Below are 71,197 nucleotides of genomic sequence, written 5' to 3'. Positions count from 1 at the left end.
TTAATATCTTTTTTATAACATGGTGATCAAAACTGGAACAATGTTTACTCCTGTTTTTTACCTCTTTCCTGCTGAACTAGCAACTTTTTCTTCTGCAGCATAAGGGCATCTTTGCAAGCTGTGCCTTAGGGACCTCCTTCTCCTTTAGCATTACAGTAAAAAAATAGACAGATCTGCACTGTGATGCTGCATTTTTGAACTGACTGCTGTGTTTTAAAAATAGCCTTCCAACTGCCAAGAGCCCCAGGAGGGACTGAAGACATTTTCTGATTTCCTCTCTTGCTTTTGGGGTAATTTAGAATTTCTTGAAAATTTCTTTAGTTGACCCTTTGAAGCCTGCTTTTTTAAGGCAACTTGGCTCTTGATGCTGCCGTTCTGTTTGTTTTCCTGTTTCAGCCAAAGGTTGAGAAATCTGTTGCCCTTGGAGAGAATGTCCTAATGGTTGCAGAAAAAGAGTAAAAACTCTCTATTCTTCCCCTCAAAGTCCTGGGGTTCAAATCTGCATTAGGTGGAGGAATTCAAAATGGAAATTTGTGGAGAAATAAAATAGGATAGCAATATTTCTTTAGAACCCTCTCTTTCTTTGCTCAGATGCCAGAAAAAATCCTACCATCAGTTGCTGGAGAAGAGAAGCAGAGCGACCTGAAAAAAATTTATCATTAAAACTGTTAGCCCATTTAAATGGGAGTGGTTTGTTTTAAACGAAGCTGTTAAAAAGCTAAGATGACTCCTGCAGCTCTGCTAAGCCACAAGCCCCTGATCGACTAGCTTGGAATAAACCTTATCCTAACCAAGTCATAACCTGGTTTGTTTTAAACGAGGCTGTTAAACAAGCCAGGATGACTCCTGCAACCCTGCTAAGCCACAAGCCACTGAATCAACAGTGACTAGGTTGAAATAAATCTTGCACTACCCAAGTCAAACCACTCACCTTAAAGCTCAGTGCAATGTGTGATTTCAAATCCATCGTGGTTCTCTTTTTGTATTAATTTTAATTAAAACCTGATGGCTGAATTAGCCAGGATGATTAGCCAACACAAACTAGATTGAACTTGGCTGTTTGAATTGAGCGCTGGTTAGAATCAATGGGCAAGGGATCAACTTGCTTCGGCCTGGAGTTGAGCGTTTGGCTGACGTGGTCTGACGGACACGCTGCAATAGATGGTTAAAGCAAACACAGTGTGTGCCCAACGTATCGTTTTGTTTGTAAGATGCTTTCCCCTTCTTATCTTTCCCAATAAGGCAACCTTGAGACAAACCATTCCTACAGGCAGACTGTGCAAATATTACCAGGCAGGAACCAAATGTTCTTGTCCAGAGATGTGTATTTTTAGATTGGAAGAGGTCTCATTGACATTTTCCCCTTTGCAGTCTAGTTGTGTGTCTTCCCCGGCACTCACTGTAGTTTCATGGGGGTTGAAGTTACAGTAGAAGTTGAACAGGGACCAGGGAGCCACATTTCAATGGGCAGATGACGTCAGGACCAAAACCGAATTTGATCTCAGGTTCATCCCAGTCAACATGATGGTCCACCAAGTGTTTTAGGTTAGTTTTCAGTGGCAGGCAGAGCAGTGAGTCCCAGAGCCTCCAACTCCAGCTAGGATGAGGGTCCCTCCTCTCCAGAAGCGCAGATACAAGTCGTCCTTAATTTACAACAGGTGACTTAGAGACCGTTCAGAGTTACAACGGCACTGAAAAAAGTGACTTATGATCATTTTTCACACTTGCAGCATCCCCATAATCACGTCCTTCCGGCTACTTGTCTGGAATGGTATAAGGTCTCCTGCTTGAGCAGGGGGTTGGACTAGAAGACCTCCAAGATCCCTTCCAACTCTGTTATTCTGTTATTCTGAACAACAGTCAGGCACTGACTCCTATTTAGGACAGTTTGCAGTGTACTGGGGTCACGGGATCCCTTTTTGTGACCTTCCCACAAGCAGAATCCAAGGGGAAGCCAGATTCACTTAAAAGCATATTGCTAACTTAACAACTGCAATGATTCCCTTAACCGTTGTGACCAGATAGGTCGTAACCTGGGGCAAAACTCACTTAAGAAATGTCTCACTTAACAACAGAAAGTTTGGGCTCAATTGTGGGCATATGTTGAGGACAACCTGGACTGACGTCAAAACGTATAACTGTCTTCTGCCTCTCTTTGAGACCCCAGGGAGCTCCCCGGCCTGGAGTTACTTGCTTTTTTTTCCTGATCCCCCCAAAACAAAGTGGAAATGAGAATAAGAAGAATCACCAGCACCCCCCCCCCGGCCTCCCACCCCCAATTGTGACAACAGAGAGCAGAGGGCCAGAAGGAAGAAGACTTAGTTGTCCTAAGTAAGGTAAGGATCAGTCTAGGGCAGAACCTTACCACTGAATCAACTTTCACAATTGTTCCTTTTGTGTTGTCCACCTCATATTGTGCAAGGTGTGTGTTTTTCTGGTTCCCTAGAAGACCTGCGCAAAGCAATACCAGGGGGGGATCGCCTGGATAGTCCTGTTATGAGGCCAATGCCAGACCTCCCCCCCCCATAGACGTTTTGCATTGAATGACGTGAGTTGTGTGTATACATTCACTTCTCTCCTGTCATGTTCTGATCGCACACTAAATCAGGGGTCTTCAAACTTGGCCCTTTTGTGACTTGTGGACTTCAACTCCCAGAATTCCTCAGCCAGCCATGCTGGCTGAGGAATTCTGGGAGTTGAAGTCCACAAGTCACAAAAGGGCTAAGTTTGAAGACCCCTGCACTAAATAAACAAAGAAAAGTCCACCTCTCAGGATTGAAAAGGTCTGTGACTGTGGGCGAGGGAATTCGGTCTCACCCCGAAGGAAACTGAAGCATGAAGTCTGCGTCTCCTGGTATCTCACGAGATCAAGACGTGTCAGCTTTGGGCTCTGTTCTTATCCACAGTTCCTATTATAAGTAATCTATTTGCTGAACCTTTGCTATTAGAGGTAGCTGAGTTCAGCAGTTCCTCAAGATCTGCTTTTCTCACACACTTATTTTGCAACCCTGCATTTAAACTGCTGTCTCGGATGCTTATAATTATGATTATAATTACTGTATAATTTCTGAAGCTTAGAATTATGTGGCAAGATCTATCCCACTATGCACATAGCTGATGGGTCCCCCCCCTCTCCTCTCCCTCTTTCTCCCCCCTCTCTCTATTTTCTTTCTCTCTTCTCTTTCTCCTCTCTCTCTTTTCTCTCTCTCCTCTCTCTCTCTTTCTCCTCTCTTTTCTCTCCCTCTCTCTCTCCTCTCCCTCTTTCTTCCCCCTCTCTCTATTTTCTTTCTCTCTTCTCTTTCTCCTCTCTCTCTTTTCTCTCTCTCCTCTCTCTCTCTTTCTCCTCTCTTTTCTCTCCCTCTCTCTCTCCTCTCCCTCTTTCTTCCCCCTCTCTCTATTTTCTTTCTCTCTTCTCTTTCTCCTCTCTTTCTTTTCTCTCTCTCCTCTCTCTCTCTTTCTCCTCTCTTTTCTCTCCCTCTCTCTCTCCTCTCCCTCTTTCTTCCCCCTCTCTCTATTTTCTTTCTCTCTTCTCTTTCTCCTCTCTTTCTCTTTCTCCTCTCTCTTTTTTCTCTCTCTCTCCTCTCTCTTTTCTCTCTCTCTCCTCTCTCTCTCATGCACTTATATTGGCACAGATTCACCTGCACTTTTGCCAAAAGCAAAATCAATAAACTGCATGAAGTCAGTGCTTAACGGCAAAAGCAATTAAGAGCATATATACTGTACCAAGGGCCGGTGAGCCATGTTTTATGATGCTGGGTCTCAAAACAAACAAACAAAAAAGGAAAATTCACACCCATCGTGCCTAGCTAATCATTAAAGGCAAAAGACTGCTTAATTATTTGAAAAGATTTTGATCACGTGACCATGGGGGTGGGGGTGCCACAACGGTCATAAGGGTGAAAACGGTTATAAGTCGGTTTTTTCAATGCTGTTGTAACTTTGAACGGTCACTAAAGAAACTGTTGTAAATTGAGGACTGCCTGTGTTAGCACAAGGCTGCTTGTCACAAACAGCCATTCCAGCTAATGTCCTAGAAAGATATGAGAGTCTTATGAATTTCCTCAAATACATACAAAATTCATATTTAATTGAAATAATTGATTCCTAGACTTAACTTGTGTTAATTCACACCGCAACTGAAGCTGTTCTGTGATGGTTTGTTGGTTGAACATCGGGATAGAAATACAGTGGGCCGTCCCCTATTAACTTACGTTGCTAAGCTATTTTAAGAGTAGACTTACGCTCCTCCTATTATCTAAACAAAGGGCTAGGACAGGGGTAGGCAACCTTGGCTGGCTCAGGAATTCTGGGAGTTGAAGTCCACGAGTCATAAAAGAGCCAAGGTTGCCTACCCCTGGGCTAGGATATAATTTATTTTCTAGTTGTACTCTTGTAACAAGGATTGGGTTCCCCTCCCCCCCAAAGAAATAATGCTTCTTCAGAATACACACCAAGCAAATCCTAGCACCTCTCTTTATTTATAGGCTTTTGAGCAGTGAATATCCTACAACGAAAGGATTAAACCCTGTTTAAGCTTGTTTGCACAGTAAGGGACGGGAATTCCATCCATCTAAAGAACGGTGAACTCAGCTGATATTCCTGAAATACAGATGGTTTCCATTGATGAGATAAATCCTTTTTTTTTTTTTTTCCTTTTTCCTGGCTCTGAAAAATTGTTGTTTCCCTGAATTGCATAAGATGTCTTGGTTGTTATTTCAGACCATAACATATGACGGGAAGAAAGGCTTATATTCTCTATTGTTCCATCTGCTTTAGACTAGCTCAATCAGAAGTTTCAACAGGACCTTTCTTTTGACCAGATAAATGGGGTTCATTTGTTTTGTTTTTATTTTAAAAATCCTGTCTAATTATCTAGCTCTGCTGAAATGAATTCTGTACCATGTTTTTCCCACCTTCAATTTCCCTAAAGAATTCACTCCATCCGAAACAAAGACATTTCTCTTCTTCTATTTCATTTTCAGATTGCTCATAGATTTCTTTAGAATGTCTTCTGGGGGTGTTTTTAATCTTATTCTATCGCGGGGCCAAAAAGATTTGGGGGTTACTTTCCGTGTTGGTCCTCCTTCCATTCCATTGAAAGCTTCTTGGCTGCTCACATTTCCTGATCTAAAAAAATGAAATGAAATGAAAAGTCTTGGCAGGTTTCTCAGTTGATATCTGCCCAAGGGATTAAATATTGAAGTGTAGGAAGCCAAGACCACAGGAGAGACAATTGCACAGTTCAGAACAGGACATTTTATTTTTTAAAAAAACTTCTGGTGAAATTCATACCCTGCCTTTTTACTTCTATAGGCACTGAAGGCAACCTCCATGATGAAAACGAAACACAAAACAAAAAGTGTAACCATAAAATAAATGCAATTATAACCAAGATTAAGAGAGAGTTAAAACCACATTCCCATACCCTATAGACTACAATTACCGCATGGGAACTTCATGTAAATGTTCTTAACCTTTCAAAATCCTCATTCTCATACTCATGGTGCCATCTCAAAAGATCTGGAAAAGCCCTCGGACACCATAAGAATAGGCACCGTTAGAAAAAGTTGCATTACCTGGAACAGCACCTGTAGTATAACAATGTCCTTAATGTTCCTAGATCCCTGGGAAGGATCCAGGAGTCAAAAATACCAAATCAGTCAGAACTGTTGGGTAGAGTATGAATAAATAGCAATAGTAGACATCATCACTATGGTTGATTATGGGAAATACGGACAGAAGACTTTTTCAGCTTAACCAGGACTCACAAGTTAATATCCCTTAGACACATTAGGTGTGGCAGTGGCACAAATTTCATTAATTAGTCATGAAAGTTAGTTTGGCTGATTAAGAATGCCACTCCGTTCCATGAACCTTAACTGAGTTCTAACAATAGCTGTGGCATCACCAGGAATCAAGCTTGACCAAAGCAGACTTTATTTTGTTGAGATTGGCCAATGTCAACAAAGCTTCTGTCCTATGATGGGTTCCACTTTTTAAGTATACCCCAAAGAATTTGTTACTTTTCTGTGACATCAAAATGCTTGATAATTTAGACCAGATGTCTCCCAAGGTGGCAACATTAAGACTTGTGGACTTCAATTCCCAGAATTCCCCAGCTAGCGTTAGGAATTCTAGGAGTTGAAGTCCACAAGGTTTAAAGTTGTCAAATTTGGAGACCCCTGTTTTAGATCAGTTAAGGCACTTGGTCTCTCTTTCTGTCCTAGCAGTTGTAACACAACAGTAGTGAACACAATAGCTGTTGCCATTTCTTGCTCTTTCAAGATAATTCACTTCTGCTTCTTCCAGTTTATCTTGGTCATACAGTGACCTTCTCCAACTAAGGACCTTCCATATAACAAAAGGAAGATGCTCTTATTTGACTTCTTACATAGTCAATCAGACTGGGCTCATGGTTTGAGCTCAAAAAGGCAGGTGAGTTCATTAAAAAGGCTATCAATTTCTGGAGAAGGCATGTGGCTCAACCCAACTATGAAGTCTATGAGATGGCATTAGTCAGGAAGATTGAAATTTAGGAGGTCAATTCCAAGAATCGGACAAATCTTTCATAAGGAGCCTCAACAATTTATCTGAAATAGAAGCTTTTTTTCTCCACCAGTCTGGTCAGAATACAATGATTCTGACCAGACTGTAGCTAATAATAATAATAATAATGTCCCCCTTATGTCTCATAGGCCTCATTTCCAAATTTCCTTCCTTCCTTGGATTTGATCCATTTTTTTTGTGGGAAAACAGAAACAGATATCAATCTAGCCCTGCTGATTCGTGCCAGGTACATTCCTTCCGAAACTCATCTTTTTTTGTTGTTGTTGTTGTTTTGGCTGCTCCACGTGTCTTCTGATGGGTATGATGGATGGACCGATGAGGCTCCTGGTTGCCAAGGACAGATTACACTAGTCCTTCCAAACTGAAATGAATTGGGTGTCAACTGACATTCCAAGTTGTTTCAGAAAGATATTATTATTTTCGAAGGAAACCCGTGAACTGCAGTTTGGAAATAATTGCAAAAGACATCTCATTTAAACACAGTGGCTTGGGTGAAATGGGAGACGGCATTAAAGCATTTTTTTCTATAATACATGCATTCATCTCCAGAGTGGATTGCAAATGGCACAAAATGTGTATACGACTCAAAATTGGTTTAGCTGCCTGGGTTTCACCCCCAAACTATTGTTCTTTATTCATGTCAGAAGCACCTACAAATTATAGTTATATAGCATTCAATACCGAGCAAATAAAATAGGTATAAAAGAGGTCATCCCAAAGGTGCTTTTCCAAAGACAACAGGCCTTCGTTGGCGCTTTTTTTTTGTCCCCTTGAAAACATTTCGCTTCTCATCCAAGTGACCTTCAATGACCTTCTTCAGTTCTGAAGGTCATTGAAATACAAAACGTGCAAAAAATATGTAGAAAAAGTGACATTCGCCCAGAGTTGAGCCATATCAACTCCCTCACCAACATGAGTTCTTCCTCTGTACAGGTTGAAGAACATCATATGCACCATACCATGGATTGCTCTTCACTACATTCGCCCAGAATATTCAATTAAAGATTTAAACTAATATATTAAAAGCCAGCCATCAATACACCCCAATCGACATCTAAAAAGCCACTTAGAACAGAGACTATAAATACCACAAACAGAACAGCAAACACACCCTGCTAGAGAGATGTTCCAGAAAAAGTCCAAAAGCTTGGAAGACAAAACTTTTGGTCCCAGTGACTGACTCAGATTGGATCCTGCTACTTCATCCTGGGACAAGTAGATTTGCCTTCATTCGACAGAATATCATCTAGAGCAGAGTTCCTCAACCTTTGGGCACCAGAGACCGGTTCCGTGGAGAGAGGTTTTTCCACGGACCGGAGAGTGCGTGATTTTGTGTGCTGCCTGCATCCCACGGATGGGGCTTTGCTTGTTTGTGTGGCCCAGTTGGCATGCCAGGGCCCGGTATTGGTCCATGGACTGGGGATTGTGGACCCCTGGTCTAGAGCAGGGGTCTTCAAACTTGGCCCTTTTATGATTGGTGGACTTCAGCTCCCACAATTCCTCAACCAGCGTGCCTGCTCTAGAGTGAAGCCCCATTTTCTTAGATTGTCCCATTCTGGCACACAATCTATGTGGTGATTTCCATACCAGCCAAGATTGTTCTTGACCAGGTGACAGTCTTGTTGTTGTGGTTCCGGCTAATGAAACATTCCAAAGAACTTCCAGGCATTGATTTTCCTAAAAGTCTTTTATTGTTACAAAATGTCGGCACAGACACAATGGAGGGATGCTAGGATCTCAGTTCTCTTCCTCTGAGCAGTTAAATTATCAGCATGTTCCCTCCCTAAATTAGCCGTCATATCTCACACTATCCAATTAGTGTGAAGGTCAAATGTTTTCTTTCTCTTTCTTTCCCGGGCTTTACCCCCAACGCCCCTTCTGCTCTTTATTAACCCCATATTTACCAGACAATTCTGCATATTGTCAAAAGCAAGAATATTCAATATTTGCAGCATTGACACTTGTGGTGGTGCCCAGTTGTCCAGTAACACCTTACTCACTTATTTCCATAGATCCTGGGTAGTCTATGGTGTTTGGTTGTTAGGAGGGGCCAAGGGTTTGAGGAAGATGTTCCTTAGTCATTGCATTGTTAATGTCTGGCCCCAAAGAAGAAATGTAGCTTTCCCTATTACTACAGAACCCGAGTTCACTTAACAACAACAATCTCTTTATTTTTATTTTATTTATATATCAAATTTAGAGGCCAACCATCTCGCTCACAGAGTGACTACAAGCAATGTACTGTTAAAACATATTGGGTTTTTTTTTTTTTAGTACTGTTAAAATCAGAAGAAACGAAGGACAGATCACATGGATTCCATGTTTTGGTAAATGAGAACCAAGGGACATTTTGTCTATGGAGATTCTCAGTCATCCAGGTCATGGTTGTCCCAAAGATACTTTTTCAGGCAGCAACTGGACATTCTTGTTTTTCTTTGAAGACATTTCACTTCTTATCCAAGAAGCTTCTTCAGCTCTGACTGGATGGTGGAGAATGGAAGGGTTTATACGCCTTGCAGACAGCAAGAGAGAATGCAAATGACCAGCCGTCTGCAAGGAATATAAATTCTTCCATTTCCATCCAGAGCTGAAGAAGCTTCTTGGATGAGAAACAAAACATCTTCAAAGAAAACCAAGAAAGTCTAGTTGCCTACTTACACAAACTCATGGAGTCGCTGTGAACTTTTAGAGTTTCTGGCTAGTTATGGGAAGAAATTATGGAAGAAACAAAAGAATCACTGCATGTTACACAAAATCTCAGAAATGTTTTCTCAGGTGGGATTGGATCTCCCGCTGTTCACAAATAAGTCGGTGCAGAAATCCACTGATTACAGAGCCATCTGCTGTGGGTAATTTTTGTTATGGCTGTAGTTATAAAATTAGAGTCTAATGATTTGATTTCATACCACTAATTACATCCTGGCATGCTGTTTCTAATTATATGTTTTCTCCCAAAGCATTTTTACTGGCTGCTGGGTATAGGCTGCTCATGTTATCCTGCCATTTTAAGTGGATTTTGGAATGTCAATTTTTTCTTCTCAGCCATTGAACAATGCAAAATTGTGCTGAAGGCAAATAGCCAAGGAAAACAAAGATGTCACTAGGGTTCTCACCTGTTCCTTGAAGGTATCTAAATGTCAGTATTTTTAATAGATATTTAACTTTCATTTGAATAACTTCAGTGAAGGAGCAGTCACCGCCTTCCTTGATAATTGGTTCTGCTATTAACTTGCTCATATTATTGGGGCATTTATCTTAATATTTCACCTGAATCTAACTTCCTGGGTCTTGAGATCATTTATCTATGACTTCTTCTCTGGAATGACTATAATAAGGGCATAGAATTGGATCAGTGCCATCTAGTGGCTAAATTATATGATAACATTATCCACACATGACTCTGTTCTTAAGATATTTTAAACTGTTTTATTTTCCCACCATAAATGAGAACTTTGTGGGAGAGAGGGAAACCTCATATCAAGACAACATCCGAAAAGTTTTATTTGGGTTCAGTACATAAATTTGAAGATACTGACTTTCCACCTCATAGTTCCATAGCATATGTTTGATCACAGAGTTACAGTTTTCCTCAGATCTCTAGAAAAAAGAGAATTATAGATTGTCCAAGGCAGACTGGCTTCAAATATTTTTTTAATGCTTTATAAATAAGAACATTTGACTTTTCCAGTGTTTCCATCATACTGGCTGAAAAAGAAAAGGAACATGAGAACTGCCAATTTCACCAATCGAGAATATTTCTACTGGTGCTCAGAGTACTGGAAATATAGTTTTTATATGATCCGAAGCAGGAACATTGCGAGAAAAGTTAAGCATCCTTGTAATTTTTTGCAGCAGTCACACAGTGTTTTGCAAGGATAGGCAAACCGTGAAGCTTTTGTGAGGCGTATTTCCTGAGTAACATAGCAACGGGCAGCTATAAGGTGTGATCTCTGCATCTAAAAAGACCCACATTCCCCAGTTAGTGATGTTCTACCACAATGGATATTATCTGCAAGAGTAATGTACCCTAATTAACATCTAATGGAGCTGATACAGGAAATGTCAGGACATAGTTCAAGGATAAAAGAAATACACAGTCTTATCTATTTAAGGAGTCCTTTGTGCTTTCCTTATTCCTTTAAATCAATAGGGGTAGATTGCACAATTAAATTATATCTCATGCAAAATAATAAAAACTTGGCTTTGCTCCAGGCTGCCTTAACCAAACCTTTCTACATTGTAAGCTCTGGTGAATAGAGATATCGCCTTGTCTTAAATAACACAAAGTCTCTTGTATCTTTGGATCCAATATATTTCTATCCAAAATTTATTTCACTTGTGGAGAGGTGAAGTTGTTGTTGGTGGTGGGCAGGGGCGGGAACACTTTGTGACTGACTTTTATTTACAGTATAATATTCCTTTAAAAATTTGAGAGGTCAGATAGATCAGGCTGCAGGTAAGAGACCCCTTGGTTTCAACATGGCAACATGGAGAATGGTCTTCAGGTCACCGCTCTGCTAAGACCTTGAAAAGAATCTTAAGTTCCACGTAACGTGGATGGTTTGTATCTGTGGATGTGTGGGTGTTTTTTTTTTAAATGAATCTCTTTGGTCCACCTTTTACTGTCTACACTTTTCAAAATGTTTACTCAAGGATTGCCATAAACTGCACGCTATTGAACCAAGGATGCAATCCAGGTTGATTTGAGCCAAACCTTATCTGCATCATATAATCATGATCATGGGAGAAGAGAAACAGAGAGAGAGAGAGAGCAATAAATACTAGGTCATTTATACCTTGCAACCTCCTGATAATGCTGGGAGAGAGTAAACGGGGTGGGGGTGGGTGGGGGTGGGGAGCTAGGTAATGATTTGTCATCCGGGGAGCTCAGAGTAGTAGTCAAACCTTCTGTGTTAGAAACCCTAGCTGTGATTGACAGCTGGGTTTGCGGGGGCCTTGCCCGCCTGTGTTGACAGGAATTATGAGGATTTGTCAAAGCCTAATGGACATGGAAATGCCAGATTATGCTGAGTCTCTCGACTCCTCGTACACCATGCTAGAGTTTGAAAACCTGAGGGTGCTGCCCACAAATTCAGCAGGTGAGGAGATCCTTCTTTCCTCTCTCCAACCAGCCTCTGTTATCTTAGTTGCCCTCTTGGTGGACAAAGGATACGGTGGGGTCGAAGGGTGGATAGTGGCAGCCTGTCCTGGTGAACTTTCCGAGGAACAGAAGTATCGGGCTGTGGGACCTGGCATTCGATGGCAGATCAAACTTCTGGAGAACTTTCCTGGAGCAGAATGTAGAGAAGGTTTCATTAATCGTTCTCGGCAGGATAGTTCGGGCTTTGTTGGACCTAATAAGGCCAAATACTAAGCCCCATGGATTAGGATTATGTCTGGATGATTGTCTTCCTAAAATTGGTGGGTAGATTTCAGAAATAAGGGAATGCCTTTCCTACAACGGGCCAGTGTGTTTGTCAAGAGCCTTTGGTAAACGAGATAGCACACAAAAGAGTTAAGCCATCTCATTTAGAGAATGAGCGCATATAGAAACAGAGCATGAAATAAACAAGTGTTCCTTTGGGGGAAATAGATAATTTAGCAGTCTTGTCTCCATGAAATTACTTTCTCTGCCTACCCACCATTGTCTTTTTCCTTTTGCTGGGAAAAAAAAGGCCATCTAGAATCCCTTGTTGCTTAGCAAACGTTGATGTGTTTTTTTCTTCACAACATCAAACTTCACAGAAAATTAGTGTAGCTTGGATTTGTGTCCGCTGTTCAAACATTCACCTCCATAGGTGCCAGATTATCACCGGATCATATTGTTTTTGTGCTCAGTAATCTACAAAGATTATGCTAGAATAAATATGTGACTCTTTAAGGCTGGTGTTAAGTCTCTGGGCTGTTTTACAAAATGTTGTGATTGATGTTTGCATGTTTTGGAGACTGTAAGAAACATGGCGTTAACGTGATTTTTCCTTTGGGATATTTTTTTGTTTATCCACATATATCTTGCTGTTCAGTTCTCCTAAAGTATACTGTTTATTAATTCAGTGCAAAGTTGTACTTCTTTTACTAAGGGAGTATGTCCCTGCTGTTCTGAATCAGAGAATTGTAGGGATGGAAGGGACCTTGGAGGTCTTCTAGTCCAACCTCCCCGCCCCCCGCCCAAGGCAGGAGACCTTATACCATCCTGGTTGTCAAACTTCTCTTGAAGACCTCCAGCGATGGGTCTGAATCTTGCTAAAAAGCCAATGAGAGCAGCAACTATAGAAGTTCCTGGTTGGATGAAAATCTAGAGATTTAAAAAGTGAGAAATACTGGTTTTATGAGAATGGATTGTAAAGCTATAAGATTTTACAATTGGTTCTTCAGTTCTATAAGCCACAGAAAATCACTTGATAATTTCACAGTGGATTGGAAAGCTTTTATTTCATTTTTTTAAAGAACAAAAATATGGACTACGGGAACAGAGGAAAGTATTTCTTTAGTATGTTGTTGTTGGTTGCGAAGTTGTGTCTGACCCATCGCGACTCCATGGACAACGTTCCTCCAGGCCTTCCTGTCCTCTACCATCTTCTGGAGTCCATTTAAGCTCATGCCTCCTGCTTCAATGACTCCATCCAGCCACCTCCTTCTCTGTCATCCCCTTCTTCTCTTGCCCTCCATCTTTCCCAGCATCTGGCCCTTCTCCAGTGAGTCCTTCCTTCTCATTAGGTGGCCAAAGGACTTGAGTTTCAACTTCAGGATCTGGCCTTCTAAAGAGCAGTCAGGGTTGATCTCCTCTAGGACTGACCAGTTTGTTCACCTTGCAGTCCAGGGGACTCACAGGAGTCTTCTCCAGCACCAGAGTTCAACGGCCTCCATTCTTTGGCGCTCAGCCTTTCTTATGGTCTTCTTTAGTATACAATTGCCAATTCTGACTTCCAAGCAACATTCTGGAGTTTTAGGAGACCGAAGGTGTTTTTTCCAACAGGACTTTGTGAAGTCAGGCGTTAAGTTGAAAACCCAGGCCTAAAGAATACAGGAAGTCCTCGAGCCCCAAATTTCTGTTGTTAAGTGAAACATTTGTTAAGTGATCTTTGTCCCATTTTACTACTTTTCCTGCCACTGTTGTTAAGTTAGTAACACAGTTGTTAAGTGAATCTGGCTTCCCCATTGGCTTTGCTTGTCAGAAGGTCCCAAAACGGGGATCAATCACATGATACTGCAACTGTCAAAAATATGAGTCAGTTGCCAGGCATCTGAGTTTTGATCACATGGCCTTGGGAATGCTGCAACGGTTGTAAGTGCGAAAACGGTAATAAGTCACTGGTTTCAGTGCTGTTGTAACTTCAAGCGGTCACTAAACAAGCCTGTAAGCCCAGGATTTCTTGCAATAACAGACTTCAGAGGCAAGTTCTTTTACATCCAGGCCATGCTTACACACACTTTTTTTTTACAGTAAATCCATTTTTCGCCATTATGCGTAGACATCCTGATGTTGTGATTTTTATGCAAATCCATTTTCATGGACTGGTTTTAGATATCAATCATCTTTGTGCCTATCAAATGGGAAACATAGATGGAATATGAATTGACAATCCATCTCCTACCAGGTGGGGCTGAATTTAAATTTCTGCACTAAGCCTAAAGGCTCTTCTCAATTCAATTCAGTTCATTCCATTTTGTTTAATTGATTGATTGATTGAATTTATATAGCTGCCCATCTCACTCAGATGCGCCCCTGTGAACTCATTTTGTTCCCTTTCTGCAACAAAATGCGTCTGAATTCGCTCAGTTTCCAAAAGACTAGAATCTCGCTGTACGGTAAAAGTTCACATTGTAGACGCCACATGCTAGATTTTCCTAAAGGTGAAGGCTGTTTCAAACAGGCACTGCTGTATTTGCTTATAAGCTAATAAGTAAACCGGCTTGCTCAGGAACTAGCTGTTTTGAAATTAACGTGTTTACCTTGGGTAAGCACCCTCTTGAAACATTGGTCAAAACAGCTTTAGAGGAACTGAGCCAAAAGGTTCAGTTCTACAATCCCGTTAATGTAATCGAAGAGGTCTATCCAAGAACTTTACATGATGCACTAAGGAAAAAGTTCTTGCAAAATTTAGGGAAAAGAATCAAAGGGAGTCCAGTGAAGGAAAAGCATTTCCAAGCAATTAGAGAAGGGATCCTGGGCAATTGAGTATAAAGAAAAAAACGTATTTTCCGGTGTATAAGACGACTTTCTAAATCATGCAAATCTTGTCCAAAGTCGGGAGTCATTTTATACGCCCAGTCGTCTTATACGCCGGAAAATAACATATTTTCCGGTGTATAAGACAACTTTCTAACATGCAAATCTTCTCCAAAGTCGCGGGTTGTCTTATACGCCCAGTAGTCTTATATACCGGAAAATATGGTAAATGTCTTTTGCCAGCATTTTTATTCTTTGTAAGGTTTGACGGTAGGAATGGACAGAATAATAGAGTCGGAAGGGACCTTGAAGGTCTTCTAGTCCATACCCCTTCTTAAAAAGAAACCCTAGACCATTCCAGACAAATGGCTGTCCAATTTCTTCTTAAAAACCTCCAGTGATGGAGCATCACAACTTCTGAAGGCAGGTTGTTCCACTGATTATGGAACTGTTCTCATTGTCAGGAAATTTCTCCTTAGTTCTAGGTTGGTTCTCTCCTTGATTAGTTTCCATCCATTGCTTCTTCTCCTGCCTTCAGGTGCTTTGGAGAACAGGCTGACACCCACCCCCCTCTTCTTTGTAGCAGCCCATCAAATATTGGAACATTGCTATCATGTCATCCTTAGTCCTTCTTTTCATTAGACTAGACCTACCCAATTCCTGCAACTGTTCTTCATACTTTTTAGCCTCCAGTCCCCTAATCATCTTTGTTGCTCTTCTCTGCACTCTTTAGAGTCTCAACGTCCTTTTAATATCGTGGCGACCAAAACTGGATGCAGTATTCCAAATGTAGTCTTACCAAGGCATTATAAAGTAAAGCATGAAGATCAACACTTCTTAAAGTTGATGAGTCTGAGAATCATTGCTCCAAAGAATCCCTTTTGTTAAAAAAAAGAGGGGGGGGGGATGACAATGATAGACATATCCACAATATATTCCTAATCATATTTATTTATCGTATGGCACTTTTACATCATACTTCAGTAAAAGGGAACACGGGGCTAAAATACAGAACACTAACCATAAAATCTGAAATCTGAACAGGAATATTACAAATGTGTATCTAAGTTGCATATATATATATATTCGACTTCGTCGAAACGTCGCCAAGACACTTCCAATTTTACACGGGAGAAAACCCGAACAACCAAAGACCTACATACAAATACCCTATATATATATATATATATATATATATATATATATATATATATATATATATATAATATATAGGTCTTTGGTTGTTCGGGTTTTCTCCGAACAACCAAAGACCTACATACAAATACCCTATATATATATATATATATATATATATATATATATATATATATATAGGTCTTTGGTTGTTCGGGTTTTCTCCCGTGTAAAATTGGAAGTGTCTTGGCGACGTTTCAACGAAGTCCCATTCGTCATCTTCAGGCTGGTGTTTTCAGCTTCGTGCTCCTATATATGTGTGTGTGTGTATAAATTTTTTTTGCAGCCAGGAAATCAGCAAAATCTCCATTATAGGCTCTGTTTTCAACAGTGTCACTCTATGTGTTGGATAGTTTGTTTTTCAGCCCCACAATCACAATTCTGCAGTGGTATTGTGCTCCAAATCATAATGACTCATATAGAGGTAGATAATAAAGTGAGATATCTCTGAACATTGTTCCTGATACATCACAAGGTAAAACCATGCCAGTTCTCTAAGTTGCTGGCTGAAAAAAAACAACCTGTTCATACCCATCCACAATTGTGATATTGTATATAGCTAGCATCCCTGGGGGGGGGGGGAGGTATTTTGTAAAAGGAAAAACCTATCATTCAGGTCTTACACAACATCTGTGTACTTTTGTGGACAAATGAAGCATTGGGAAAGATATTAGCTTTAGCGTTCTAGGATTATTCTCTCTTGTTGAAGTCAAAAACTTCCTACAAGATTACTTCAGGGATTGCCACCACCAAGATTTAGATCCACCCTAAAATTTTATCTGTGGTCTTTCTTAGGCCTCCCCTGATTCACAGAATCTCCTTTTGGAGGGTGAAATTCACATACCTGGACTTCTCCAAGAGACAGCTATTAGTTTTGCTTGCACTTAAGTCCCTTTTCACACAGAACAGAATAGAACAGAATAAAACAGAATAGAATTACAGAATAGAATAGAATAGAATAGAATAGAATAGAATAGAATAGAATAGAATAGAATGACAAGAGTTGGAAGGGACCTTGGAGATCTTCTAGTCCAACCCCCTGCTCAGGCAGAAAAGCCTATACCATTTCAGACAAATGGTTGTCCAATCTCTTCTTAAAAACGTCCAGTGTTGGAGCATGCACAGCTTCTGGAGGCAGGTTGTTCCACTGATTAATTGTTCTAACTTTCAGGAAATTTCTTGCTAAAGACAATTCTGTTTCAGTGGCTTTTCAATTTTCTACTGAAGCTTAACAGTGATTTTTCTGCTGCTTCCAATATTTTTTTTTTTTTTTTGTCTCTTCTCTATACTCTCTTCTAGTCTTCGACTTGCCACTGTTTGCTTAGGGACAGTTCAAAGTTACAAACAGCACTGAAAAAAAGCGCCTTATGACAGTTTTTCACGCTTATGACCATTGCAGCATTCACGGGGTCATGTGATAAAAACTCAAACGCTTGGCAACTGGCATGTACCTAGGACGGTTGCTGTGTCCCAGGGTCACGTGATCATCTTTTGCGATGTTCTGACAAGCGTCAGAAGCGTTCTGACAAATGGGGAAGCCAGATTTACTTAACCACCGTGTTGCTGACATCTGCAGTGAATTCACTTAGCAGCTGTGACAAGAAAGGTCATACAATGGGGCAAAATTCACTTAACAAACATCTCTCTTAGCAACCAAAATTTGGGCCTCCGTTGTGGTCATAAGGCAAGGACTACCTGTGTTGTATTGGGCTGAAATCCTAGTTGTTATCTTTATTGGTTCCATATGGTTCTTAATAATGGCAACCGGCCATCTTGACATTTTTGATATGATGCCTGCCTGACAGCCTTTTTTTTTTTCCATAGAGGCCCTTGTCTCAGAGACCGGCAACAATGGCTTACTTGCAAATGGGGTCAACTCGTTGTGTGCCATATGTGGGGACCGGGCAACTGGGAAGCATTACGGTGCTTCCAGCTGCGATGGTTGCAAAGGGTTCTTCAGACGGAGCGTCCGGAAGAATCACATGTATTCGTGCAGGTATAAAAATGCTGTCCTTTTTCAAGGAATTCTGGGAAATTTCCATCTCCTTTCAAGTGTCTCTCAACCTTGGAAGCTTGAAGATGAGTGGCCCTCAACTTCTAGAATTCTGGGAGTTGAAGTCCACATATCTTCAAGTTCTCACTTGTGGGTTGTGTGTGACGGTGGAGTCCACATATCTTCAAGTATGTTAGCTGGGGAATTCTGGGAGTCGAAGTCCACACATCTTCAAGTCCACACTTGTGTGTTGTCTATGAAGTCCACACATCTTCAAGGATGCCTGACTGGGGAATTCTGGGAGTCAAAGTCCACACATCTTCAGGTCCACACGTGTGTTGTGCGTGAAGACGAAGTCCGCACGTCTTCAAGCCTACTGGCTATGGAATTCTGGGAGTTGAAGTCCATAGAACTTCACATGGCCAAGTTTGAGAAATGCTGCCTTAGACACAACCATTAGTAGCCCTGGGAAACATTTTAGTTTCTCCCAAGCATAAACTTTGTCCTTAGCTATTTCTTGGAAGAGGTAATGATTTACAAGAGCAATAAATGAAGGAAAGCAGAATCACCCTAATATAATTTTTAGGAGACTTCCAAGGAAAGACATAGGAAAATGTGCTATGTGCTTTGCTAAAGCAGCCCTAAAAAATTACCACTCCAGGTTGGGAAACAAATTGTTCTCTTTCCTCAGAATTAACCTCTTTTCCGTTCCAGGTTCAGCAGACAATGTGTGATAGACAAGGACAAGAGAAACCAGTGTCGGTATTGTCGTCTGAAAAAATGTTTCCGAGCAGGAATGAAAAAGGAAGGTAATTTCTTCCAACTGTTTCAGAGTGTGATATGGTCCGTCTTGTGTTGCTGGCTGTGTAATCTCTATCCTCTGGATGAGACAATGACTCAGAGTAAGTTCCACGTAAGCAAATCTCCGTTAGTAACTTTTATGAGTCACAGATCAGCAAGGAAGGAAAGTCTTTTTCCAAACGTTTCGAGATCCAGATTAACCCAGATTAATCCTGCTCCTCTGAGTTATAATCGGAGGGGCAGGAAAATCTCTGATACTCTAATGAAAATTTCTGCAGAGACCCCCATCTCCCCCAGTTCTCCTGCCTGAAACTTCTCCCTTCATCTGAATGCATTGATCTACCAAGTCCAGCATCTGAGCAGCTTTACAAGAGGAGACTATGCTAGCAAAACAATGAAACTCGGAGACAAACATGAATTTTCTGGATGTAGGTCCATAGCACAGGATAAATTGTATCTCCTTATGCATAAAATGGGGGGGGGGGAAATGAACCTATGATTTATAGTTTTGATGAGTAGACAGGATATATTTCAGAAAGAAGGGAGTTATGTTGTCCCCACAGAGTAAGAAGTAAATTTGAAATTAGTGTCCTCTAAAGATTGGAAGCTGTAGGACACCCTGGATTCATTTCCGTTCTTGTGCTGATTAAGATTAGATTAGATTAGATAACCTTTATTGTTAAAGATGATTAGGGGACTGGAGGCTAAAACACTGCTGGAATTGGGTATGTCTAGTTTAAGGAAGAGAAGGATGAGTGGGGATAGGATAGCGGTGTTCCAATATCTCAGGAGCTGCCCCAAAGAAGAGGCAGTCAAGCTATTCTCCAACACACCAGAAGGCAGGAGAAGAGGAGCAGATGGAAACTAATCAAGGAGAGAAGCAGCCTAGAACTAAGGAGAAATTTCCTGGCAGAACAATTAACCAGTGGAACAACCTGCCTCCAGAAGCGGTGAATGCTCCAACCCTGGATGTTTTTAAGAAGGGACTGGACAACCATTTGTCTGAAATGGTATAGAGTTTCCTGTCTGAGCAGGGGGTTGGACTAAATGATCTCCAAGGTCCCTTCCAACTTTATTATTATTATTTTCCTGTCGGCACAACGGCACATATTAAAAATGAAATTTAATTGCTTGCTCTCAAGTGTACACATACATAACAAACTTAAAACATACTATATACAACATATGTATAGACCTACACCCTTACATATAAGTAATGTATAAATATTAAATAAATATTAAATATTAAAACCCTTATTTTGACCTCTTGGGCCACCCACATTTTCTTGGGAATAATAGCCCTGGGATCCTGTGTTTAATCTAGTGGGCAAATGATGAGATAAAGATCATGGCAAGCCACCTAATACAGGCAGTCCTCAAATTATAACCCCAACTGAGCTCAGAATTTAGGTCGCTAAGTGAGAATTTTGTTAAGTGAGTTTTGCCAACGTTTTACGACTTTTCTTGCCCCGTTTGTTAAGGGAGCCACTGCAGTTGTTAAATTAGTCACCTGGTTGTTAAGTGAATCTGACTTCCCCATTGACTTTGCTTGTCAGAAGGTTGCAAAAGGGGGGTCACGTGACCCCAGGACGCTGTGACCGTCATATATATGAGTCAGTTTGCCAAGCATCTGAATTTTGATCACGTGACCCTGGGGATGCTGCAACGGTCATAAGTGTGGAAAAAACAGTCGCAAATCTTTTTTTTTCAGTGCTGTTGCAACTTCAAACGGTCACTAAATGAATTGTGGTAAGTCAAGGACTACTTGCGTAAGGAAGGGGCTACTTAAGTATGAAGTCTTCCCAGGGAAACATCTTTGGTAGGATTCGCTTCTGGACCCAGAAGAGTGAAACCTCAGCTAGACGTTCATGAACGATGGCACAACTTGATTGATTGATTGATTGATTGATTGATCCATCGACTGAAGGGTCGTTCCCTGGGCAGGTGGCCAATTCTTCAATATCTCTTTGTTTCTTTCCCCCCCAAAAGCTGTACAGAATGAACGGGACAGGATCAGCATCCGGCGAAGCAGTTATGAAGACAACGGGGCACTGTCCATCACCATCCTCACCCAGGCAGAAGGAATGGCACAGCAGGTAGGAGGAGGAGGAGGAGGGGAATAAATAAATAAATAAATAATGCACTTTCCCCAGATCTTCTTGCAGTTCCTTTACTGTGCATTTATTTTAGTACCCCGTTTATTTCTAATAGACAGCTTTGCACTCAACTCCGCAGGAGGATTTCTACCCAGACAGAATTTGCTTTGATCTATCTCAGCTCTAAAAGTTGAATGGTCTGTTTGCAGTGGGGAGGGAGGGAGGTTGCATTTTTATTTTTAACTCAGAATGTTAATGAAATACTTGTGATATACTGCCACCTGCTGGAGCTAGGGAGCCTACTGAATGTGAGCATACTATGCCCAGATAAACTGAACGGAATCGAGTGATATAATACATACATACATACATACATACATACATACATGCATACATACATACATACATACATACATACATATATTTGTTTTCTGAGGTTTTCGCGAGTGTTTGTATGTAGGTCTTTGGTTATTCGGGTTTTCTCCCACGTAAAATTGGAAGTGTCTTGGCGACGTTTCGACGAAATCTCATTCGTCATCTTCAGGCTGGTGCTTTCGGCTTCGTGCTTCTAGGAGCACGAAGCCGAAAGCACCAGCCTGAAGATGAAGAATGAGACTTCGTCGAAACGTCGCCAAGACACTTCCAATTTTACGTGGAGAAAACCCGAATAACCAAAGACCTATATATATATATATATCTCCCTAATAACTATAAAAATACGAATCCCAGGCATAAACTGAGTCAGTAAGATTTATAAGAAAACTCCCCACCCCTGACACTCACTCTGATGACGCTGGCAGCGGACCAGCGAAAGCTAAGGTTGTTTTTAGTATTGTAAATAGTTGTTTTTATTGTTCTATTTTTTTTACCAATAAACAGTTGGTTTATATCCTTCCCAGCAAGGCGTGAGTTCCAGCACCTTTTTTTTTTTTTTTTACAAAAAAAAGCACTATATATATATGGAGTAGGGAAGGGAAAAATGTATTGCTTTGATGTTTCCAGTGTTGTTGTTGTGCATGTCTGAAACTGTGTCTGAAATTACCCTATTTCCATTTAATCTAAGGCTTGTGTAAAAAATGCATTGAAATGGGCATGCATGCTGAAGAATATTTCTCCAAACAGGCATTTCTGTTGTTTTGAGTAGTGCACATTTTACAATCTAATTTCTTCAGTATAATGCATACTTGCTCTCCCTCCCTCCCTTTTCTTTTTTCTTTTCTTTTTTTTTCTTTTTTCTCCTCTTTCCTTCTTTCTTTCTTGCTTTCTTTTTCTTTCTTTCTTTCTTTCTTTCTTTCTTTCTCCTTTCTTTCCTGTTTTTCTCTCTCATCTTTATACAGACTTTTTCTCAAGTCTTATTTTGTTAAAAACAACAGCGAAACCCTGGTTATTTGCAGTGCAAAATGTGGATTTGGAAGGATAACGTTAGCTCTTTGTTTATTTGTTCATCAGTACAAAATTAGATCGTTGCATAAAGTTAAAAAGTAAATGAATTTATCTCCTTTCTCTATTCTAGAAAAGGAGGGGAAGGAAGAACCAAAGGGTGAGGGGAAAGGGAGAGCTTTAGTGCCCCGAGCAGGGTGTGTGTGGTTACCTGGCCTCTTGTCTTGCAGTACTCAGCTCTCCGTCCTGTGCACAATGCAGAGATCGCCATGAAGAAAATCGCCACGATCAACGACGTGTGTGAATCGATGAAGCAGCAGCTTTTAGCCCTGGTGGAGTGGGCAAAATGCATCCCCGTGTTCGGTGAGCTTCCCCTGGACGATCAGGTGAGCAAGGGACCTTCTTTTGCCCAGTTTTACACTCCTAAATGGTTCCTCTTGCACAAGGGTGGTTGGTGACTTCCCTAACTCAAACTCTGAACAGTTGGTTTCTTTACAAACAGTTTTGAAGATGTGGGTTCCTCAAGTAGGCAATAACACTTTCTGTCTCTTCCAATTTTCAGGTTGCCTTGCTAAGAGCCCACGCAGGGGAACATCTCTTGCTGGGAGTTGCAAAGCGCTCAATTCCATACACAAATTTTCTCTTACTAGGTAAGAAGAATTTTTCTCTGCTTAGGTTAAAAAAAAAAAAAAAGCTTTCATCATCCAGCTCCCACGGAGCTGCTCAGTCCCTTGACTGTTGCAAGGGGTCCATTGGGGGTTCGGATAATGAATCAGGGGTGCTGTCGGTGGGCTCGGCCAACTGCAGAAGGCCAACGGAGCAAGTCTTCCTCACCAGCTCCAGGGTATTCTTCATTACCAGTTTGAAGCAAGCTTGATGAGGTCTTGTATGGAAAAGGCCCTCTCTCTGCCCGATCAGAAGCAAGCTCACTTGGTCATCTGGAAGTTCTTGCACCGTGATTTGGAGCCGTGTTTCTCAACCTCAGCAACTTTAAGATGGGTGGACTTCAACTCCCAAGATACTGCTAGGCTGGGAGTTGAAGCCCACACCTCTTAAAGTTGAAATCCAGGGGATGAAGTCCACATATCTTAAAACTCTTAAGGTTGGGAAACACTGATTTACAGTGTAACTCTTATTTTTCTTCACATCGTCATGCATCTTTTCATAAAACTGTGACTCGTGTCACTATTTCGGTCACCTCCACCTATGTCTTCTTTGGACCACCCCCGTTGAAATATACTGCAAGAACATTGCAAATGATCAACTGATCCTTCTCAGATCTTTAATAGCAATAGCCCTCAGATTTATATACCGCTTCACAGTGCTTTACAGCCCTCTCTAAGCGGTTTACAGAGTCAGCATATTTGCCTCCAATAATCCAGGTTCTTGTTTTACTGACCTGAGATCGGTGGAAGGCTGAGTCAACCTTGAGTCTGATGAGATTCAAACTGCCAAACTGCTGGCAGCTGGCAGTCAGCAGAAGTAGCCTGCATTACTGGATTCTAACCCTTGAACCACCACGGCTCATCTCTAAGGGCATTAGGCTGTGCTTATGGACCATCCTTAGCCATGGATTGACTATGACTCAAGGAACCTTAATCCAAGTGGCTTACTTCACATAACAGATGCTCGGTGCTATGCTCTGAGCAATCCACATGATAACCTTGTGTTATGTGTGAACCATAGAGAGGGAAAGAGGGAGGATTAAACTGCCACAATGATTGATGAAGTGCTTCTCTTTCTTAACACTTAGAAAAATCGGTGTAGGTATGTATGTCCCTTTCTTAGCTGGAGCCATCACGATCATCGGCCTCACAGCATTCCTTCCTCTTCCTCTTCTATAGGCAATGACTTCATCATCCCCATGCAATGTCCAGAGCTTGAAATTGCCCGAGTGGCCATCAGGATCCTGGACGAGCTGGTGAAGCCCTTGCGGGAAATTCAGATCGACGAGAATGAATATGCCTGCCTTAAAGCCATAGTCTTTTTTGATCCAGGTATTTTTTTTTCTTCCTTCACATCATCCCGAGTTTGATCAAACTCCCTTTGGTTACCAATGGATGATAGGGATTGACGGGATTATGTCTATGGAGGTTCTCAGTCATCCAGGTCATGGTTGTCCCAAAGGGGCTTTTTCAAGTGACCCCTGGATTTTCTTCGCTTTTCCCTGCAGATGTTTTGGAAGCTCCTTCAGTTCCTCAAAAGAGCAAGTTTTTAATACCGTTTGATGCGCTGGTATTCTGTCGTTGGAATGGCAGGAGGAACCACTGTAGGTCCCGCAAATGAAGCCTGGTCCAGGGGACTATGGCTATGCAGGAGACCATCTTGCCTAACATCTGGGATAGTGTTACCAGGGGAACTGTGTGTTGTTTGTATACCTGGCGAGCCAGTTCCCTGATGCTGACCACTCGCTCCTGGGAGAGGTAGACCATGCAGTTGGATGTGTCTATGATGGCTCCCAGATGCAGTAGCCTGGGTGAGGGAGCTGTCTGGCTCTTCTGGAGGTTTACTGAGAACCCATGCTGCTGAAGGACGCGGATAATGGTCCTTACGTCCACCTGAGCCACCTGGAGGGATGTTGCTTGAATCAAGATGTCGTCCAGATAACATTGGACGCGTATTGGGACTTGACAGCCTATTCTGTTTTACTTAGATACAGCTTGGGAGTCGCAGCCTTGTCACTTCTACCTGAAGTATAAACACTCCTCCTCCCTACTCTCTCTCTTTTTTGGGTTGCTAATGTAATCAGTTTTTGTAACGGTGTCAGCAAATAAATGGATGCTTACTACTCTAAAAAAGAAAACCCGAAGAAGCTTCTTCGATGAGAAGCGAGATGGCGTCAAGGAAAAACAAAGAAAAGTCCAGTTGCCTCTTGAAAAAGTACCTTTGGGACAATTGATCGGGCAAGCTTCCTGTGGGTATCTTGGCTTCGTTGTCTTAAAACGTCCCTCTGTCCTGAACCAAAGTTAATTTTCTATTGTTTTTGCTTCTCCTGGTGATTTTCCTTCTTGGTCACGCTCCCACCGTAATCGTGGCTGAGAACATTTGCTCGCGTTCATCTCCATCTTGCTTGTTTCTCCCCTTTCTCCTTGTCCCAGACTGCAAAGGGCTGAGCGATCCAGGGAAAGTCAAGAATATGCGTTTCCAGGTCCAGGTGAACCTGGAGGATTACATCAATGACCGGCAATATGACTCCCGGGGAAGGTTCAGCGACATCCTCCTGCTGCTCCCTCCGCTACAGAGCATCACCTGGCAGATGATAGAGCAAGTTCAATTCATCAAACTCTTCGGCATGGCCAGGATTGACAGCTTGCTGCAAGAAATGCTTCTTGGAGGTACAGCGTGGGTGGAGATGTGAAGGGCCTGGAGTAGGAACCAGGGGACCCAAGTTCTGCTCCTCCTTCAGAAGCTTTCTGAGGAACCTATTAGGTTGCCCCTCTCGCACAGCCCAACCAATGCCACAAGGTGGTGGTTTTGGAGAAAACACAACTAGGGATGCTTCATTGACCATCTCGACCAGGTGCAAGAAAAGTGGGATAACAAAAGTAGCTTTGGGGTTGGGTCTATACACAATACCTTTAACCAGCAGCTCTGTTCACCTATCTCTGTTCGGCTTGGCTAGTTTTAACCCTATTAAAAATCCTCCAAGAGCATTCAGATGAGTCTTGGCATCGAAAAAAGAGCTGGAACCAAGTTGAATTGGTGATTACAGAAAAAAAAAAAAGATGTTATTATGGCTTCCTTACACACTAGGGCACTTTGTTAAATCCCAAAATAATTATACAGGAGCAAAAGAGTCCAAATTGCCCCCAGATCCATCAATTGTGTGGGTTTGGTGGGTTCATTCCAAATCTGTTTTTGTTTGCCGAAATGATGAACCTAGATAGCTGTATAACAGGGCTGTCTAAGCTTGGCAATTATTAAGACTTCTGAACTTCAACTTCTGGAATTCTTCAGCCGGCTATGCTAGCTGAGGAATTCTGGGAGTTGAAGTCCACAAGTCTTAAAGTAAATATGATTAGACTGAGATGCCTTTCTTCTTATGCAGGAACAAGCATGGATATGCCCCAATACCAGCCAGGTCCTTCCAGCCATAATATGGAGCCTCTTCCAGGTCACATCGTGCTGCCTAGTACAATCGGCTCAGTGATTCACACCATTTCAGTCTGTAGGTATCCAGTTTCTCAGTGTTTCAACTAGGAAATTGTGGTTGAACCTTGAACATTGACCCAAAGGATACAAATGCTTGGAAAATACAAGAGGACCAGAGTGGGTGGGTGATACAGATTGGATGAAAGGGTGGTGATCAAGGAGACTGGCAGGAAGATAGTAGATAAGGAGTAGATCCATTGAGGAATAGGATCTACTGAACATATCATGAAGGACTTTTTTGAAGGCCCAGGACAGACAAGGCAAATCATGGCTGTGTACGCTTACATGCACAAGAAGTAATTATCATGTTCATCTTTTCTTCTACAGCTTCACCAGAAACTTCGCTCCCTTCTCCTTCTACCAGCACAGGAAGTGAAGATTACAAACTGGGTCCTACCCCTGGATCCGAAATCCCAACTACCCTTTTGCCTCAGGTGATCATCCCCAAACAAGAGATCCTCTAGGAAATCCACTCTTATTTTTTTAGTTGTCCCTTTTTGAATTCAACAAGCTTTGTTCTCATAATGGCAGCCAACACTGCTAGGTTTCCCGCCCACTAAATCACTTTGCATCTCACTTGGGTCCTCCCCAAGAAAAGATCCCCCAACATTATCAGCATAGCAGGTGTAAACTATCATATAAAACATTGGCAGTTAAGTAGTTTATTTTCTGTTACACTCCCATCTATTGTGTTCTGGTGGAAACACCAGAACTGGTTTGGATGGAACACCAAATGGAGATTAGCTCCGTGCAGGTCTTAAAATCAGTTTGATGGTCATAGTCCAACAATAGTTCTAGTTGAGAGATACATACATATGATCGGCATACTCCTAGGACTTAATCTAAATTTTTGAGATTCCTCTTACCATTTGTAAAAATATGTATATCAATATTTGAACAAAATAAATTGTACTTACTTCAAGCAATATATTAATACTTCAGAATGGCCATTTATGGCTTGTGGGAAAGTTAGGTCTTCACAAGAGGCTCAAGTATGTGCTCAATCAATCAATCAATCAATCAATCTGAATAGAGCTGGAAGGGACCTTGGAGGTCTTCTAATCCAACCCCTGCTCAAGCAGGAGACCCTATACCATTTCAGATAGTTAATTGTCCAGTCTTCTCTTAAAAGCCTCCAGTGATGAACTTCCCTGGAGCAACATCTCCACACCCATAAAGTAAATCAAAGCTGCCATTTGCCTGGTGATGGTCAACCAAGCTTCAATCAGTTAACTTTATTCCACATTTTTATAAAAAAAAATTACAACAGAACAAGGATCTGAAAACCAAGGAACTTCGTTTCCATCCATTCCACACACATATTTGCTAAATCACAGACATAATCGGCTGCTTAAACATGATCTGCTGAGTTTCAGAAGGACAATCCCACCAGAAGCGGCCTATATGAATGAGGTCCTTAAAGGTCAATATACCTAATTCTCAAACGGTAGAACTGAAACTGCCACAAATCTTGAACCTGATCCTTTTTTCACATTTTTTTTTTTGTCGTATGTTGCATTTTCTTCCATTGGCAGTTTCCTCCAGGATTAACCTCAAACTAAGACCGAGCTGCCTAAATTCTGTTTACATGATTGAGAAGAGTTTGCTAAGATGTACGAAGCACACCTTGGCTGGATTCTGTAAATGCTCGATATTTCTTCAGCACGGCAATATTTCTTCAGCAGTACCAACCGTTATCAGGGGAAATACTCATGGATAGCTTTATATGCTTATTAGTCTGACATGCCTCTTAAGAACGGAGGAGTGGATTCCTCCTTAACACCACGGTGGACATACTGGTAGATAAGTTCTCTCAGAAAGGAGAAGAAACACTAGATTTGGCTTGTAAATAGAGAAACACCTACATTTTGTTAAAAACATGCCCAAGGGCACACCTGCGGTTTTGCCTCTCTTCTTCCTCACCTCTGTTCCATCAATTCTGTATATTTTTAAATGCTGACATGCCCCAATAGGGATGTTAGGAGAGTCCCGCACAATAGTAGCAGCATCCTCTCAGACCCCTGTCTTGTAACATGCAACCCGACTCACAAAAAAGATAAGGCACTATACAACAAGCAGCGATTTTGTCTGCCAAAATCCACAGGCAAATGAGGAAAAACAGGATTTCAGGTGAGGGTCATCCACAAGAAGAGATATCCAGGGTTGAGTGACAGGAACCGATGCCTGCTCCTTTCGTCTGAAGGGTCACAACTTATGGCCTTCATCTGAAGAATGGTCTAAGCCAGGGATAGGCAACCTTGGCTCTTTTATGACTCGTGGACTTCAACTCCCAGAATTCTGGGAGTTGAAGTCCACAAGTCATAAAAGAGCCAAGGTTGCTTACCTCTGGTCTAAGCCCGTTATATATAGCTCCTTCTACAATGCTACAGTAAAAAGGAGTCCCTCCGGATTTTTACTCCACTAGCCTTTATCGAGTCTAGGGGGGCGGTGCCCATTTCTGTTTCAAGGCTGTTGAGCCAGAGCTGTCCGAACACATTTCTGTGGTCATGTGACCAGCACATGACGGAGGGCTGTTCCCTTCCCACCGAAGGGATACCTATTTATCTACTCACATTTGCATGCTTTCGAACTGCTAGGTTGACTGGAGCTGAGGTGAGGACAGGAGCTCACTCCGTCGCATGGCACTAGGGTCTCAAACTTGGGCTGCCAACTTTCCAGCCATCAAGCCCAGTGTCTTTAACCACTGAGCCACTGCGCCACCCTCCAAATGCTGACAGAATCCGAAATGCTTCATCTATACCCAGAGAACTTCACTCAACTCAAAATCTTCTCTAAGAGATCAACCAGACTCAGGGGTGTCCACCCAAGCCCTCCATAATCCATACATCTCATTGTGCAAATGCAGTTCTGGTGAACCTATATCTCAACCTCAGATGCATAAGTACGTGAAGCGCCAACACTTGTGTGACACCTTCATCATATGGGTATCCTCCTGCCGCCCCCGTAGATGCCCACTATGGGGTAGAAGCATGCGATGCCTCCGTCATCGCTATTAAATATATAAGCTTCTTTTATATATCAGGATACATATACATACTCAAGAGCTGCACTGAATCTTCTGGTTACAAGGAGGTGCAGAGGGGGCAATCTTTTTGTTTTTTTACTTTAAGCATAATTTAAGCAAAATTACCATTAGGGAACAAGTGGAATTTCATGACCGATCTGAACCCTACATGGAGTTAAAACGCCCACCTGCCTTTCCTGGGTATTTCCTCAATACAGCGTCTTTTCAACCTCTAGTATATAGTGTTTCTCAACCTTGGCAACTTTTAAGACACCTGGACTTCATTCAGCTCCTAGAATTCCCCAGCCATTAGTGGGTTTAAAGCAGCTTCTTTAAAAACAAAGGGACTTTGAGAAATGTCGGAGAGACGACCTTCCAAACTAACTCCTACTGAACTTCAAAAGAGACTTCTTTTCCAACAACCGGGTCTCCCAAGTTCCTAGCACTGCTTCCCGTAGCCGGGGGAACTTTTTGAAAAACCTCCTGGCCTAACTTGACATGTCACCTGGTGCTGATGACATGAAAAAGATAACTGAGTTTGCTGACTTTAAGAGGTTTTGACCTCAGGGCTTCTTTCTTCTTTAAAACCCATTCCCTTAAAGTGAGAACAAAAACCCAGGCATTTGACACAAGCGTCCACAAACAGAACGAGTACCTTGTTCTTATAGTTGTTCCCTATTTAGTACTTTGATTCTGAACCTAAAAATGAACAATCCGGCGGGGGGGGGGGGGGAGATTTGGGACCTCACCCGTGCGAGCTTTGGGTTCTCTCGTGGGAGAATCAAAAGCCCTGCAAGATAATCACCCACCCTAACCGAGCTTGTTGGGGCAAACAGAAAACACCATGGGAAAAAAAAACCACCTGAAATTTTTCATTTCGGGGATTGCGTTTGGCTAGCTGTTTTCAGCATGTCTCATGACTGACAACGGTGTCTCATGATTGACAACGATGGCTCCAGGAACAGTCTTTTCAAAAGAGGAGAAGTCGATGTGTCACAAAGAAAAAAAAAAAGACTCCTAACGAAGAAAAGATCTGGCAAACAGTCCCCTAAAATCCTGTTACCGCAGTGGAGGTGCTATTTGGACTTCCTCGGCGTAACGGTCCTGTCCCCTTGGTGTTTCGTTTGTTCGGCGGAACAAAAGCCAGGCGTGGCCACATTCAGCGTCCACTTCCAGAGAGTGAGACGTAGGAGGTTATAAAGGTATAAAACTCTGCTTGCTACAAGCAAAATGTTCGGTATGTTTTTTGTTCAACTCCTCTGGTCCCAGGTTGGCGGCTTTTCCCCCCCGCCTCGCTCCCAATAAATAAAATACACTCCTTGTGTGGGTTTCAGCATGATTGGGCCGACTCAGACCGAAAATTCAGGCGCTCCCTTCTTGCTTCTGAGCAGGAACCTCCGGATTCGGAATCCAGCGAAAGGATTTATCCACAGCAGGGACGGTTGTCCCCCAAAGACCGACTTCATCCCTTCCCAGCACAGTCTGCGTTCCCAGGTGGGCTTCTCGCTCTTCAGCCTTTCGATCTCCTGCAAGTTAATTGGGCGTTTTGTGAAATTCTGCCAAACCTGGGGAGGGTGTGCTGAGATTCAAGGTCTCAGCCGGAGGGGAGGTTGAGATGGGTGCGAATGGCAGGTCCAAACTGCAAAGGGGTGGTGACTCTGTGTGTGTGTGTGTGGGGGGATGTCTTACCGTTTCATCGTTGCATATCGAATGGATCTGAGTGCCAAACATCACCGCGGTGAAGGTCAGAAAGAGAAACCCTTCAAGGCACAAGAAGATCAGTAGGATCACCGTCACGGGTGGGGAGAAGTTACTGCATTCTAGGAAGGAAGGAAGGAAGGAAGGAAGGAAGGAAGGAAAGAAGGAAGGAAGGAAGGAAAGAAGGAAGGGAAGGGGAGAGAGGAAGGAAGGAAGGAAGGAAGGAAGAGAAGGGGAGAGAGGAAGGAAGGAAGGAAGGAAGGAAGGAAGGAAGGAAGGAAGGAAGGAAGGAAGGAAGGAGAAGGGGAGAGAGGAAGGAAGGAAGAGAAGGGGAGAGAGGAAGGAAGGAAGGAAGGAAGGAAGGAAGGAAGGAAGGAAGAGAAGGGGAGAGAGGAAGGAAGGAAGGAAGGAAGGAAGAGAAGGGGAGAGAGGAAGGAAGGAAGGAAGGAAGAGAAGGGGAGAGAGGAAGGAAGGAAGGAAGGAGAAGGGGAGAGAGGAAAGAAGGAAGGAGGAGAAAGGAAGGAAGGAAAATTAAGTTTGAATCCAGAACAATCATATTCACGACATCTTTTTGGAATAATTAGCAAGTCAGAATAAAGAGGAACTGCGAGGTAGAATCCAAAACCGGCTTGCAAATGGTTGGAAGCAAATACAAAGGATTGTATTTATAGAAGGCATAAAACATTGTACAATATACTGGAGGGATTAGGCATGTTACATGGGAAGTAGAGAGTGTTAGAGAGTCACAGAAATCCAAACATGTTACACATGTTGGCCAGACAGCTTAGGAGATTCCTACTGGTCTGGGAGGGTGACATTCCTATTTTAGGGCTTCAAATATCTCGTTTTGTTAAAAGCCAGAAACTTTTGCAACTAACATATTTCTCTTCCTAAAGCGTATTAATAATATTGGCACCACTACAGAAAAAACAACAACTGGTCAGTATCTTCTCTGGGGAAGCATTTTTGACTTCCCAATCTAGTCTTTCTCAGCCTTGACAACTTGGACTTCAACTCCCAGTATTCTCCAGCCAGGGGAGTTGAGGTCTACTCATTTTAAAGCTGTTGAGGTTGAGAATCTGTCCTAATCTAACCTTAGAGCCTGGGATTTGCTAAAAGCTTCCTATCCAATTAATAATCAAGCCAGCTAATTCCTAAGCCCAGATAAGACCAGCCATCTGCTGAAGTGGAATTTGAGGACTTGTGTTTTCATGGGTACCCCAGCAAAATATCCAAGAAAGCAGGATGGCCCATATCCAACCCTCATGTTGAACCGGACGTGGGGGTTTAACCCTTGCAATTCTGGCACCACACATGCATCATGTGCCCTGATACAGCAAAATATAGATATGTTGTGTTTTCTCTATGGGTCTCTGGCAGCACAATCTCAGCGTCGCCCACGCTGCACTCCCATGCATAATTCAAAAAGGCAATTATTTTGAAAACAAAACGCAAAAACATCAGTCGGGTTGGAAAAATGTCACCCGAGCACTCAACAAAATGCTCTCTTGGAAACGCTCCAGCAGTTTCCTTAATGAAACAAAATAATGTCCAAATGTACCAAGACCCCATAGTTTGGACACTCAACAGCCAATTTCAATTTCTGGGGTTCTAAACCTTTGGGCATTTAGGTTTCCAAGAGGTAATCTTCTCCCATAAAATCTAACTGCCTTGTCAATTTCTTTTCTTAAGACCCATTTCCCAAACCTACTCCACCCTTGGAGATAAGCTTGAAAAAGACAAGTTTTCCTTTGAAAAACCTCGTCTGGCAGAGAAAGACCCTTATTTCATCACATTAGACACCAAATTTTATTTGTTTATTTCAGAATTATTTCTCTTTGTAAGACACGATTTGGCTTTTGTACAGTTTTAATCATTCCAGTTCAGTTTCCTCTTTTTTTTATCGACGGCTGCCCCTGCTTGCTTTTGTAACTGGCTACTTAAAATCCTTCCACGGTTTCAGATTTGCACCGCAGTTTCTTCATGGTCTGACGGCACCTGAACCGTCTGCTAGACAAGCGATTTAGGCATGCTTAAAATAAATCTGTCAAAGGCCACGTGCTTGCTTACCAATCCACTGATTCCGGACGCAGGAAAAGAACTGAAATCCACACAGGATGAGCGCGTGAGCTGAAATCAGAGCAATGTACATCTGGAAAAGAAGGGAGGATTTAGAATAGAATAGAATAGAATAGAATAGAATAGAATAGAATAGAATAGAATAGAATAGAATAGAATATGAAAAGGATAGGATAGGATAGGATAGGATATGGAAAGAGTAGAATATGGAATAGAATAGAACAGAACAGAATAGAATAGAATTTTTTTATTGGCCAAGTGTGGTTGGACACACAAGGAATTTGTCTTTGACCCACAAGGAATTTGACATCGATCTTTGCAAGGCATGTCTTCAATGCTATCGTGGGTTCCCTTTCTTCACCTCTCATCTATTTATTTATTTATTTTGAGGCTGCCTGATACCACAAAGACTTGAGGCAGCTTGCAAATAAAAATCAGAAGTAAACTATGCCTATCGAAGAAAGAAACAGAAAAGGAACAGAGCTAATCAGAAGATGCCCCCCCCTTCCAAAGTTCAAACAGTAAAACTAAAAAGCTCAGTTCCCATTTCTAACCCAAGGAAGGTCTGAGAAAAAAAGCCAAAAGAATAAACATAGGTTTCTGGGTGGATAATGTTCCACAAGGCAAGCACCATCACCAGGGAGATGATGTCAGCATTAAAACATCACCAATATTCTGACTTGCAAATTTAAATGTTTAGCTACGTTCCTTCCCCTTCCCTGATTTGTGATAAATAACACAACAATTCCTACTCACAGTAAAAAGCACAAAAAACCTTTGGTTCCTTTCCCCCACACAGTTGTTAACCCAGGGACAGTGATGATCCATCTTCCGAATGCATCGTTTGCAAATACTGATGGGATTTAAAGGGGGGGGGGGGAAGTGAGGAGAAAAAAAAAGATTATGTATATCTTGGTGCCGAAAGTAGAACTGATTTCTTTGAAAAAATCTAAGGTTATTTGCATTCAACAAACAAGCCAGATCCATTTCCTCTTTTATGAACCAGACATAACTTTATTTATTTATATTTCGTATTTCTGAACTGCTCATCTGCTGTAAGAGAAATGTCGGAAAACAGATCAAGTCTGTATCATCTCAGGGTATTTTTCATAAGGAGGGAAGATTATACTGTGGCCCTTTGGAGTCTTCTTTGGAGAAATGCTGAAGTAGAGAATGCAAGAACTTTGCTTGGCTCCCAGCTGTGGAGAGTCAGGAAGAAGACCTTGATGGGGACAAGCCAGGATCCTCAACTGGGCAAAAAGGGATGAAACGTTTTTTTTGTTTTAAGGTCTGAGAAATGAGACAACATTCAGAAGAGGCTTAGGCAGGTGCCTCCTTAATTTGCTGAAGTATCCAAAGGAAGAGGAGATACGGCTCCTTCACAGAATCATAGAACTGGAAACGACCTTGAAGATGTCTGTGGAGAGTCTCAGTCATCCAGGTCATGGTTGTCCCAAAGACGCTTTCCAAAAGATTTCGTGTTCTTTTTTCCTTGAAAAATGTTTCGCTTCTCATCCAAGAAGCTTCTTCAGTTCTCAAAGTGAACTGAAGAAGCTTCTTGGGTGAGAAGCAAAAGGTTTTCAAGGAAAAAAAAAACCCCACCAAGACAGTCCAGTTACCTTTTGAAAAACACTTTTGGGATGACCATGGAGATCTTCTAGTCTAACCCACCCACCCCTCTCCGACCTTACCCCATTCCAGACAAATGGTTGTCCAATCTTTTCTTGAAAACCTCCAGCGATGGAACACCCACAACTCTGGGTGGGAGGCAAGAAATTCCATCCATTCATCGTTCTCCCCAGTTCCAGGTGGGATCTCTCTTTAAGGCAGTGTTTCTCAACCTTGACAACTTTAGGGCATGTGAACTTCAATTCCCAGAATTCCACAGCCAGCATTGCTGGCTGTGGAATTCTGGGAGTTGAAGTCCACATGCCCTAAAGTTGTCAAGATTGAGAAACACTGCTTTAAGGAGAGATCTTCTACCCGATGCTTGCAAGAATCTTTTATTATCTCAATCGAAGTAGCTTTAGCCTTCCCTGTAGAGTTAATTTCATTGGGGGGTGGGTGGGAAGGAGGCTGCCAGCAGCTGAGACTGGGGCAGGGTTGGGGGGGGATGAGCAGCATTTTCATCTGTCTTTCAAAAAGAGGCACTGGTGTATTTCAGTCTGGAAAAGGAGCCGGCTCTTATGAAGGTCAACAAGCTCTACCACCCCGCTCCCTACCTCCTCCAGCCTCCCACATTTGTACAGAATCCTCCTCCGTTTCAAGCAGTCAGGGGCTGAGGGGGGACTGAGCCAAACCGAAGCAGCAGCTGCGTTCAAGAAGGCAGCAGCACCTAGGAAACAGCCCCCTTGTGCTCTCTTGCTGAGCACAAAAGAGAGGCAGCTTGAAACAGGAATGACCTCAATCCACACTTCTGGGACTGCAGAGGCCCCTTAAAACGTGGAGAGGAGCCTCCTCTGAGAACGCAACTCCCAGGCGGTGTGAAGGATACCTGCAGTGATGGGCACGTTCTGGCTTCACGCTGCAACACTTGGGGCATTTGTAGATGACCTCCCCTGGTTTCAGCTGCAAACTCTCCATGTATTCCTTTGTGGCATTTCCTTTGGGGACAGCACCCTAAAAAGGCAGAAAGACAAAACTCAGGGATCCAGAATGAGGCTGCTCCTTGATCTCATGTTTCCAAATAGGCTGTCCTTCAATTCCCAGAATCCTCAAGGCTGCATTGGCTGGGGAATTCGGAATGGGACAGCTCACCACGGCCAACTCACCTTGGCCAACTCTCCATGGCCAACTTGCTGTGGTCAACTCACCATAGGCCAACTTGCCATAGCCAACTTGCTGTGGCCAACTCACTGTGGTCAACTCATCATAGGCCAACTTGCTGTGGCCAACTCGCCATGGCTAACGCACCTTGGCCAACTCGCCACGGGAGAACTTGCCTTGGCCAACTCACCATAGGCCAAATTGCTGCGGCCAACTCACCTCGGACAACTGACTATGGCAGTGTTTCCCAAACTTGACAATTTTAAGGCATGTGGACTTCAACTCCCAGAATTCCACAGCCAGCATTGCTGGCTGTGGAATTCTGGGAGTTGAAGTCCTCATGCCTTAAAATTGTCAAGTTTGGGAAACACTGGACTATGGGATGACTTGTCTTGGCCAACTCGCCACAGGACAATTCATCAATACTTGTATTTTAATTATTTAAAATAATTTAAAATTTCATTTTTTTGTCCTTCACACTTCATCTTGTCCCTCCTTTTGCATCCTTCATTTAATAATTCTATTTCAACATTTCTTCAATAATATGTAACTTTTGTTCCACGGCAAGTTGGCCAAGGCTAGTTGGCCATGGCACGTTGGCTGTGGTGAGTTGTCCTAGACTATGGGTCATCAAACTTGGCCCTTTTATGACTTGTGGACTTCAACTCCCAGAATGCCTGGCTGAGGAATTCTGGGAATTGAAATCCACAAATCATAAAAGGACCAAGTTTGAAGACCACTATCCTACACCCGTGGGATTATCAGAAACGTGAATCCACACGGTCAAGAAAGAGTCTTCGGCATGGTACCCAAAACTGTTGGCCACCCTACTCACTGGATCCGTCAGCATTGTTCTTAGGTGAGAAGACAACGCCAGCACAGCCAAGCTGTTGAAGAGGACTCCGTTGACCAGGGAATACCAGAAGTCTTTGGAAGGGAGCAGCATGACGAAGGTGACCACGAAGTCGGCGTAGACCACCAGAAGCCAGGTCATCAGTGCACAGACCATCCCGCAGCTGTCGCGGATGAACCAGACGCGATCCCCCGCGTCGCACTCGGATGACGGTGAATCGTAGCAGTCATTCTCGGCAAGCAGAGGATGATGCTCAACGTCACGCAACCTGTGCCCAGATGACTGCATGATTTTCTGGACTGGCCCTGTGGGGGGAAGTAACCAGCGAGTAGCTGTGCAGTGAGGCTCATAGACAGCACCTCAACTATTGTCAAGGGATGAACGGACAGCCCATCCTATTCTAATTTAAACGAGGCAAGCAAAACGCAACAGGAGGGATTCCAGAATCAATGGATCCAAGGTTGGTCTTAACAGCCTCAGCAGACCAAAAATTTAAGATCCTGAGGAATAATCGGGGCTTTTTTTACATTACACTGGCTGCATAAAGAACTTCTACAAGTCCTCAAGTATAATCAATAGAAATATAAACAAGTGAATGAAGAAATAAATATAAACAAAATTAAAGTTCCGTTTGTAGCCCAGAGTTGAAAATAAGGGGGTCTTTGGTGCCCTCTGAGCTTGTTTTCTTGCAGACATTTCCTTACCTAATTAAATAATTTCATCAGTGCTAGAAGGGAGTGGGGTTTGCAGAGGGAGAGGGGGGGAGACGACTGTGGGGTCCTTGGTGTTCTCCGAGTTTGATTTTTAAGTTTTATTACCCAATTAAATCATCAGTGGTAGAAGGAAGTGAGGGGAGAGGAGGAGGAGGAGGAGGAGGAGGAGGAGGAGGAGGAGGAGGAGGAGGAGGAGGAGGAGACATTGTGGGATGCTTGGTGCTGTCTGAGTTTGCTTGCTTTTTTTGCAAACATTTCATGACTCAACTAGGGAATATTATTGGTGTTTGATTCTTTTCTTGCAGACATTTCCTTACTCAAACTAAGTAACATCATCAGTGAGCAACCAAGCTCAGAGAGCACCAAGGACCCCATAACATTAAAATCCTGGACTGGCTTCTCCAATATAAAACCTTGAGGGAGCAACCTGACCAGAGGATGCTCATAAAATCCATCTCCTTCTTGACAGACCCAAGTGTTGGACTTCTTTGTTTAATACTGGTTTTTGTTTAGTTTTTTGTAGACGTTTGGATATCCTTATCTGTACTAAATGAGATTGCCATTTCAGCTAGTTACTTTCACCTAAGAATTATGTACGATTATTATTATTATTGAAAATTCAGCCTTTAGGGAATAAAAAGTTCCGCTTTTGATCCATCCGTTCGTCCTCGTTTGCCTGGCCATCCTTCTCTTTTTCCTTGCATAGGGAAGACGTCTTACTTTGCCCGGTGGGAACATTTGCTAAGCCCCATTTGGTGTCTTGAGTGAAGTTCTAAGGAGCTTCACGAAGGCACAAATGGTCTCATTAAATCAGGGCTCGCTGGGAAAGGCAGGAGTCCCCAGGGAGCACCCCACGATTTGAGCAGAAAATCAAAGTATTATGAACAGCTGCAGTGTAAATCTCTCCACTGCCAGGAATGGGAAGAAACCCTAGACATCCTTTTCATCCTAAAATCCCTATTGATTCAGTGCTATTACAGTTGACGGCTGAGCTGAAAGCACGCTATTGATTTGCCGATATTCGAGCAGATGCTTTTCGATTTCCTCACAAAGGGTGGCTTCCTTTCCCCGACAAACTAGCACACATGAATGCAGTTTTAGAGGCATGTTGACCAGTTTGCATCTTAACCTTGGTTGGTTACAAATCAAGGCGGAAGCTGGGCCATGCAAGCTCAACAAAACAAGGACGGAAGGAAAGTAGGGTTAATTCTACCTCCTCTTCCTCACTGTTTTTACATACAGCGGAGAAAACTCCTGTGGAGAGGAGCAGAGGAGGCCCCCCCCGCCTTGACTTAAACATAGTAATCACCCCTCAATTATTATTTTTTTTTTTGCTTTTTTTCAATTGGGCCCAATACTCAGAGACTGCCTGGACAAGTCCCCTGCACGTTTCCTGGAAAGGTTTTTCCAAAGTGGTTTGCCATTGCCTCCTTCCTAGGGCTGAGAGAGAGGGACTGGCTCAAGCTGATCCAGCAGATTTTGCACCTAAGGCAGAACTAGAACTCATAGTCTCCTGTTTTCCAAGCCAGATGCCTTCCCTACTTCACTAAACTGGCTCTGGTCTCTAGCAAATTTTTCCGTCATTGAGACCGGTGAACAAATCGGGCTGTATGTCTGAAGCAGCCCATGGCTTACGATCCTTAGGAATCCAACTGAAAAATGACATTCTGCAGCAGTCTTGGCCTTTGGGAAACAATCTGTCATCCCCACAACATCCTAAGCATGACTTGATTACTGTAAGATCACATGCACACACACACACACACACACACACACACACACACACACACACACACACACACCCAGATGAGGGAAACAGAAATCTTAATTTTTGGCTCAGAGTTCAGATCTTAATCCACAGAGCATGTAAGGACCCACCCCACTTTGCATCTTAAGAAGACAGAACTCTTGGAATAATTCTTCCAACAGGCATCCTTTATTAAGAGAAAATGGTTGCAGGCGTTCTAGTCAGGACTTGGGGTCCAAGCTCTCCCATTCAAGGTTTTAAGGGGTTCCCCAGTAGCCCCACCCAATCACCCCCTTCTTCCAGCGACAGTCTCAGGCATTACACTCCCACCCCCTTTTCCTTACTGCCGGCGGAGGGAGACTTCAGAGAGGAGTACATGAAAGGTAATAGCCCCATTGTTATGGTTAGTTCTTTTGGTGATATCCACATCCAGTCCCTTTGAAGTGTACTGAAGGAAGTGAGGGCCATAAAGCCCCTTTGTTCACCCCCTTCCCTTCATCGTATGACAGAATCCAGAGAAGGCAGAAATGGGGTTTTTATAATTGATAACTAGAGATGAAATATAATTGGATTCTGATAGAGCAATTCTGCAGCAAAATCCTGGTTTTGCTTCTTCAAGGATGCTGTGTAAGTTAAAAGACTCGCTGTAGGCAGAGGGAAGAGAAGACAGCATAAATGAGGTTGACTTGTTGAAACCCCCCCCCCAAATGTGATCAAACATTAGAGCGGGGGGGGGGGGAATCACTCCAACCTCACATTGATGCAGAGCCTTTGCACAACGGATCTCTTTCAAACCACAAACGTTTTAGACAGGGGCTCGGCTGTTTTGCAGCTTTATAAAGTTGCTTATATTAATTTTCTCCAATCTGGTGCCCTTCAAGAATACTGCATTGCAGTTTATGTAGATCTTAGCCAGCATCCTCTTAGCCAAGGCTAAAAAGAGTTTGATCGTGTATAAGGATGGCAGATGAAACGCTTTTAACTTGGGACTTCAAAACTGTTTTCCCAATCACGAGAATATCAAATAAGCATTTGCTGAATAAAGGCAATAACTACACACAAGAACTGATGACAGGGCAACAAAATGCAGCAAGAACGTAAAAGTATTAACCGTACAAAAAGCTCAGAGAAAAGTCCGTCAAATGCTCAACCTCTGAGTACTGTGGACTCTTGATGAAAAGACATCTCCCCCCTAAAGGAAGCTGCAATTTTTAAAAAGACAAAGAGCCTAATTATGTTTGTGTGTGTGTGTGTTTGTGGCAATTGGCCACGAACATATAGTGGTGCTTCCAGTTTGAAACATCATCCATTAATCTCGCTTCCCTAAATTGTCTATCTGTTGGAAAAGACCCTCTTCCGTGGCTTTCTAACGGAACAATTGAGGCCAGTTTACAAACTTCAGAAGTTTCCTCTGCTGGTTTGTCTCCACCTATTTGAAGAAGCTTTTGTGAACGGGGAGCTAGCTAAGAAGTGTGTGGAGGTCTGCGCGTGCGGATGTTTCTAAGAGCCACCTATTCCAAATTGGCATGGAACAAGCAGGTTGAAGAATCCAGAAAAAGCATACATACCTGACTACGACAATGGTTAGTTTGACATCTTGCTGATCCTTTGGGCGTCTACGATACGCAAGCGGTCATATCTGGGGTAACCCAAAGCGTAAACAGAACGGCGTGTTGGTCACAATCGGAGCAGGCCGAGAGAAAGCCCAAGTGGAGCATCACCTGGAAAGTACAGAACATCTGCTGAATAGGAAAGCAGGTGCTTCCACTGGAAAAGCACTCTTGACCTTTGGCTCCCTCGTCAAGTTCAAGCCTCTCCCCTTCTCCTGGACTGAATCCTGAATCTCGAAGAAAAAGGAGAGAGAGAGACAGCGAGAGGCTGGCTTTTCATTCTTCGGAAGAAGAAAAGGTTGTGGTTAATGGACAGTGTTATCTGCCACCAGCTGCTTTGGGAAGTGTCAAATTCAGGCCATCTATCCTACTCACTACTTTGGCCAGTTGTCTGCAGGCCACTTCCATATTCCAGAAGGTGATGACCCATCTGGAAGACAGAAGGCATGTTGTCCAGGGACTGCTTGAAACTTGCAACTGAGGCAAAAATTCGGTAACCAGGATGACTTGGAACCACTTTTGTCAGGGTGAAAAACGTCTGTTTTAGGTATTTATTCATCCAGCTGAAGTTGACTATCAAAGGCTTGCGACTTGGGTCGCTAAAGGTTGTTTCGGTTACACAGTATGAAATACATTCTTCTCTGAGCAATTAAGATTAGATACGTCTTTCCATTTGTGGTAATATTTTTTTTCCAGAGGTTACTTTGTCAGTTGTAGGTGCTATGCTATTATTTCATTTCCCCATGTTTCCAACTAAACTGCAATTTAATTTCACTTCTACGTTATTTTAGCCTTTACATTTTTAGGATCTGATTATCCCTCTTTTGCTATCTTGGAGAGGAGAGCTGTGGGTTCTGGTATATTGATTCTTGCTATTAATATTTTAAATTTGATTTACTTTTCTCTTATTTTAAGCGGAAAACCTAAAGCAAGTTAAAAAAGCAGGAAAACACAGTAGCCATTACTGTACATAGCCACGGTCTACATGCAAAAGGAGGATGTCAGCAAATCCGAGAGAAATTGCTAATTAAACACAAAATAATGAGCAAAAAGACAAAATAAATCGCTTTCCCCAAATAACTCTTTAAACCTCTCTCAACAGCCCAGAATGCGAACAACAGCACGGTGATATAATGTCAACAACAGTGAATAATTCAGAAGTACAGGATGTGAAGTAAATCCAGGCATCTCGTAAATGAGCTGATCCACGTTAGAGCGGGGACTTTCCCAGAATCAAGTCCAGCCATGCCTTCGGATAATTAAACTGACTCTAGTTGTAAGCAAAATGTGGGGAAAGGAAAGGAAGGGAAGTAAAGACCGTCAATACAAAATATATTTTATATAGAAATAAGAAAATAAAAACCCACTGATTCCAGCATCCCAGGGACAAAGCATCCGCCCCAACGATGCCAGCAAAACTGTGGTCCACGGTCCAGATACCGTCTCAAAGATTTTCTTCGGAACTGACGCTCCTGTGGGTCAACGTACCCTCTTAGAGGAAACCAACCCAGTCAGCCTTTGATTGTCCAGGAGAAGCAGCAGCTGCAGGAGGCTCAGCCGGCTTCTAAACGCCCAATTAACCCCCTCTTGATTATTTATTCCAAGCATTGCATGTTCAAGGTCACAGTTGCTCTGCTCCCGCTAACGGTGACTTGCCTGTAACTGAATATTCAAAGCCATCCTAAAGTTACATATGTTTCCAGGGATGCGTCTCCTGGAGAGGACCAGCTGTGACTGAAGCAAAGCTACCCTCTGCCCTAAAGCTAGTTTCTGCTTTTTGGAGTTTCCGAGTTGCAACATACCCACCATCGGTTCCTTAAGCCATTCCCCTGCGACTTACACCTTCGGAGGGTGACATGTTCTAGGCGTCAGGATGAAAGGGGGTGGGAAGATCTGCAGGCCACCCAAGGCCTGCCCGAGCCACATCATGGGGCAGGGCGTGGTGGTTACATTCTGGCCATTGGGCTGTCCAGACCTGTCCGAGGTCCACAGATGTTCTCCTCAGCACGGCCTTGTGAAGTTCTGATGTCACAGAGGTCTCTCTAGGCCTCTGTGAGCAGAGCAGGCAAGATAACTACTCTGATGAAGGAGGGAAGGAGAACCAGAGGCAGGTCCAGAAGCACATCAACAACATGACGGAAACATCTGTGTGACTATGAAGCCAAACTTTTGAAACTGGTCACCAACATCACCACTCACACATGGGAAAATTAAGCAGGTGTACATTCTGTTGAGAGTTATGGTAGTTCAGGGTTGAGGGTTATGCTGTTTTGTAGGTGCCTCCAGACACTGTGGGTGCTCCATCACTGGAGGTTTTTATGAAGAGACTGGGCAACCATTTGTCTGAAATGTTATAAGCTCTCCTGCTTGAGCAGGGGGTTGGACTAGAAGACCTCCAAGGTCCCTTCCAACTCTGTTATTCTGTTAATGTGGACTTTGGAGACTTAGGACAAACAGGAGTCATGTTTTCTACCTACAGCAACTGACCAGGAATGGGACCAGGAACCGAGCACCTGGGCAAACCAGGGTATGTTTCAGGTTTTGCTGATGACATTTGTAATATAACTCAGAAAGATGGAGAGGTTTTTTTAAGCTCTATAACCCTTGATTGTCCACATTATTTTCCTCCCCTCATTCTGTTTAAGATGGAAGTAAACACGTATCTGTTTTTTTTAAAGTTTCCATTTAGCAGCCTGTAATCTCTCCCCTAAGGCATCAGTTGTGATCTGTCCTCACAGCTCTGCAATACATTTTTTAGCTACTGTACCCAGGGACTAACTTGATATGCAGATGAGCAACTACCGATGGGTGGGATGGTCAGGCATCTCTTTCATTCAATTATTTCTCTAACCAACAATGAGGCTCACTGAGGCAGAATCTCCACTAATGACCTCCGGCATCTTTTAGAGTCATCCAATTAGTGTTGTTTCAGAATAATTGTACAGCGGTCAATTTACTGCATTGGAAGAAAGGATAGAAATAATCTAAGCTTTTCTCAGGCAATGAGCAAGCCCACCCATTCTATCGCGTGTCACTTCCTGAATGCACTCTGGAAGCAGGCTCGAATGCAGTATCAGAAGACGCCGTGCCCGCAAAATGTCTCAGTTTCAGTTCGTTTTTTTTTTTTTTAATTCTTAAAAAAAAAGAAGAAGAAGAAACAACCCCCCCAGAAACTAAAGCTAGGAAATTTTCCCACGCCCCAAGAAAGCAATCTAGTTAATGTAACTCCTAGGACTATTCTTCCCTCTAACAGCCTGAACTAGTTCAGGACTATCAGTTTCACATTATTTTCTAGAAGTATCACTGCAAAGAGTTTTGGATAGACTTCTGTCTCAGATTTATAGCTGGAAATACTGGATTTTGGGGAGCTAAAGTCACCAAGGTTGAAAAACCATGTCCTAGAGCGAAACAGCAAAATTATGTCTTGAATGAAGCAAGGCAGATAAGCACAGTGAAAAAGTCTTGGGTCTATAGGGAGGAGGGGGGTTGGACTAGATCAGTGGTTCTCAACCTTTTTAATGCCGCGACCCCCCCACCGGTCGTAAGTCGAGGACTACCCAACCAGTCGTAAGTCGAGGACTTTCCCTGCCCGGGAGCGCCGCGCATGCGTGGTGCCGCCCCCTGCGCCGGCTGAGGCGTAGCTGGCAAGCAGCAGAGACGGAGCAGGCCAACCACTGTCTGGGCCACCAGCTGGCCCAGCCCAAGGGAGGTAAGGCACCCGCCGGAAAAGGGGAAAAAATGGCGGACAGCCTTGCTTGGCGACCCCCGTGAAATGGTCGATCGACCCCAAATGGGGTCACGACCCATAGGTTGAGAACCGCTGGACTAGATGACCGCCAAGGTCCCTTCCAAATCTGTTATTCTCTGTTCCATTGAGAGATCAGGACCCCCTTACCCAGCTGCCACCCACTGGTCCTGCTGGTTGGCATGATGGGGATTGGGATCCGAGAGGGTGCCACTGCTGGAGGGCAGCTCTAGCAACATTACCCACTGCTGGAGAAACTCCAAGCAGCTCATCCTGGCAGCCACAGTCCTCTAGAAGGATAGGGCTCCAATGCCCATCATTCCCAGCCAGGGCTCCAAAGAGGAGGGCGAGGGATGGGAGATAGGAGCCCAGCCTGCCTGGAGGGCACCAACTGGGAAAACTCCCATCACCTTTTTCCTCCCCTTCCAAAATTGGGATGCGCCTCAAGACCCATAATCCACCCGCGGCTGGGGATTATGGGAGGCGGGGCTCCAAGGCAAGAGATGCGGGGAGGCGTCTGGCAGGGGCTGGAAAAGGGCGGGGCCGCTCAGAAAGGGAAGAGAACAGCTGGGATGGGCGGGGTCAGCCGGCGGGGAGGAGTCAGATGGGCGGAGCCTCGGTATGCCCCGCCCTCCGCCCCTGACAGACTCACCTCGCCCCGGGTCCTTCAGGGTTTTGCCTCGCACGATCCCGGCTGATGACGATGGCGGCGGTCCCGGCCGCGTCCCGGCCCATCCCGGATGGAAGGAGCCGTCCCCGCAGGCCCCGCCGGCGGAGGATCCGTCGCCGCCGAGGCGTTGCCGAGCGAGCGGGCGAGCGAGCCACAGAAGCAGCACGGGGCCCCGCACATGCGCCCCGTCACGAGCTTTTGGCCCGGCCCTCAGGAGGGCGGACGTCAGCGCATGCGTCGGAGGACTGTTTTTTTTTTTTTTACCCACCCCCAAGGGGATAGAGGGAGGGAAGGGAGCAGCGCTCAAGTCAGGGCTTCGCGACGACTTTAGAGGGAGGAGACTTCCCCGCTTCTCTCGGTTTGCGGATGGGCCGGAGTTCTCGGGGGAGGGAATAAAACGCGCGTGGGTCCCTGGCTGGAGAGAAAGAAGAAGGAGGCGTTTTCCTTCGTAGCTCGTTGAATGACACGCTTCTTGCTCCGCAAATGGCGGCCGCCAAATGACATCGGAAATGACGTTTGTGGGAGCGCGCCGCCTTATGCCTCCAACTCTAAGGTGTTCGACTTCGGCTCGGCCGGGTCCGCGCCTGCGCAGAACGCACGCTGCGGCTCTTCCTTGCAGGATCGCTGCATTTCCCGGCGTCCTCCCTCCCACCTTTTTTGCAATGCCTCTGGGCATGTGCAGAAAGCTTTGGGCTCTGTTCTTCGCAGACTTCTTCCGGACTGTCTATGCGACCTTCCCTGCTTGCGAAGAATATATAAATATATATATAGCCCAGGACAACCTCGCGGGAAAAACTGTGCACCGATTATGCACAATTTGTATTGCAACGCAATAAAAGAACTGCGTGCAATTCTCATTGCAAGCTGCAAGCTTCGTTCACTGCTCGCTAGTTATGGGGTTCCCCTTTAACCGCAATTTCCTGCTTTGCTGGTGATGGGCAATAAATTGCAATTGCAATCCTTATTACAATTGCAACAACAGTAATAATTTCAGGTAGTTTGCTCGGTTTAAATGCCTCCCCTTTTGTATTCTTTCTGAGAATATTGATACTGCATGTATCCTGGTTCTGCCCACCTTGGAATGCAAACCGTCGAAAGAGTGAATCGCCTTAAAAATCTGAGAGTTAGTCCGTCTCCTCAAGACATGCCTGGAAGTGCTAGGTGTGGATCTGAGTTTTTTAAAAAAAGAAAGAGCTCAGATATAGACAAATACTTACAAGATGTTCATTTTCCTAAGTTAACAGATGATCAGAGACAAGAGATTAATGGATTTATTACTTCGGAGGAAATTATTACAGCAATTAAGCAATTAAAAGCAGGCAAAGCACCTGGCACTGATGGATTGACATCAATTTATTATAAAGTTTTGATTGATGAGATGATAGAGCCTTTAAAGGAACTTTTTAATAATATATTACAGGGGTTAGAGATTCCCCTGTCTTGGGGTAGGGCTTTTATATCCTTGATTCCAAAAGAGGATCAAGATCTTACTTTGCCAAAAAATTATAGACCTATATCTCTTTTGAATGTAGATTATAAAAATTTTTCAAACATTTTAGCTAACAGACTTATGATTGTATTGAATCAAGTGATACATATGGATCAAACAGGTTTTATAACTGGAAGATATATGAAGAATAATGTTAGACAAATTATTAATTTAATAGAGTATTTGGATAAAAATAATCAGATTTCTGCAGGATTGATTTTTTTAGATGCTGAGAAAGCCTTTGATCAATTAAATTGGCAATTTATGTTAAGATTGGTTGAAGAAATGAATTTTGGAGATAAAATTTTACAGGCTTTTCGAGGTATTTATCAAAGACAATCAGCACAAGTTATAGTTAATGGAGGTTTATCTGAGGTATTTCAAATTGAAAAGGGGAATAGACAGGGTTGTCCACTGTCTCCTTTGTTGTTTGTTTTAATGTTTGAAATTTTGTTGATAAAAATTCGTGAATCACCCAAAATAAAGGGAATAGAGATTAATAAAAATGATTACAAATTAAGGGCTTTTGCAGATGATTTGGTTGTTACTTTGGTTCAACCAACTCATTCTGTAGTGGAGTTGTTTCAACTGATAAATCAATTCGGACAAGTCTCCGGTTTTAAAGTTAATAATAATAAAACTAAAATATTACCCAAAAATATGACTAATTTGGATAAGGATACTTTGGTTAGATTGACAGGTTTTGAAGTTGTAAAAAAGGTTAAATATTTGGGGGTATATTTATCTGCTTCTAATGCAAAATTGTATAAACTTAATTATGAAAAATTGTGGTTTAAAATACAGAAAGATTTGAATGATTGGAAAAAGTTGCAATTATCTTTGTTGGGGAGAATTGCTGCGGTCAAAATGAATGTTCTACCAAAGTTTATTTTTTTGTTACAAATGATACCTATTTTAAAGAAAGAGGCAAATTTAGAAGAATGGCAGAAAGGTATTAATAAATTTATTTGGGCGGGGAAAAAACCAAGAGTAAAGCTTAAAATTATACAAGACGTTCGAGAGAGAGGCGGACTCAAGGTACCGAATTTGAAACTGTATTATGATGCGGTGGTTTTAACATTGATTAGTGACTGGATTAATTTAACAAATGTAAATATACTCCTTTTGGAGGGATGGGATTTATTATATGGATGGCATGCCTATTTAATATATAATAAAAAGGTGGATAGGGTTTTTAAGTCTCACATTTTAAGAATTTCTTTATTGCGAGTTTGGAAGAAATATTATAGAATAGATTCTAGAATTCCATTGTGGGCAATTCCAGGGCATGCGATAGAAGGAATAAGAAAAGGAGTGAAGATGGATAGCATTTCTTATAAACAATTACTTAATTGAGATGGGAAAAACTGGCAATTAAAATCTATGGATGAATTATTACAAGAAAATATTAATTATTCTTGGTTTCAGTATAGACAATTATTAGAAAGGTGGAGGATAGATCAAAAAGTGGGTTTGATTAGGGAGGATGTGATTTTGTTGAAACAAATTAAAGATCAAAGTCGAACTCATATAAAAAGAATTTATGATGTTCTAGTGGAATTGGATTCAGAAACAGAATTAGTTAAAGATTGTATGGTTAAATGGGCTCAAAATTTTGAAGAGCCGATTTTATTAGATACTTGGGAGATAATTTGGGTGAGGAATGTTAAATTTACACAAGCTCAAAATTTACGAGAAAATTTTTACAAAATGTTTTATAGGTGGCACCTTGATCCACAGAAGATGTCTCTCATGTATCCAAATCTGCAGCCTAAATGTTGGAGATGTGGTTGTTTGGATGCAACATATTATCATATTTGGTGGTCATGTAAAAATATAAAGGCTTTTTGGATTAAGATTTGGTGGAACATTCAAAGATTTTTTAATAGAAGGATAAAATTTACACCACAATTGTTTTTGTTAGGCATTATTGTTGATTGTGATGACAAAGAAATTATTTTAATGTTGAACTTAATTACAGCGGCAAGGCTGCTGATAGGGCAATACTGGAAGAAGGAGTTTTTGCCTACTTTAGAAGAATGGTTTCTTAAAGTTTCTTATTTATCTGAAATGGCAAAAATTTCGGCTTATTTGAAAGATCAATCGCAAGAGAAATATTTTTTGGTATGGAAAAGATGGGTGAATTTTATACAGCACAAATATGAGATTAAAAAGTATTACTTAGCTTTTGAATAATTTATGTTTAAGGTAACGATTAGAACTATTGTTTTTTGTTTTTATATATTGGAGTTAAAGTATTTAAAATTTTGTGTTTTTTTGAATGTATTTATAATTGTTTGATGTTTATTTAAGTTGTAAGGTTTTTTTTTTAGTTTTTATTAACCCTGTATTCAGCTCTGGGAAGGTGGGGGGAGGGTATGGGGGGAAGGGGGTGGGTGGGAGAGGGGGATTATTTTATTGTAAAACTGTAAAAATTTTCAATTAAAAAAAAAAGGAAAAAAAAATTGGACCACATCTGCAAAGTGCCCGCGCAACTCGCGAGCACCCAAATATATTACTCTTTAAGTCCGGCAATGGAATTTCAGTAGCTTATTTCACGTCATTTCAGTGCTTTTCCAAATTGAGAACTTCCTTTGGCAAAATGAATAAATGTTAAATGAAGAAATTGACGTTTCTCTGTGGACTGAATAGCCTAAATTTCTGTGAAAAAAAATTCTTGAAAGAGTTGATTCCCAAACTCGTTTACTAGATGACGTTCTGATTTTTTGGGATCAGTTTTCTGTCTTTCAGTCGGTTTGCCTGTGTCCACCAGGGAGCAGCCTTTGATTAAAATATGGAACCACCTTTGAAAAAGGAAGCTTCCTGGTCATCATTGCAGTTTTCTTCTCCCCAAACCACATCCACAGCCCATCATGAACGATCTTTGTGGGCTGTTCCACTGAGGCTTCAATTTAGGGACCCGTATCTTTAACTATCCCTCTGCACAAAGGCTTCCCTGCATTTGGAAAGCTAGCTTCTCAAGAAGAAAGGATGTCCGCGGAATCTTTTCTGCTTTCCCCCCTTAGGGATACAAATCTTGCTGTGCAAAGAAAACACATTCCCATTTTGTGATAGTGAGCACATTTTGGAAGACCTCACCATGCAGCTGAGACCAAAGGTATGCCATTTGTTTTTTTTTTAAAAAAAATGGAATTGCGCACAGCGTGGAATCTGGAACCTTCCAAAACATCTATTCGCCAAAGTGGTAGCAAAAGAGGAATGACCGTGGACGGTGTCTGACTGGTCATCTTCTCAGAATGGATAACTTATTTATGGCCTTTCTTCTAACAATATTTGTAAAACTTGGCAATCTGCAACTGATGGAGTCCAGCTGCAAGTCCAGCTGGGATCCAGATGTTTTCAAACATCTGTACATCTGTTGCTTTAGAATTGGGCACTGGGAGAAAAATAAGTGAAAATGAGTATTGTGCTTCCCAGCCCTTTTCTTTCTCTCCACCAAGTTGGCGAATGAACATCTTTCGGGGCAAATCGATCGAAGAAACGGGGAAGAAGAGCATTTGTAGTTAAATATTTTTTTTCTTATGAATATGGTGATTCGCTCTGCTCTATAGTTTTGCATTTTAGTTTCCTCTTGGAAACTCAATCTTGCTCCTGCTATGAGGTAAACAAAAATTTCCTTGCTGGAAATGGGGGGCAGAAAGACAGGGTGTCCGTGCTACGTGGGACACTTGAAACAAGCTCAAGAACAGTCTGAATTTCAGGACTGAGCGGAAGAAAATTTAATTTCTCCCGAGCCAGGTGGGCATAGCCCTCCTTTCCCCTCTGTTTCACTTGGCAGCACACTTGCTTCTTGCACGAAATGGCAGAGAAACCCTGTCCAAATCACACCTTGGCAGGGGAAAAATAATGGAATTCTTCAAATTTAAGCTACTAAGAAAAGAGCAGTCGAAGGTTCAGTGTGTCCTTCCAAATACTCCCCCATCTTTTCTTGACCGAGAAAAGTTAAAAGTTATAAAGTTATTTTTCACACTTTATCAATGACCTTTGGGCTCCTTTAGCTTCTCTACTCCCTCCAGAAGCTTAAATTTGGGTGGGTGGTTTCCTTGCATGGCCATCTCCCTCTTCAAGTTTCCTAGACCGCTGGTGGAATACTGAGTTGCTTAAAAGCAAAGAAGTTGACCGTTTTTAAAAAGTGTTTCCTGTTGTGATGACAGTTGTAAGGATGAACCAGTTGGATTGCACAAATGCTTTGCAGAGGCAGAAAAATAGTCCAGAAAGTACCAAGGACTCTACAGTCTTCTTCTTCTTCTTCTTCTTCTTCTTCTTCTTCTTCTTCTTCTTCTTCTTCTTCTTCTTCTTCTTCTTCTTCTTCTTCTTCTTCGTCTTCTTCTTCTTCTTCTTCTTCTTCTTCTTCTTCTTCTTCTTCCTCCTCCTCCTCCTCCTCCTCCTCCTCCTCCTCCTCCTCCTCCTCCAAAATTGCTAAGGTCACTAAAAATCAAGGTGTGTATGTGTGTGTGGGGGGGGGAGAATTGTCTCTTTAATTTCTGTTCTTGCCTGAAATAATATTTTAATCCTTGGATTTTGCTGCAGTCTGTCCCAGATGTCTCAGATGAGGGCTGGCATTTTACACCTTAATTTCAGGATGGAGATTGTATTCCCAGGACCATGTTGCCCGTGAGAGCTGTGATCTTTGCATCTAAAACTCGCACTTCATACCCACAAAATCCCGCCCGCTTTTTTTTTATCTTTTCAATTCCCAACTCTGACCTCCGTTTCTACTTTTTTTTTTAATTCTCCCTAATACAAATGATTAGGTATTTCCACTTAAGTATGGAGAAATGTGAGGAATAGCTTGTTATGCTAATATTTTTGGAAGTTTCAGAGTGACCCCTAGTGGTCACAAGCAATGGCTGGACAGTCGAATCTCCCAAATAGAAACTGAGAAAGTTCATTCCTTATTTCTTTCTGTCCTCTTCCTTGTAATAGAAGAGATCTTGAAGGTCTTCTTGTCTGGCCCCCTGCATAAATCAGGAATCCTTATATCATCCTGGATCCATAGTTGTCCAATCTCTTCTTGAAAACCTCCAGTAATGGAGCATCCACAACTTCTGGAGGCAAGTCGTTCCACTGATTAATTCTCCTTGCTGACAGGACATTTCTCTTTAGTTCTAGGTTGCTTCTCTCCTTGATAAATTTCCATCTGTTGTTTCTTGTCCTGCCTTCTGGCGCTTTGGAGAATAAGTTGACCCCCTCTGCTTTGTGGCTACCCCTCAGATATTGGAAGACAACTATCATGTCACCCCTTCTTTTCATTAGACTAGAGCAGTGGTTCTTAACCTTTTTAATGCCGTGACCCCCAACCGGTCGTAAGTCAAAGACTACTCAACCGGTCGTAAGTCGAGGACTACTCAACTGGTGCAGCACTGTTTGCAGAATGGGACTTTTGGCGGGTTCAGCAGGGCAGAGACAGCCTGGACAATTCCTATTGGCTTTGGAAAGCCAATAGAATTAGACTCTATTCAAGAAAGTCTATTCTATTGGCTTTCAAAAGCCAATAGAATAAAAGGGAGTAGCACAGCTAAGGAAAAGGGGGAAAAAATGGCGGACTGCGTTGTTTGGCGACCCCCGTGAAATGGTCGTTCGACGCCAAATGGGGTCCCGACCCACAGGTTGAGAACCACTGGACTAGAGACTAGACATACCCAATTCCCTTAACTATTCATCGTATGGTTTAGAAGAAAGCTGTTGAAAGAATCAAAGACCCTCATACAGTTTGCCACAGACCAGATTTCCTGGAAAAAGACATTTCCAAATTGTAGTTTCCAACTTTGCCTTTTTTTTTTTTCACTCATTTAAGCTGACTATAATTTTTGGTTTTGACATAAGGATAGTCTGTGGTTAACAGAACATGGAAGTTTCCTGTTTTCCTGCTCATCTCTGGCCCATAAATAAATGTCTTGGTGTTATATGATGAGTCGTATTTGCTAACTGCACTCTTACATTTGGCTGATTCAGCTGTGCCCAGCCTGGTGCCCTCCAGATGAATGCTGGACTCAGTGCCCATAATTGGCAGTCCCTGTGTTGTTTGGGGATTTTAGGCACTAGGGCCTAAGTTAAGAAAGGCTAAACCTACTCCAGTTTGGTGTAAAATCAAAAATCTGGTCCATCTACGGCCACTTTCTTTATTTTTCTAGTATTTATGTGCCTGGGTGGCAAAAGCCCCTTCTACAATGGAAGGCGTAACGGTGACAAAGGAGGGGAATGTTTGAGTGTTCCAACCTTAATACCAAAAAACAAAAAAACAAAAAACCCTGAGGTTTCACCTTTGGGAAATAAATTATCTTCCATTTTGTATTGTTTTATAAAGCATTGTTTTAAACGTATTTGCAAGGGAGAAAGCAATCGTCCAAAAATCCAGTGCAAGCGAAGTTCATACTGACGCAGCACTAAAGTTTGACAACATCCATTAAATCAACCCAGAGCAGGAGCTGCTAAATCTCTGCCAAACGTCCCAACTGTTAAGCTTTTTTTTTTTTTTCCTTTACCAAACTTGTCCTGCCTCTTGGGACACATTTGTGTAACAAATGTTTAAAATCCAACTGTCAAAAATGGCAAAGGGGAGGAAAGATTCTTTGTTCCATTTATAGGCGGACTTGAAAAGGGCACACTGCTGAAAAAGACAGTGAGAGATTGTGTTTGGAGGACACCCGTGAGGTTGTGAGGTTGGATCACACCAAAGATCCATCTAGCCCAGAATTTGGGGTCACCCAGTGGCCAAACAGGAGCTATTTGAGATGTTCACAAAGAGATGAGGTAAGGTTTCCAGGCTGCTTCTCAGCAACCGGTATTCTAAGTTTGCTGTGTGGATTCTGGAAGTAACATCAGCTATCAATACTGGTGGCCTTGGATAGCTTGATCTTCTATGGATCTGTCCTTTCAAAACTATTTAAAGGGCTGCTGCGGTCACCTCCGATGGTAGTGAAGATCCAAATTCTAACATTTTGAAAGAACATCTGCCATGCTATGTGTGATTTGATATATTTCCCTTTATCTGCTTTCCTTGAACCTCAAAAGTCCTAGTTGCTGCATTCTGTCATATGGGAACTGTTTTCTGCTCTCCAAACATTGGACCTGCTTTTTTTTCCCCCTCATCCTTTCCAGTCCTGTCCAGCATCTAATCTAATAAACTAATCAAGGAGAGAAGCAACCTGGAACTAAAGAGAAATTTCCTGACGGTGAGAACAATTAATCCCTGGAACGACTTGCCTCCAAAGGTCGTGGGTGCTCCAATACTGGAAGTTTGTAAGAAGAAACTGGACAGCCATTTGTCTGAAATTATATGGGATTTCCTGCCTGAGCAGGGGGTTGGACTAGATGACCATCAAGGTCCCTTCCAACTCTGATATTCTATTCTATCTCCTAATTTTTCTTGGACTTTTCTTGACCACATTATCAAAACAGATGAGAATGACATCTAGAATACATTATGCAGTTGAGATTTGGTCAGGATGATACCCCATCCAGGTTAGGATGATACCCCATCCAGATACTTTATTCTTGATTCCTAGATAGTTGTGAGTAGAGGTTCTAGATCAGTGGTTCTCAACTGTGGGTCGGGACCCCATTTGGGGTCGAATGACCATTTCATGGGGGTCGCCAAACAACCAGTCCGCCATTTTTTCCCCCCTTTTCCTTAGCTGTGCTACTCTCTTTTATTCTATTGGCTTTTGAAAGCCAATAGAAGAGACTCTCTTGAATAGAGTCTAATTCTATTGCCTTTCAAAAGCCAATAGGAATTGTCCAGGCTGTCTCTGCCCTGATGAGCCCGCCAAAAGTCCCATTCTGCAAACGGTGCTGCACCAGTCGAGTAGTCCTCGACTTACGACCGGTTGAGTAGTCCTCGACTTACGACCAGTTGGGGGTCGCGGCATTAAAAAGGTTGAGAACCACTGTTCTAGATTAATGCCTCTTAAGACCTTGATAAGCTTTTCTTTAACCAGAGAGGATAAATGAAATTAACAATCAGTTATCAGAAAAGAGACGGACTTCTCATTTTGGGATGTGTTAAGTTGGGGTTCCTCTGATAAAGTTTCTTTCAGTTTTCCACAGACAGATTTAGATCCACTAGGACTGCCAAGTGACTCTATGATCCTAGGACTTTCTCTCTCACACTGATCCCTGAGCAATTTGCAGAGGCCAAAGCAACGGAATGAGAATCCCATCTTTGGCATAAGAGAGGAACAGAAAAAAAGAGTCCTACATTTCTGTTGACTTTTGCCCGTCTTTAATAATTGTTGAGATCCCAATAAGGACGTTCCATACTTCTTCTGTGGTCCTTTACTGTAGAATTCTCTTGATTTTTTGCCAAACTGTTATGTTACCTCATAAGACTGAGGAGAATTTTGCATGATGTCCAAAGTGGGGTAGAATCACGGTGCCATCATCTTAATATTTGGACGTTATGAAATAAGGGATAGACAATTTGGTGTCTTCTAGATTTCTTCAACTACAGCTCCCAGAGACCACTGCTGTTGGCCGTGATGGTTGGTTACCGAGAGTTATAATTCAAGATATTTGGAAGACTCCAGTGTTCCTTCTTTGTGACTCTCGAGGTTGGTCAATGCTCAGCTGAAACTGAGAGCCATGTCATTTAAGTCACAAGGCCTTCTAGTCAATCCCTCAAGGAAGGAACAAGAAAATATTTTTCTTTCTTCCTGGCATCAGGCTCAGCCCTGTGATTATCTAATGGCCTGTCAATCAACAGCAAGCCATCAGATCTGGATTAGCCTTTGAAGATTGGAGCCATGGACAAGCAAGACTGTCAATTTCAGTTTTTCACTTCTAAGAGTAGGTCAGTGTTGTTTTCCCTCTGTTTCTCATTCTTGCAAATTTCTCACTTTGGGATTCTCTTCGCTTCTCATTTGTCCTTTGGGAAGCTGAATCCATCCCAGTCCCTCACTACCTTGAGACTTAATTTTCTTTCTTTCTTTCTTTCTTTCTTTCTTTCTTTCTTTCTTTCTTTCTTTCTTTCTTTCTTTCTTCCTTCCTTCCTTCCTTCCTTCCTTCCTTCCTTCCTTCCTTCCTTTCTTTCTCCTTCCTTCCTTCCTTCCTTCCTTCCTTCCTTCCTTCCTTCCTTCCTCCCTCCCTCCCTTCCTCTTTCTTTCTTTCTTTCTTTCTTTCTTTCTTTCTTTCTTTCTTTCTTTCTTTCTTAGCTACTGCTAAAATTTGGGCCCGTTTCTCTGAACGTTCGCCCCTTTGCTTGAAAAATTGCTGAATGTTCTGCTGATTTTCTTTTCTTTTTTTTTCCAGAAACAAAATATATTTATGCACGGGGTTTTCCCACATGCACTTTCTTTGTTCATACATTCCTTTTTATCACATGGCAACTTTAGGAGAAGGATGAACATAGAATAATATAGTTGAAAGGGACCTTGGAGGTCATCTAGTCCAAACCCCTGCTCAGGCAGGAAACCCTACACCATTTCAGACAAATGGCTGTCTTTTTAAAAACTTCCAATGTTAGAGCATTCACTGCTTCTCGAGGCAATTCCTTCCACTGATAATCGTTCTGACTGTTAGAAAATTTCTCCTTAATTCTAGGTTGCTTCTCTCCTTGGTTAGTTTCCATCCGTTGCTTCTTCTCCTGCCTTCAGGTGCTTTGGAGAATAGGTTGACCCCCTCTTCTCCGTGGCAGCCCCTCAAATATTGGAATACTGCTATCATGTCACCCCTGGTCCTTCTTTTCATTAAACTAGACATACCCAATTCCTGTAACCTGACAATGGAATGGGGGTTTATCAAATGAATAGGAGACCACCTTCAAACACGGGGTGAACGGAACTCCCTTCCCTATTTCTACCTGCTGGAACTGTCAAATGATCCAAGCCAATTCTTGTATAAGTCATAAAAGGAGGAAGGAACCCAAAGTCTGAATTCAGGGCCAATTAACTCAAACCTCTATACTGCTCTGTTCCTTTGTTAGCTTTGGGACCTATTCAAGAATTTGGTTTTAATCTTTGTCATCGTCCAGCGTCTCCTCCTGCATTTTGCTGAGCGTCTTAGATCTCACAGGAGTGGCCTCCGAGAGCATCCAGGGGCCGGTGCTAAGATGTTTTCAATGGACTTTTGCCTTTGAAATGCTCTTTTTCTTCTTGAACAGATAATGTTGAAGATGGCCGAGTCTCGGGCTTCGCTCAAAGGCCGTCCCTTGCTGTGAAGAGATGAGAGCATAAACGGTGTATTTATTTGGCTTTGGGGTGGAGTGACATTTCGAAGTGGAATTCGTGGTATTGGCCTCCAAGAAACGGCATTTGTTTGGACAATTATGATCAATCTGAAACTCAAGGGTAGGCGCTCTTAATCGAGATCCCCTTCCATGCTCCGAGCCTGTGAAAATAAAAAATAATTTGAAAAAGAACCCTCAACCACATGGTGTTTTGATAAGCTCCTCTGGGCTGTTTCAGATCAAGGAGGAAGCAAGGAATTCTTGAATGTGTATCCACAGGTAGAGTAGACGGAGCCAAGTTATGGCCGGCGTAGGGATCCTATATTGTTCTTTTTCACATAAACATTCTAAAAGGATACACTTAGCAGGTTCCAAGGTGATCTGGAGGTTATTTTCATTGGACTGGTTCTGCAGATAGGGAAAAGGGCGGTCTTCCAAGTTGATTGCTTTAGCTTTGCAAAATCCTACTGATTTTGTGGGAATTTTAAGAATGGCGAACATCTTGTTGGGCCAAATCAAAAACTCAACTCCCCCATCGCTGGGCTACCCATAGAAGATCATGAAGTGCTTTTATGAGTTTTATCAATGACCATGGAGTCAACCACCTTCCCGGTTTAGAAATCCTAGTTTACCTACCATTTTCAGCTTTGGTGGCCCTTGTACTCCACCAAGAAGTGTAGAATTCTTTTCAAACCTCCCTCCCTCTATCGTAGGAGAGGAACTAATAAAACCAGGGTAAAATGATAATAGGATTTGATATGAAAGTTGTTCAGTTTGAACTTCAGAAGTCCAGGTGACTTGACAAATTGGAAAGATCAACTGAACGGCCGCCAAAAAACAAACAATTCTTCTAAGCAATTTGGGCTTATTTGGATGCTTCCGAGCATATGCAGAAAAGACTTTGCTCCAACTGAACAATTCCATTCAAACTGCTATCAAACCAGAACAATTTATAGACTCAATTCAAATTGGACCAGTTTTCCAAACTGAGCTCATGATTTCCCCCCCCCCCCCGATTTGGACTAAAAGTAGAGAAGAGAACCAGGTTAAAACTGGACAAACTTGAGTTCTAATTCTGCCTTAGTTGAGTGACTTTGGGCCAGTCACCTTCTATCAGCCCCAGGAAGGAGACAGTGGCGATCCATTTCTGAAAACTCTGGTCAAGAAAACTTCAGGGATTTGTTCTGGCCGTCTCCAAGACCCAAAACACAATTGACAAAAGAAGAAAAAAATTGAAGGGTCATGGCTGTCTTCAAAATGGGTCTCTTTTGACCTGCTGGATTAAGTTGATGCTAGGCTAACAGAATGCCACTTTTGAAGCCTTCTGGTTACCGTCGTGATCCATTTCGCTGGATAAATATTTCATGACTTCCAGAGAGAGAAAGAGAGGTCCTTTGCTGGAAGTCAGATTTGGCCAAACACATTTGAACCCAGAAGCTAAGCAAAGTCCCGGTGAGGAAATTGTCTGCTAATATTAACCTTAATTTTAGGAAGGCTGTCTTACATGTTGATGAAGACTTCTCCCAAAGGCGCTTTTTCAAGAGGCCACTGGACTTTCTTGTTTTTCTTTGAAGATGTTTTACTTCTCATCCAAGAAGCTTCATCAGCTCAGGATTTGCAGAACACATGGCAGACTACAGGAACCGTTTGCACTTCAGTTTGAGACGCAGACAAAGCAGACTCATCCCCTGTGTCCCTGTGCCTATCTCCAACCGTGAAGGGACCCAGGGCAGAAAACTTCCTGCACCCAAGAAGACTCCTAGGACTTTCTCTCTCACACTGATCCCTGAGAAATTTGCAGAGGCCAAAGCAACGGAATGAGAATCCCATCTTTGGCATAAGAGAGGAACAGAAAAAAAGAGTCCTACATTTCTGTTGACTTTTGCCTGTCTTTAATAATCGTTGAGGTCCCAATAAGGATGTTCCATACTTCTTTGCACCACTCAGATAAGCCTCCAAGTGGCCTCAAGGATTCTTTAAAGGAAGGCGAATGACCAGCTGTCTGCAAGGTGTATAAATCTTTCCATTCCCCACCATCCAGTCAGAGCTGAAGAAGCTTCTTGGATGAGAAGCCAAATGTCTTCAAAGAAAAAAACAACAACAACAAGGAAGTCCAGTTGTCCTGAAAAAGCACCTTTGGGACAACCATGACCCAGATGACAGAGAATCTCCATAGACATGAAGACTTCTCATCTTCCTCCACTACGGGGGGGGGGGCAGTTTTCTTCTGTCTCCTGCAATGAACTTCTGACCTTCACCTGCCTTACAGCCCAAACGTAGCCCTTAAAAAAAAAAGGAAAAAACCAGTGGTCAATCCGTGTTCCCAGTGCTCTCTCTCCCTCTCTCTCTTTTGGAAGGCGACCGCAGTAAAAATGAAGTCAACAGGCAACTTTCCTGTTGTTAAAGCTGAGCTTGTAATCAAAGGGAAACAAGCAGTGCTCTTTTTATTTTCTTTCTTTTTTCTGATAAGATAGGCAAGGTGATTAATCACTGGGTTTCAATGACCAAGCTGGGAATCTGAGTCAGGACCGGTCAGTTCAGCTTGATATAGGACTCGTCCATGAGTCCGGCAATGGATGGTGGGGAATGAGATGGCGATCCAGGGGGAGTTTTAAAAATAAAAATCTGGCCCGCGATAAAGGAGAGTTGGATGGTGGTGATGTCACCCTCCGATTTCTATGTTTCAAAAGAACAGAATAGAATCACGGAAGAAGAGAGTTCGAAAGAATCTGGCAGGTTTTCTAGTCCTGTGTAAGCAGGAAAAAAATATACTCAATGACCACAACTGAGGTCAGAACTGATGTTGCCAAAGGAGACCCTCATTAAGCGAGTTTTGCCCCATTTTGTGATCTTCCTTGCCACAGTTGTTAAATGAATCACTGCAGTTGTTAAATTAGTGACACAATGGTTGAGTCCAGCTTCCCCATTGACTCGGCTGGTCAGAAGGTTGCACAAGAGGATCACATGACCCCGGGATGCTACGACCGTCATAAAAAAACTAACCAAAGAGAGAAGCAACCTGGAACTAAGGAGAAACTTCCTGACAGTTAGAACAATTAGCCAGTGGAACAACCTGCCTCTAGAAGCGGTGAATGCTCCAACACTGGAAGCTTTTAAGAAGAGACTGGACAGCCATTTGCCTGAAATGGTATAGGGTTTCCTGCCTGAGCAGGGGGTTGGACTAGATGACCTCCAAGGACCCTTCCAATTTTTATTATTATTATTATTATTATTATTATTATTATTATTATTATTATTATTATTATTATTATTATTATTGATCATCGCACAGTCAGCCAGATGTTCAGACTGGATTTGGCATTTTGTCTACCTATCGAGTCCTTACCCAGGACCTGGGATAGGCAGATGTGGATGTTTGATGGTATTACAGATATCGTCGCAGGATGGAAGCAGTTCCTAGTAAGGCCGCCTTTTGCAATTGACTAATAGCGAATTTGTCAATGCCAATGGTGTTCAAGTGGTGCTCCAGTTGTTTTGGGATTGCACCCAAGGAGCCTATCACTATTGGTACTACCCTTGCTTGCTTTTGCCACAGTCTTTCTATTTCTATTTGTAGGTCTTTGTATTTTGTTATCTATTACTATTATTATTATTATTATTATTATTATTATTATTATTATTATTATTATTATTATTATTAATGAGTCAGTTGCCAAGCATCTGAATTTTGGTCATTGGGGTGCTGCAATGATAAATGCGAAAAATGGTCACAAGTCCATTTTTTTTCAGTGCCATTGTATCTTTGAACAGTCACTAAATGGACTGTTGTAAATGGAGGACTCTCTGTACCATTTCAGACAAAGGGTTGTCTCATCTCTTCTTAAAAACCTCCCGTGTTGGAGCACCCACAACTTCTGAAAGCAAGAGAAACCCACGTTATCCCTAACATCTTCTTTATCCTCCAAGACAGCTTTCCTAAAATTAAAGTTCATATTGGTAGACCATTTCCTCCCCAGGACTTTGCTTAGCTTCTGGCTTCAAAGGTGATTTTTTTCATATCAAAGCCAGCCAGTTGCAGATCTCCTCTGGTTTGGGGCAGGTGAGGAGTGTTCCTCCTGTCTTGGCAGGTCCAAGTAGGGTCCAAGTCTTCTTTGGCCGCTTCCAAAGCTCAGCTGAGCTGAAAATGGAGATCTGGTTTTTATAACTACCACAACACCCCACTCCGAAACTTTCCTCCCCTTCTCCGTAATCTCAGCACAATGGAGCAGATGTTTTGGCCGGGCGGGGGTGGCACCATGATCTCACCCTGTTGGCTCTGTGGGTCGACTGGTTAAAGCACAATCAGTTCTCCTCCCTTAAAAAAAATAAAAGGATGGCAAAGCAGAACATGAGGAGAACATCAGGCGTGTGAAGGAAGTAAGGAGAAAGGTGGATTTGGGGAGTCGTTTCTCTGGTAAACCCCTCGGAGATCCCAAGCCTCGTTTTTGTGCCCTTCAAATGGCCACAATGAACGTTTGGCTCAGCCGGCCTTGCTAAAAATATTTCTGAGCCATTCCTCCACCCTCCGGGCGACAGTTCCATATCTCAGTAAGGCAGGGAAGTACGTCCATCTGGACTGCCCTCACATTTTTGCAAGTCTTCCAATCCAAACATCCCCCCCTCCATTTTAGTTGGTCTCCATGCACCGTTCAAAGTATGGAGAGAGGGCAATTTACTAGGAAGTAAATCCCACGGAGCCGTAGAGTGAGGAGGGTGCTGAATTTGATATCTATTCCCTGTTTCTTCGGTCATGCTTACATACATGTATATAGGTATAGGTATGTATGTGGGCATGTGTGTGTGTGTGTGTGTGTGTGTGTAATAAAAAACAGAATTTGAAAGAGAAAAATAACATATTCAAGATGGGCAGTGGTTAATATTTATATGTAAGAGTGTTGGTATATACATATGTATGTATGTAGCATGTTTATATGTGTGTTATGTATGTGTACACTTTTGAGAGCAGGCAACAGAATTTCATTTTTAATCTATCTTGTCTGTCTATTCTATCATCTCTCTCTCTTACTATTATCTATCATCTCTTTCTAGCTATTATTTGTCAGTCTTTCTTATCATCTCTATTATCTGTCTGTCTGTCTGTCTATCCATCCATCAATCCATCCTATCATCTCTCTCCTGTCTGTCTGTCTATCTATCTATCTATCTATCTATCTATCTATCTATCTATCTATCTATCTATCCATCCATTTGTCCTATCCTGTCCTATCTATCTATCTATCTATCTATCTATCTATCTATCTATCCATCCATCCATCCATTTGTCCTATCCTGTCCTATCTATCTATCTATCTATCTATCTATCTATCTATCTATCTATCTATCTATCTATCTATCTATCTATCTATCTATGGAAAATAGAGAAAAGAAAAAAGAAAGCAAACAAAAAGAGAAATTAGGAAAGGGAAGGAGAAGGGAGAAAGAAAATGAAAGGAGAAAGAAGGGAAGGGAAGGAAAAAGGGAAGGGCTTCCAGTCTTCATAACATTAGTTACAACTACATTCATATCTTTCTAAAGTTTCAGCATAATTTCCTTCTTTCCACTGTCAACCCTTTCTAACCATTAAACTTGTTTCTTCAGTCCTGACAGATAAACCCCCAGAACTGCTTAGGTGGCAACAGGCAAGATTATTAAATAAATGAACTCTTTTCCCCCAACCCTCCAAACTGCTTCCTTTGACTTAAAATGTGCCAACTCCTCAAATACTTTGCCCAACAGTCCCCTCGTCCTCAGCTTCCTTGCCTGGGTGTGTGTTTCTGTGTATATTTGAAAGTATCTTATCTCCCACCATTGCTGACAGGTTGAAATATTGGCATTGGGTGCCTTAGGTGTTCCTATTTGGGACATTTGTCATGTCGTCTCTCCCCCTCTCCAAAGTGTAGTCTTAATTCCCCCCTTCCTGCCCCACCCTAGGCCTCACAATGGCCCCTGTTGCTTTGCATGTGCACAACTGCAGATTGTGCCAGATCTAGGGCAGGGTTGAGCTATTCCCTGACAGCTTCCTGGGTGTGCGGTGCGTCAATTCCAAGCAATTAACACCACACTGGCACAAGCCACGGAGCCAGACGCCCAAATCGCGCCTGCGGCTGAGAGACTCAGCTCTGTAAAACCATCTTTGCGGCCCATCCTGTACGAAGAAAACACGTTTGCCCAGCTGAAGAAACACGGCAACACTTTGAGGGGGTTGGAAAAATTGCCCTATGTGGTTCGGTTTCAAAAGCCTGGAACCATTTGGATATTTCTTCTTTAATTTTTTGAAAATCTCAGCAGAAAATCATTTCCAAAATAGTCTAGCATTGCAATCCTCTCTCTCTCCCTGCAAAGCTGAGGAGATTTTTTTGAGTTTGCAGAAGAGAAGAAAGAGAGAGGAACCAACCAAAGAATTAAACTTTTAATACCACCTCCAGTTCAAAGCATAAGAATGGATCTCTGGCAAATTTTGAGTTAAATCATCTTGGCATTCTCTCTGTTTTTCTTCTTCCATGGTTTTTTTTTTCTCTCTCTCTCCTCCCTTGGCAGTGCTAAAAGCAGTGTGGAGAACGTGACTGGCCCAAAGTCACCCAGATGGCTTTAGTGCCTAAGGTGGGACTAGCTCAAACTGGCTGTCCGTTGTGTGGTCCTGGCATTTTTGACTCTTTCCACAAATGCTCTGTTGGGGAGAATTGAGAGAACAGGAAGCGGAGCTGGGGAAAAACAACTTTGGAAGATGGTTCTTCCTCCAGCGTCTCACCTTGGCACTACCCACGCATCACGAGTGTGCATGATGGGAAAATGAAACCCAAAGGCACCTGGATCTGGCCCATGTCAATCATTCCTTCCCAGACCTCCTCAAGGCCTTCCAGCAATACTCCCTCCCCCCCAGATAACAAAGACATATGTATGTATGTATGTATGTATGTATGTATGTATGTATGTTAACAATTACACTAAAAATATGATCCCTGGGTATATCCATATTTAAAACCAAACAAATAAATGTGAGCACCAGGGGGGGATGGAGGTGTGCAACTAAACAAAGTGGGTGTGGCACTAAAGCAAAAAAAGAGGGGGGACGCTCCATCAAACCCCGAATTTGGCAAAGAGAAAACACCCGATGACAGTTACACAAGCAAGAAATGCAAGAAAGCAATTATTGCTAATAAGAAACCGTCAACCGGGAAACAGCCTATTCCATCAGGCCCAATGACAAGATCTAGGAGCCGGGTGCAGACCCTGGCCAATCTATAAAGAAGACTCTCCTACTGACCGGGATTTTGAGCCCTGATGATATCAGCAGTTGCTGACGAAAGCTAGGCGTTTTATTGGTTTTATTGTAATTTTATTGACATTTTACTAAAGTTTATTAAATTTTTAAGCACTCCCTGGTGCTCACATTTATTTGTTTGGTTTTAAATATATATCTATATCTATATCTATATCTATATCTATATCTATCTATCTATCTATCTATCTATCTATCTATCTATCTATCTATCTATCTATCTACCTATCTATCTATCTATCTATCTATCTATCTATCTATCTATCTATCTATCTATATAATGTTTTTATTCATAATGCAATTAAAACAACAATGGACAAACATGACATTCCAGAATGAATTTTCCTATCAGTTCCTATCATGGTACAAAAGTTTAATACAGTGGTTCTCAACCTGTGGGTCGGGACCCCATTTGGGGTCGAGCAACCATTTCACGGGGGTCGCCAAACAAGGCTGTCCGCCATTTTTTCCCCCTTTTCTTTGGCCACGCCCCTGGCACCCGGTGATGTATAAGTGGTTGGGAGTCACCACAACATGGGGAACTGTATTATGGGGTCGCGGCATTAGAAAGGTTGAGAACCAATGGTTTAATACATCGTTCTTAACCTCTATATAAGCCTCATCTTCTACATAATACAATTATATATACAATTATTTTACAGTTTTATATATATATATCTTTTAATTCTACCATTAACTTGAAGTCCGAGCAGTTCTCCTTAATTCATACCAACGGTAAAATTTGCCCCAGATTTCGAAGTATTCGTGTTCTGAAAGACATATATGAAGCTATACATAAGACTCGGCCCTTGAAAGGTGTTGTTTTCCTCTTCCCTCCCCCTCCCTCTCTCCTCAACTATCTCATTTCCTAGTTGGCAGAGTGGCAGATTGTCATTTCAAGCTTGCCGATAGAAGACTCACCGGCAAGTATTAGCAAAAGAGTAAGAAGAAGGCACCTGGGTGTGGGGGAGGCAGGAGGGGCAAACATTCTGTTCAGCAGCTGGGCCCCCTCCCCACTTTGCAGGTTGGACCCTAAATCAAGAAGGCTCCAAGCCTTAAGGCTGGTGAGAAAGGAAGCCCCTCCACCCACCCACCCACCCTTCTTCCAGACGGCCACATATCTCCGCAGATCCTAGATTGGCCCCCTCCTGCTGACTCCGTATTATTCCAGGTGGCTAGGTGTTGGGATTAATTGCTGGGGAGGGGGATTCTGGGTGGCTTGGACAATTTTCCTATCAGGGCTGATGGGCGGCGTTCTCTCACCGGGTGGGCAAAGCCAGGAGCGGCCCTCGGCAGCTTTTCCCAGCTTCTGAGCCTTTGCTAATGATCTGCAATCAACGGGGCCCCTCGGCCGACGGAGGAGCCGCGTCAGAAGAGGCGATGAGTGAGAAGACGAGGAAGAGATAAAATAAACCAGCCAGCAAGATCGATGGACAAGGAGTTTAGATTTGTGAGAAGGGCGCCCCCCCACACCCCTCCCCGTCTCGAAATTCTGACATCTGCCATGCACATTTTAGAAGTCTCTCTCTCTCTCTCTCTCTCCCTTCTTTCTTCCTTTCTTTCTTCCTTCCTTCCTTCCTTCCTTCCTTCCTTCCTTCCTTCCTTCCTTCCTTCCTTTCTTTTTCTTTCTTTCTTTCTTTCTCTCTCTCTCTCTCTCTCTCTCTCTCTTCCTTCCTTCTTCCCTTCCTTCTCCTTTTTTCTATTATTTTCCTTTCTCTCTCCCTTCTCTTTTCCCATTATTTCTTTTTCCCTTCCTTTCTCTTCCATTTCCCTTCCCCTTCCCTTTCTGTTTCTCTTTGCCTTTCTCTTTCCATTCCCTTTCTCTTTCCTTTTTTCTCTCTCTCTGTCTATTTCCTTTCCCTTTCTCTTTCCCTTCCCTTTTTCTTTCCCCTTTCCCTTTCTCCCTTTCTTCCCTTTTTCTGCCCCTTCCCCTTCCCCTCCCACCAGCATCTTTAGACAAGGGACTCAAGAACCACAGAAGACTCAGCTCACTGACTGTCCACTTTGGGGAGGGTCTTCTCTGGGAAACCCACAGACCACGAGAGGGCAAGCTTTGCCAATTTCGAATCTCTCCAAGGAAAGGAGAGGTTTGGACTTACACAAGTGAGATGGGAAATGAATTCTTCCTGGCATCTCCCTACACGCCTTGGTTTTAGAAAAAATATATTTATAACTTCCCAAACATCCTGGAATTTTCATCTGTACATTCCCTCTCCAATGTGCTCAAAAGTGGAAACATTTGGTAGACCCTCTGTATGTCACCCTCCCCCCCTCCCCCAACAATTGCAGCTGTGTAACCCCAAAGGGTACTTGGACTATTTGGGGGCTAGCTGGGAGGGATGGAGGAAGGTTTTAGCCTTGAGAAACAGACATGAAAGTGACCCACAACTCTTTCATGTGTCTTCCAAGTTTGTAGCCACCACACTTCTTGCCTAGAATGCTTAGATACTGAAAGGCAAGAAATTTAGGAGAAACAGATTCCAAATATTTTACAATTTCCATCATTGCTCCAAATCCATAGCTGTGTATCTGAAATGAGAGAGAGAGAGGGAGAGAGAGAGAGAGAGAGAGAGGGAGGGAGGGAGATGCTCATTCAGGACAAGTGCCAGCAAACTGGCACTTGTCCATTTGACCCTTCCTCCCTCCCTCCCTCCCTCCCTCCCTCCCTCCCTCCCTCCCTCCCTCCCTCCTTCCTTCCTTCCTTCCTTCCTTCCTTCCTTCCTTCCTTCCTTCCTTCCTTCTCTGCAACCAGCCTTCCTTCTGCCTCTAGAGCAGGGGTCCTCAACCTTGGCAACTTTAAGACTTGTGGACTTCAACTCCCAGAATTCCTCAGCCAGCAAAGCTCTAGATGAGGCATGGAGAACCTGGTTGCCGTTCTCCAGACTTTACAACAGCTCCCCCCCCCCCTCCAAGGCTCAGCGATAGGCTCAAATTCTTCCCTGCCAAACGGCAAAGATGTCCTCAGCAGGATGCAGGAGAGGGCAGAGCTTCTGTTGCTCCATTATGGTGGCCATCTGGACTTTGTTGACCAGTCCTGTAGTTGCTTCTGTTGCCCATGGATGGAATGCCTTCCTTTTCTTTCCTCTTATCTTGAGGGAAGCAAAAGGGGGGGGGAAGGAACATCATTTGTCTGAGATGGGTTGGAATGAATGAATGAATGAATCCTCTCTTACATTGCTTTCTTTTTCTCTCTCTCTCTCCTCCTCCTCTTAACCCGTCCTGAGAAGTCAAAAGCTTCTTGGCTGGCCAAGACATAGGCGCTTACACCGAGTAAGAACAGTAGGTGACGCTGTTCCATGTTTCATAAAACAGATTACATTTGCATTAAATGGGGAAGCTGGGCATTGAAAGAGGCAACAGATTTCCCAGCACATTTGAGAGAACCGGAGGTCTCCTGCTCCAGGAAATGGGCCAGTTTGTTGCCAAGAGCTCAGGGTCCATGCAGGAGAATCGCCTGGCTATTTGGTCCTCCGGAGGTCGTTGATCAGCCAACTTCTTATAAAGCTGGATCAATTTCTAAATAAATGTTCAGAGAAAAGTAGAGAGGAGGGTAAAAAAGTGCTAAATCTAAACATGTTCAGCAGGCCTAAAATGTTAGATAAAATGAGATGGAATTCCTTCCTTCCCTCCCCAATTCCTTTTTTCTCTTCTCCTTCTTTCCTCTGATCTTCCTTCCTCCCTTCTTTTCCCCTCCCTCCCTCCCTTCGCTCCTCCCACCCTCCTTCCATCCGTTCCTTATAGCTGGCACAATTAAGATCATGATATAGCTAGGAAAAAAAACCTAACAGGGTGCAGTTGCTTGCCTGAGAGGAAGTCTTCTTTTGTTTCTCCAACAATTTTTCTTTCAGCCTCTCAGATTCATCCTGCTGGACTTTGCTACTGTCTTCCTTGATGGAACAGGTGTTAGACCAGCCAAATGGCAGCTCCTTCTCCCCTGGGGGGGGTCCCCAAAGTGTAACATTTTCCAGCAGTAAAGGTGTGAAGGCAGACAGCAGCTGGACAGATACATTGGTAATAAAAAGGTGAATGTTGGTTTGGTTTTGGCCAGGTCAGCTGGAAGAAGCACCCCCAGAGTTGATAGCCTAAAAGGCCTTATTCCTGATGCCAAGAGTTTTGCCATCTTTCAAATATCATTCAGTCACCCAAGACTTTCCTTCCTCTTGTTTCCATTCTGCTCATCGCTAGAAGAGCGCTCGGAAAGATGACACTGAACTTGCTTCATTTGCTTTTGGCTTGAGAAATTCTATATAGACCATTGTCTACGGCAGTGGTTCTCAACCTTTTTAATGCCGCGACCCCCAACCGGTCATAAGTCGAGGACTACTCCACCGGTCGTAAGTCGAGGACTACTCAACTGATGCAGCACCGTTTGCAGAATGGGACTTTTGGCGGGCTCAGCAGGGCAGAGACAGCCTGGACAATTCCTATTGGCTTTCAAAAGCCAATAGAATAAAAGGGAGTAGCACAGCTAAGGAAAAGGGGAAAAAATATGGCAGACTGAGTTGTTTGGCGACCCCTGTGAAATGGTCATTCGACCCCAAATGGGGTCCCGACCCACAGGTTGAGAACCACAGGTCTACGGCTTGATACATTGATAAACTGGGACATTGTCACCTAGCTCACAAACCATAGATAAGCAAAACCTGTGATGCCATAACTTGCCTTCAGAAGTTGTGGGTGCTCCGACACTGAAGGCTTTTAAGAAGAGATTGGACAACCACGTGTTGAAAATGATAATAGAGTCTCCTGCTTGAGGAGAGGGTTGGACTAGACGACCTCCAAGGCCCCTTTCGACTCTGTTATTCTCTTAAGGTCTCACATTTTGATCCAGTTTCTCTGGATTGGAACCGAATCCAATTGATCATTCCATCTTTCTTGTGAGTTGCTGCCGGTGGGTTTCTTCTGGATTCCTCGGAAAGGTCAAAGAGGCCCCAGGCCAGAAACGGTCTCTCAACTTCCCTTATATTTTGTCTTAGGTTTCCCAAAAGAGAGAGACCAAATCCCTGCCTTGTGGTAAGGCCTTGTGGTTTACATTCCAGCTGTGTCATTTTTTATCGGTGTCACTCCCCACCCGGCCCCTCTCCCTTGTTTTGACTCTATTTATTACCCTTTTCTCCTTGGCATCAATTCCCCTGCGAGAACGGCTGTGTTTCTTTCCTTCTGTATTTATTACAATTCTCGAACACCCAGCTTTACTAAAAACAAATAAGGGGTCACAAACGAGAGAAACACCAACTGGGATTTCAACACACCCAGAAGTCAGTCGTGGGGGAGTTTTGCCCTCTAAAAAATTGAATCTTCTCCCAACCAGAAGGTCACCTTGCCTTGACCAACAAAGGTCTCTATTTGATTTTCAAATCTGTCGCTTGGACTCAGCACCTTCGTATTAGGTCTGACTTACTGAGATTCGAACTCCAGATCTACTGGGTGATAGTTGCCAGTGGATGTAAGAGCAGTGGTGAGATTCTTTCTTGGAATCTAACAGAATAATAACAGAATTACAGAGCTGGAAGAGACGCTGGAGGTCTTTAGTCCAACCCTCATTGTTTCACTCCATTTCTTGTGATTTTGAATTGTGTGGCTTGCTGACTAGGGAAAATTAGCCCTTCTCTTCTCCAAAGCAGTTTACAAATCTTTCAAATATATTAGCCTTAATATATTAGCCTTAAAAATATATATATGTTTTAAAGGAATGCATGCAAAATGTCCATGGAAATTCTGTTTTATTCTGAACCTAAATTCTTGCAACTACTTTTCATATGTTTTAGCCTCCAGTCCCCTAATCATCTTCATTGCTCTTCTCAGCATAAAACTTTCAGAGAACGTTTTACACCAAAGTATGCATTATCTATAAGTTTGGTCCTTAAAACAGGACTTCTTAACTTCTTTTATTTTGTCAGCTAGATCTATTTTAGCTATCTGCTTAGATCTCCATCTGCTCCATTGGATTCCATACACGAATGAAGAATTTCCTTTGATTTTTTTTTTTAGATCATTCCATCTTTCTATAAATGATGACAGAAGAAGCAAATCCAGATCCCGACAAATCCGTCTGTTCAACTGACAGCCAAAATCTGCCTTTACCGGCATCCCTGTTTGAAATTTCAGCTCAGCTTCGGTGTTTCAGTTGCCCGGTTGGGTCTCTTCAAAAGCTCACGACAACCTGGAGTTCACCCACAGTTCAACGCACGCAGCGACGTGTAGCAAACTCCGAGCAGACGACGTTGGCAAGGTGTCCAAAATGTATCAAGCCGCTCCCTGACAAATTAATACCTCCTTTTGCAATTTAATAATTGAGGATTAAAAGCCATGCCTCTATCAGTAATGCTATTTCTTCTGGAAGGAGATTAATCTGTTGCTCAGGCAGGTTTGAGTTTCCTTTGAAGTCTTGGAAGGTACATGGGAAGACGGCAAACAGCCCGGCCCTTGCACTGACCTGGAAAAACGGTCTGTGTAGTTGTTCTGCCTTTTTCCTTGCTTTTGAATCGCAAATTGTTCGGAACCCAGCAGAAATTCCACTTGCTTAGGACCAGCGAAGGGCACACACTATGCTCTCCGTTGTAACTTCGGAGTGCCTCGACTTACGGTGACTGATGACCATTCTGCACAATTACAATCTTTTGTAGCATCCCCAGGATCAGGTGATCAAAACTCAGACGGTTCATACTTACGACGATTGCTGCATCCCAAGGTCAGGCAATCCCCTTCTGCGACCATCTGACGAGCGAAGTCACTGGGGGAAGACAGACTCACTTAACAACCCAGTACTAATTTATCAATTGCAGTGATTTGCTTAACCACCATGGCAAGGAGAGTTGTAAAATGGAGGGGGAAACTCACTTAACAAACGTCTCACTTAACAATGGAAACTTTAGGCTCAGTTGCAGTCGTAAGCCGAGGACTACCTGGGGAGGTAGTTCTCAATTTTCAGCCATGCATTTAGCAAACGTTTGGAGTTGTAGCAGCGCTGAAAAAAAAAGGACT

The 71,197-nt window shown here is 42.8% G+C and overlaps 2 protein-coding genes across 4 annotated transcripts; one reads left to right on the top strand and one right to left on the bottom strand.

The window, feature by feature from the left end:
• Positions 1-11,436: 11,436 nt before the first annotated feature.
• LOC120313767 (hepatocyte nuclear factor 4-beta-like) lies at positions 11,437-27,281 on the top strand. Its single transcript, XM_039356025.1, has 10 exons — positions 11,437-11,666; positions 17,756-17,927; positions 18,639-18,733; positions 20,715-20,821; positions 22,432-22,587; positions 22,764-22,851; positions 24,046-24,198; positions 25,300-25,536; positions 26,250-26,369; positions 26,681-27,281. The coding sequence occupies exons 1-10, from the start codon at positions 11,549-11,551 to the stop codon at positions 26,815-26,817; spliced, it is 1,383 nt and encodes a 460-aa protein (XP_039211959.1). The 5' UTR covers positions 11,437-11,548; the 3' UTR covers positions 26,818-27,281.
• Positions 27,282-27,545: 264 nt separating this feature from the next.
• On the bottom strand, positions 27,546-46,629 carry ZDHHC7 (zinc finger DHHC-type palmitoyltransferase 7). Of its 3 annotated transcripts, none has more exons than XM_039356026.1 (8): positions 45,242-46,629; positions 40,803-40,955; positions 36,757-37,079; positions 35,650-35,774; positions 33,912-34,008; positions 33,147-33,228; positions 31,068-31,198; positions 27,546-30,904 (listed from the first exon to the last, which is right to left on the bottom strand). In XM_039356026.1, exons 3-8 carry the CDS (start codon positions 37,060-37,062, stop codon positions 30,728-30,730), a joined length of 918 nt encoding a protein of 305 aa, XP_039211960.1. In that variant the 5' UTR covers positions 37,063-37,079; positions 40,803-40,955; positions 45,242-46,629; the 3' UTR covers positions 27,546-30,727. The 3 variants fall into 3 exon arrangements, with proteins under 3 accessions (XP_039211960.1, XP_039211961.1, XP_039211962.1); XM_039356027.1 differs by lacking the exon at positions 45,242-46,629 and adding an exon at positions 42,651-44,398; XM_039356028.1 differs by lacking the exon at positions 45,242-46,629 and adding an exon at positions 42,685-44,398.
• Positions 46,630-71,197: the final 24,568 nt, after the last annotated feature.

This window comes from Crotalus tigris, unplaced genomic scaffold (genome assembly GCF_016545835.1).
Source record: "Crotalus tigris isolate CLP2741 ecotype Arizona unplaced genomic scaffold, ASM1654583v1 scf7180000018783.1386937, whole genome shotgun sequence".
NCBI lineage: Eukaryota > Metazoa > Chordata > Lepidosauria > Squamata > Viperidae > Crotalus > Crotalus tigris.
Note: the sequence above shows the minus strand (reverse complement) of the source record. Positions and strands in the feature narration are given on the sequence as shown.

Excerpts from the sequence above, each read along its gene's own strand:
- ZDHHC7 (XM_039356026.1), bottom strand. The coding sequence starts at position 37,062 with ATGCAGTCATCTGGGCACAGGTTGCGTGACGTTGAGCATCATCCTCTG. Across the intron at positions 31,199-33,146 it reads CGTCCGGAATCAGTGGATTG|AATGCAGTAACTTCTCCCCA; the intron begins GTAAGCAAGCAC and ends CTTCCTTCCTAG. Across the intron at positions 30,905-31,067 it reads CGATATGCAACGATGAAACG|GAGATCGAAAGGCTGAAGAG; the intron begins GTAAGACATCCC and ends ATTAACTTGCAG.
- LOC120313767 (XM_039356025.1), top strand. The coding sequence starts at position 11,549 with ATGAGGATTTGTCAAAGCCTAATGGACATGGAAATGCCAGATTATGCT. Across the intron at positions 18,734-20,714 it reads AGCAGGAATGAAAAAGGAAG|CTGTACAGAATGAACGGGAC; the intron begins GTAATTTCTTCC and ends CCCCCCCAAAAG. Across the intron at positions 26,370-26,680 it reads GATTCACACCATTTCAGTCT|CTTCACCAGAAACTTCGCTC; the intron begins GTAGGTATCCAG and ends TTTCTTCTACAG.